This window comes from Cheilinus undulatus, linkage group 10 (genome assembly GCF_018320785.1).
Source record: "Cheilinus undulatus linkage group 10, ASM1832078v1, whole genome shotgun sequence".
NCBI classification, from domain to species: domain Eukaryota; kingdom Metazoa; phylum Chordata; class Actinopteri; order Labriformes; family Labridae; genus Cheilinus; species Cheilinus undulatus.
The window spans coordinates 41716288-41788376 of NC_054874.1; the positions used below are offsets into that span (position 1 = coordinate 41716288).

At 39.7% G+C, this 72089-nt stretch overlaps 1 protein-coding gene across 1 annotated transcript; it reads right to left on the bottom strand.

Annotated features, from left to right (window-relative positions):
- Positions 1 to 18419: 18419 nt before the first annotated feature.
- fgf24 (fibroblast growth factor 24) lies at positions 18420 to 44495 on the bottom strand. The gene is made up of 5 exons (XM_041798286.1): positions 43790 to 44495; positions 43570 to 43606; positions 34207 to 34384; positions 25470 to 25576; positions 18420 to 22138 (listed from the first exon to the last, which is right to left on the bottom strand). Exons 1-5 carry the CDS (start codon positions 43819 to 43821, stop codon positions 21860 to 21862), a joined length of 633 nt encoding a protein of 210 aa, XP_041654220.1. The 5' UTR covers positions 43822 to 44495; the 3' UTR covers positions 18420 to 21859.
- Positions 44496 to 72089: the final 27594 nt, after the last annotated feature.

The window sequence follows — 72089 nt, forward strand, 5'->3', positions numbered from 1 at the left end:
TGTGCAATGTTGAAATTGTGGGGTTTGCCTGCAATTTTTGACCATTAAAAGCAAACTATTGCCCAGAATCCAGTGCTTGGGACTTCTAATTTTGTCACCATGGTATCAGACAGGTTTGAATATCGTTTTATATTCACTAAATTCATTTAAAGTTTGTAATTATGATGTAGTGGGGCCGGATGGCCAAGGTGGTGAGGATGTTTCCTATGTAAGCAGGCAGCCTGGGTTTATTTCTGTGGTTTATTTCATTGCTTTATTTGGCAGAGACAGATGCAGTATACAAAGAGAACTGAACATCAGATTTACATGAGTGGCAAGAAAGCATTCATAGCTTATGCTAATTTACAATGTCTGTCCCTGAGAGGGCAATATATAAAAAGGGTTCAAGTCTGGCCTGCAGCTCCTTTCCTGCATGTTTTTATCCGTTTCTGACTCTTTTCACTGTCTTTCTCTCTAAAAATAAAGGCTTAACCCCCCCCCCCCCCCCCCCCCCCAAAAAATGTTATTGTGACAACTGTTTGTTATGTCCTTATGGAAAAAGATAAATATCATGATCAATTCTATGTATTGTCATTCATCTAAAAATAATGGAGATCTTATTTTTGGCCCTACACAGGATTAATGTCGAGCTCCTGAGAGGACGACATCAGGGGCACAAAGCAGGGTGGGCAGCAGGCCCTTGGGCCCCTGTGGGGGTTGCGGATTTCCGAGCGAGAGCCCCATGGACTCCCAGCTGTTCTATGCAACATGCTGAACAGTAGGGGGTCGCCCTGTGTTTGTTTAAAACTAACAGGAGTCCCATTAAAGCCCTGACTCCCCTCATTTAGGACTGCCATGGGGACACAAAGGACAGCCCTGGGAAGCGGCACGTTGCAAGGGACACCAATTATTGAGGCGAGGACACAGGCCAGCTTGTTCGTGCTCAGGGACATGTCAACTCGTTGGACGACCCTCTCCGTCAAACCCATTGACCAGAGCACACAGAGAGGCATCTTAATTGGTGTTGGGCAAACAGATTTTGTCACAAAGTTGCAAAGGAAGCTAAGTAGCTGAATGTTCACATTGTCCAACCCCTGACCTGAGCTTCAGGGGCCATTCCGAGACATCATTATGCTCCATTACTTTGAGTAATCGTCTCAGACTCATCCTATACCGCAGCAGGGAATCCAGGACAGCAATTAAAAGCAATATTCTGGCAATAACAACGGCGTAAATAAAAAGTGAGCCCTTTTCTCTTTGTACAATGATATGATAGTGGCGAGGGGTAAGATTTGGCACAGGAAGTAGCTGGTGGGGTCTCTGCACAGCACCAAGTTGAGTTTTTTTGACAATGTGGGGGTTGTCCTGGTCTTTTTCTTTGCTCCAACCGGCCCCCCCCCCCCCCCCCCCCCCAACTGTATCCCCTCGCTGGACCCCCGAGCCCCCTGCTCTTCCCTCCCTCGCTCTGCCTCTTTCATTCTGTTTTAAAAGGGATTCTGTTAGAGGGAATCACTTGACATCATTAGTTTTGGAGAGCGGCCACCATGGCAGGGTTGCTTGTCTTGGCTCATGAAAACATATGTCAGATTAGCAGCAGAGGACCTGTGAGTCGACCTCAGGTGAAAGGTCTACATGAGAGGCTTTTTTCCCCCTTTGTTTCCTACTGTTCCTCCTCCTCTCTCTACCATTGGATCAGGGTTAGATAATATTACCAATTATAGATTCAGCCCATTAAAACTATGGCCATACTGTATAGTAAATTGGCAGGCCATGTAATGTGTGCTGCTTTCCATGTTCAGCACAGATCACGTCCTGTTATCCAAGTACCAACCGACTGTAGCGGCCTATCCTTCTCTACGTAGACTGAAATAGATTAGATTGAGAAAGTCAAGAATTTAGAAAGATTAAACAAAGGAAATCATAAAGAAAGAGAAAGATGACGTTTTTATTAAAAGCCAGAAGAAAGGCCAGAATTCCAAACCTATGAATACTGTGAGAGATATTTAAAAATTTAAATAACACAGAAATTTACATTTCAACCTACTCATGTAGACATTTTTCAATTTTACTTGTCATCAAATATAACAAACTGTAATCATATGAAATATATAAAATCCCCTGCATTTGCAATAGATAATCCATCTAAGACTCTCAGAGCAAGAATAAAACAACTGGTTCATAATGAAATATTCAATTTTGATCCCCTTTCATGGTAAAATAATGATAGCCTAGAATAAAAAACAAAAAGTATATTGCTGTTTCTTGGTTTTTAAAAAAAATCCATCAAGTTTATCATGATTAATTATACATTAAAAACAACAGTTTATTTGCAAAGGTGGTAAAAGTACTCTTAGTCTGTACTTAAGTAGAAGTACAGATACTTGTGTGAGTAAAAATAGAAGTAATGATAGCTGAGGCTCTGAAATATACTCAAGTACAAGGCATAAAAGTATTAATGAATTTTTACCATCAATGATACACAGTACCTATTTTGATTATTCTGATAATTATTAAAAATATATTTTTTCTACCCCCCCCCCCCCCCTTTTGTTTGTTTGTTTTGTTTTGTTTTTTGTTTATTGTGTTTCCCCTAAAACTGTAAAACCCTCTAACTTATGTCATCTATCCTGTCTTCTTAGATGTCTTGGTCTTGGTCTTTGTCTGTATTGTTTGTCTTGCAATAAAAAACAACTTTGGTACTCTCTGTGCCAACACATTTCACAAATTCAGTTTTACAGGCTGTTTGTCTTACCTGTATACAGATTCAGTTACGGATTTTTTTTTTTTTTTTTAGAATCTTTTTTTTTGGAAATATACAAGCATAGAGTGTCAATATGCTTACATTACACATAAAAACACACTAAAACTGACACGCACAGGAGGAAAACTTAATAGAAGCGGCAGATATGGAGGCAGAGAATGAGAAGGAGGTCACATATGAGTCGATATCTCTCATTGCCTGATGTTTTAAAATCATTTACATAGAATAGAAATGAACACTGAGCGTGCATGCAGAGAAAAACCAAAGCAACCTTGCTAGTTAATACGAACGAAGAACTATCTTGAAAACATTTCAGAACAAAAGCATCATGTGAAAATGGGGAAAGTCTCACCACAGAAATAAACTGATAAAAAAAAAGTCAGAGTAAGGAGTAGAAAGTACAGACATTTGGGATTATAGTAGGGAGTAACAGTAAAATGTCATCAGAAAAAGAAATACACAAGTACATACAGATGCCTGAAAAATCGACTTAAGAACTGTAACGAAGGATTTGTACTTTGTCACTTCCCATCTCTGTTTATTTGCATTTTGGTTTGAAAATTCCCTCTCAGGGCATTTCTGTTTACTCTGTGTGAATGCATCTCACCAAATACTGACATCACAGGGTAATTCATGATTTATCAGGTCAAGTAATACCAATCCTGTGTAAATATTATTTAAGCTAAAAAACAGCAGATCCTGATTGTCTCTACAAAGCGCCTTGTATAGATAAACATGTGAAACTGTACTTTGGATTTAACACTGAGATTTTTTCTCTTTTAGCTCATAAACACAGTGTCTAAGATCGACTGTTTATAGTATATAGTAAGGCATGCACTCACATGGAACAAGTCAATGTAAACAAATTTACAGACATTTCTGAAGGAAAACGTGAAGGTGCATGACAGCAGCAATGAAAACATGATTTTTTCTAAATTCCACAGAAAAATACAGTGAAGGGCCCTTTGTTTCTGCAGGTGACATTGTCTTCATGTATCCTACACAGTACTGTGAACTAGAGTTTCTAATGTGCCAATGTGTTTTTTTTTTGTTTGTTTTTTAATGTTTTAAAATTTACAGCAGCTGTCTATGAGTGATCCATCTCCCCCAGCTCTCCCATTACACATCAAGGACGAGTCCGTCACTGGTGCCCGTCTGCAGCTAATTGGACAGAGAGGAGGAAGAAAATACAGATGACCACTAATATGTCTCTCCTGTTAATGTATGAGTATTAAAGACAATTACAAATCTTGTCTATCACTAAAATTCCCTGTACTGATGAACATGTGAAATGATGCTTTAGAGTTGGATAAAACAACAAAGAGGTTCTTTTTCTTTAAGCTCATAAATACAGTGTCTAAGATCTGCAGTTTATTTCATTAAAAGGCTTGGACTTTATTCTCAAAATTTTGACATTTCTTTAGAAATTGTTTTCCAACTTTATTCTTGACATTTCCACTTTATTCTTGTCATTTTGATTTTAATCTCAAAGTGCACAGAATTATTTTTCCTTCACCTCCAACCCTAATCCTGTATTAGAACAACACCAGATTGTTTTTCCTTTTAAATGTACAGAAATTTCAGACGAGTTAAAGTGACCCTGACCAACAACAGCCTAAAAACTCCTCAGCTTGTTTAATAACTCTACTTAACATCTTCAATTTTTCTACTAGGCTGCTTATTCTGTGAGAAACAATGAATGAAAAAGATGTAAATGTATGCAGTCTTTCTAGCTAGAGTGATCAAATTTCTTTGCTTTTTGTGCAGTATGTTCAAAAAAATTATTATAAAATACAGACAATTTGAGGAAAAAATAGGGGCCGGCAGCATAATAACTTTTAATTCAGAGTACTGCCAAATGTGAAAACAGTCCAAATGACTGCCATGGTCTTCTAAACTACTTAAAACAATGACTAAAGAGGAATTAGTTGCTGAAGTTAATGAAGAATTTTCTTAAATCTGTCCCCAAAGCCAATGAGTTCATGTCCAAAAACAAAGCTAGTCAGGAGCTGGCTATGGGGAAGAAGAAATTAGAGAAACACAGTTGAAAGACCTGATCTTTAACAGTATTTATAATAACAATAAAAATGTTCCAGGTTTTTACAACACTCTCATCATGTTGGTAATTATGTGTAGGAATATTGGACTTAAATCTGAGTTTTAAAGCTATAGCCTTGCAGCTGTCATAAATATCATTCATTCTCTGAAGATTACAGTAACTGTGATTCACCACTACCAGGCAGCTCATTAATAATGATTCAGAGGCCTTTATTGTGTAATACCTTTGTCTCAGATTGCAGCCAGATAGCACACCTGCATGACGAGCACATTGACCTTTCTTTTGGCTCCTTCTCAGCGTCTGATGTGGTTAGAAGTTGCGAATGATTGTTGCAAACGTTTTGCTTTGTATAAATAAAAATGAAGTTTTTTCTTTGTAAGTAATTTTATTTGAGAAGTTTTATGTGCAGCACAACTCAAGCTGTTGATCAGTACATTTGGGATCTCAATGTTTTTGATGCACACTGACAGAGTAAGCCCACAGTTTAACAGTTTGGTGCTATTATGCAGATAAAATCGTGAAAAAATATTTTGAAGGAGTTGTGACTGCACTGTGGTTCTGATAATTGCCAAGATTTGAGTCCAAATAACAGAAATAACAGACCCAGTGACTAAGGAGGATACAGTATGAGATGAAGGAGCAGATAATGAGCACGCTGAGAGTTCAGAGCAACTTTTGGACTGTTTTTTGTCTTTCATTCATTTTGGGGGCTTTTTGCCTTTATTTTTGAAAGCCTAGCTGTATATAGACAGGAAGTACAGTAAGACAGAGCTGGGGAAGACATGTACTAAAAATCACCAGGAACAGGATTCAGTCCTTCACTCATGGTGGCGAGGACTGCTGCCCCTGTATAGGGATCCCGGTTTTTCCATATGAGCAAAAATGGCACCCAACAGAATCATAATTAAAAGTCATATTGTTCCATTAGTTAGATACCAATAAACCCCTGAATTAGAAATACAAACTATTTGAAAACACTGAAAAGTTATCACTGCAAATACATCAATGTATTAAAGTTCCATTTGTGTCGATTTTGGTGCCCCCATGGACAAAGTGGATTGCTGAGTTGCTGATGCATGCATGTTGAGTATTTTCAATGAAAATTTTGACAATCAAATTTGTTTGAGAAAGGGCAGAGGATTTGAAAAATACTCGGATTGGGATTGAATGAACGTTCTGTCTGTCACATTTTTACAGGCCAATCAGAGCAACAAAACACGTGATGTAGCCACGACCAAGATGCGCATGCGCAGCTACGGAGGAATAACATGAACCATGGCGACTATAGACATGTCAGTGCACCACTTTTGTCGTCTTTGAAAAATAAACAACTCACTGCTGTTCTTTATTCTTCTTTAATGAAGAAATGTTGTTAAAGTCTGATAAAACTGGCGCTTTAGCAGTATCCACGCTAATCTCTTCGGCCATAATTGCACCGGCCTCTTGTAGCTGCTTGCTTACATCATGACTCCCCCGCACCTGAAAATACTGCCCCTCGTCGCTGATTGGTCCTGTCACTTTCTAACCGGGCCCAAATGGTTCAGACAGGAGCTTTGCAAGATGGATTCGCAAGTGAGAAACACAGAAATGGGCGTATCCATTTGCTTTGCAAGGTTAAATCCTTAATGCTTAGTGGAACAGTCTAAAATCGAATAGCTCACATTGCTTTCTGAGGTGATCTGAGATGCCCTTATCCAGACTAGATTGGTTGTGTAGATGCAACATAGGCAGGAAGACCAACCCAGCTGACTGACATGGTCTGCAGTACCACACATTTTTAGACAAAAAGCATGGCTTTATTTTTGTCCGTCCAGACGCGTTTGTAGTGATGGGAATCACAGATCCATGTTGTCTGGCTCAATTCAGTGAGAGGAGCTTGTCTTTCAGGCACAGCTTCTCATTTGATACTATTTTGAATTTTCTAGATTTTTAAAACAACAACTGACACAGAAAAGGAGACGGTCTTTTACCATTGCCCCCTTTGCTCTCAAAAGAAGCCAACTCATACAACTATTTCATCCGTAGAAGAGAATATCACAATTCCCTCATCACTTGCCATCTTGAACTGAGTTGTCATGCGATTTAACCAGTTTATTTGGTATCCCTGTGCCACTGTTGAAAGCATGTTTATACCAGTGCCAGCGCCGTTTATACAGCCCCATTCATTTGTTGTGCTAGTGGCCTCACTGCATAGGCTACAGCATGTGGGGACACCAAACCTATTTGGATGACAGGTTGGGAAGATCCAGGCATTTGGGGATGCCTCAGATGCTGTCATTGATTCTGTGATAGGTCAGAGCATGGAAGTTGCAGAGCAGTACACCTGCCTTGACAGTGTAATCCATCGATCCACTGACTGCGAGGCTTAGATCAACTGCAGACTTGAACTCGAGCATGGGGCAATGGATTTGGTCCTTGGTCTACATGGCTTTATGACACTCTTGTAAGGCCTTGAATGATAGCTAGAGGCGCCAGCTGGACTTTTTTGTGGCGACGTTTCTTCCATGTGTTTCTGGGTATCGTTGGTAAGATGGTGTGACTAATTCTAAAATGCTCAGGAGAGTGGAGATGGGAAAGGTCAGCGATGCTTTTGCAGGCATCTGGCGCGCTTCCTGGACCTGATCCATCTCACCACATACTGGGTGCGCAGGAGCTGGTAAACTGGTCCAGACCTTTGGGGCATCTGCGTGCATCATGGAGGAATCAGCTGGGAGCATACCTAGAGGGGCTGGCATGGGCCATCAAGAAGCCGGAGCAGTACAGGACCAAGGTTGATGGTTGAAGTGCCAAACCGGTATATGCTCCCATACCCAACCAGACCATGGGAAACATTGAAATGGGTAATACATAGTAAAGATGCACACATAAAAGTGCAGTCACATGATATCTGGAAATGCATTATTAATGCAAAATGAAAACAGGACCTAACCCCTAGCAGCTAGGGCTGGTGTTTCCCAGTATCAGGATATGTTTTGTATCAAATCCAGATATGTATTTTATGGTCTTCTGAGCTTGTTCAAGAGTTGAGGGGAATTTTGACTCAGAAGCACCGTTTATTGCTGGTTGGAACAGCAAACACAACCCTTTGGAGCAGGCCTAACTTAAGTGGCTTGCAACTAGTCGTGTATACAAAGATGGTTGTGTTGCTGCAGTATTTTACCTTTTTTTTTGCATAGCTTTCATACTGAATGACTCATTTCCAGCTCCCAAGTTCCCGATGCTTGCAAAAATAAAATAACAGAATTCACTTCTTTTTGCTTTATAACCAACTTTAAACTCCTCACTGGAGCTTTAAGTGGAGGTTTTAAAAGTTATCAGTTACAATGGTCCTATCTTAGTAGGACTTAAAGCTTTGTTTTATGCAGCAGTCCCTAAAGTGTGGTATTTATGAACACATGAACCAACTATCCAGGGCCTCTGGATAATATTTAGCCAAGTCTGAAAGTATGAAAGGGTGTAAGTCATCCAACAGTTTGTTGTCCTACTAAAAAAGCATCCATTCTTTCATTTCATTGTTGTGTTCAAATATTTTTGTTCCTGGAAAAAAAGGCGTCACAACTTAAAAATCTGGCCTTGATAGAATCAAGCAGCTTCTGCCCATTGGTGGGAAAGTGCTGATTAATTGTGTCGTAGCCCTGTGAGAAAGTACGCCCAGCGCAAAGCACTAATTATGGGCCCTGCCTGGCCGAGAGAAAAGGGGGCAAAACTCTCAACAAAGGCTCATCTCATATCTCAAGACAATGAGGAGCAGAAAGAATAGGAGAAAGGAGAAGTTAATGAGCTGTGTCACCTGGCATCTGTTGATGCTGGGACGGGGCCCGCCTGGTGTGTGTCTGTGCGTGTTTGTGTACATGTGAAAGAGAGAGGAAGTTGTTCCGCATGTTTACATGGTTGTTTGTTTGCTTTATCACTGTGAGTCCCTTTTTTTTTTTGCAACATTACCAAACAGAAACCAGCAGGTGAAGGTCAGAATTCAAAGGGGCAAAAGTATTTTATCTATTCACTCTAATGTAACCAGGAAAACCTTTGTGCGATTAGGAATCTCATTTTCGAGTCTTCTGTAGTCAAGAAGCAGTTGTGCATTTAACAAAGCAACATATACATAAAACACAGAGCAGCTGCAGACACAGATCAACCAATCATAGTGGTTTTACTCTTAAGCAGACATTGACCTTTCCCAGGGTCTTGTGCTTCAAAAGTAGCAAGATATAGTCAATATAGATGTGCATTAAAATGAAAAGTAATATTGATGAGGAAATGTATTATGGATGTAAATTAGGGGCAAAGAGTTTTAAAAAACCTTAGAATAGATTATAGATAGAATAGATAGTGATTATTTAAAAGGCCCAACCACAAGGTCTAAGCCCATTATAGTTAGGTAGATCCCCAGACATGTTAAAACAATGATTGGGTGGATAACTGTTTGGTGAAAAGGCATGCAATAACATGAAACATATGATGTTTACACCTGGGTTAGAGATGTTTTAAAATATTCAGTTGTGATTAGAATGATGATGTTCTTCTTAGAAGTGATAAGCAAGCACTAGTGGGCGTTTCTAATTTTTCCCCCACACTTGGTATTTTTCAGTTATCTGGCTCGGCTACCTAAAAATATGTTTCAAAAATATTCCGTTCACTCCCTTTGAGTTTTTTAGCTAAATGATAAAAGCTTTCATATTAGTCCTTGCCCTGAACCACCACATAAGAGAGTCAATGCATCTACAACCTGATGCATCTCACTTCAATGATTGTGATTTATTTTTCAAAGAAATTTAAAAAGAGTCATTGACCAAAGATTTAAAATGAAGCATTATATAAACATCAGATTTTTTTGTACATTTCACTCAATGTTTTTGTTTGATAAATACCAACTATTATTCCTGGATTAACTATGCAACTGCGTACTGAGTGTACTGAGAAAGAATGTACTGATTATTTTCACTGGCATATACAGTCTGCCTTTGAAAAGTATTCATTCCCTTGGATGTTGCAAGATAATAGGACAAAGTTTGAATGGCTGTGTGCTTCTTTGACGAATCTTCATGTATAAAAACAAAACTTTTTTTTCTAACACTCAATACATAATTCTGTTGTAAATGATACCAACAGAGCTCTAAAGTTGAAAAAAATTTAAAATGTCATTTTTTTTTACAGTACGAATGGCAGGCAGGCAAAACACAGAACCATGAAGATTAGTAGTTTTACGGTGTGCAATGAAAGTTTATCTGAGTCAAAAACAAGAACTACTGCCTCTGTGAGGTACACAAAAATACGGTGGCCTGGAAGTGCATTACAAAATTACAACGTCTGAAACACTTTTACAAAGTTTGAAAAAAAATCACAATAACCAAAACATTTCCACATTTATAAAACAAATTAGCATTAGAAAAACTACTAAAAATGATAACACTGAAACACTTCTACAAATTTTAAACAAATTTACAAGAAGTCGTGTATTAAATTCCAAAGTCTGAAACACTTTTACAAAGTTTGAAAGGAATTTATATTAATTGAAACCATTAACATTTTAAAACAGAACACGTTTACAAAGTTCTGTCAAAATGACAAAGTCTGAAACACTCACTAAACTTGAAACAAATGAACAAAGACTGAAACCCTTTAACAAAACTTGAAACTTATTTACAAAGTTCAATTCAAAATTACAATGCCCTTTAAAAATGGTGAGGTCTAAAAAACTTTTACAAAACACCAAACAAATTAACAAATTCCAATACAAAATAAAAAAAGTCTGAATCAATTTTACGAAACTTAAAACTAATTTAGAATATCAGAAAAAAATTACAAAGTCTGAAACCCTTTAAAAAGCTTCCAACTAATTTTCAGTGTCTGATACAAAATTACAGTCTGTACCACTTAAAAAAAAAAAAATTCAAATGAAGATTTTTGAAATTTTCAGTTTGTTTTATTAAATGTAAAAATGTTATTTAATGTGTTTCAGTCCTTGTACATTTTTCCTTAGGTTTGTAAAATTGTTTCTTCAGCCTTTGTTATTTTGTATCAGACTTTCTGTACATTTATTTTGTAAAATGCCATTGTTTCCCCATGTGAAGTAAGTGTTTTGCTAATGAAAATTTGTTGAATGAATTGTTACTTTGGTGAATATATTTCAAGCTCTGTTAAAGTGTTGCAGTCTCTGAAATTTTGTACTGCACTTCTAGGCCACCATAATAGCACAATGGTGGGTCAAGAAAGTGCTTGTAATTTTTCACATGCTTGGAAAAAAAAAACAAACAGCATTTTTTTGAGGGAAAAAAATGTATAAAGAAGCTTTTGAGAAGCTTTAGTACTGTGCAAGCTCACCGCAGTCTCACTATTCAAAGCTGGCCTCCAAAATCTTGTAAGTTCATCTTAGAGTCTAAGTGTAGGCTTACTCCTGTTGTGACAAAAATACATCAGTATATTATGGAGCATATCTTCTCAGATGATTTGAAGTCAGAATGACCTTTGACCACTAAAATCTCATCTGTTCATTGTTGAGTCAGAGTGGACATTTATGAAAAGTTAGGAGAAAGACAAATGGACGGACACACAATCAGAAAACATAATTCCTCTTCCTGGCTATTGCTGGTGCAGAGGCATAAAAATGTAAATGTGGTGCTTGAAGATCAGATTTCTTTATTTTCAGTTTACTGGTAAATATTTGGAGTCTGATTTTTTATTTTCAGGATATAACATATATATGAAAAGTATTCATTTTCCCACTAAACTGGGGTAAAATAATGCTGACTCTTCACACCTACTGACCTTTATTTGGACCCTTCTTCATCTCAAACTGGCCACATGTTGTTATGATGAGAACACAGAAGAGGTCTGACTTTCCAGAAACTGTATGTACAGTAAGCACATTTTTTAATCCTGTAAAAACACAACTCAGCCATGAGTTCAAAAATACTGTGAGAATCATGGAGCGTTTCCCCCATGGATCCCTCAGTCATAAAGGCGACCAGTCAACTGTGGTTTAGCGCGAGTTAGAAGGGCGGCAGCAGCAGCAACCCTCCTGTTTTGACAGTAAATGACTTGACGTGTAACTACATTTAATGACACGAGGTATATTACAGCTTGAGCTTTATTATGTTTGGCGTTGGAGTTTTGTTTTTTACTGAACTTAAGGAACAATTTGAGTAATATCCACAGAGACTAAACTTGCTTTACGTCTCAAACAGAAGACGTTTCTGTTGACAGGGCTGATTGTTAAGTGTGTGGTTGCTGATCTCAAGGCCAAAGAGCCACTTTTGGTTGTTCCACTAGGTTTTGTTTAACTTCTGCACAACCACAGAGCTTTTTTGTGTTTCTGGATTGACACTGGTCATACTGTATCCATTGTGTGCAGCATCAGTGAGCTGACTTCTTCTAATAATAGAATGTAAACTACTTGGCAAGCAGGACTGCATTTAAAGATTCCACCTCCTTTGTAAAAGGGGCTGGCCCTTGCAAAAGGGAATTCTATGTTTCATTTTGAAGTTATTGGTCCAGTTCCAAGACCATCCAGCCTCCACTGATCAAAGGTCGAGTCAGAGAAAAGCCTGGCGGGAGGCTTATGCAAAAATGTCGTCTCCTTATTGCGAATCGGCCGACACGTTGGAAACCATTGGCGCTCGTTTAAATGTCAATATACCCAGATGCAGTTTGGCTCTGCTTGGTCAAGTTTGAAGTATGTGGATGAAAAAAAAGAAAAGCTTGCTTGAAAATAGAATTTGGAGGGTTTCGAAAGTTGCATTGATTAAATTCCTTTAACTTTGTGCAAGGTTGATTTTATCTCCCAGTCCTGCAGAACTCTTCATATCTGCAGACAGTGGTGCACAAGAAAACATTTATTTGCAACAATATTTCTTAAAAAGTTCGGATGCTGTCGAAATATTTATAGAAACCGTGTCTCGTTGTAGAACATTGAAACCCCACATTTGAATGAAAATAGCACAAAGGTATGACATTGAATGTTGATGTTCCATCAGCTGGTATATTGTAGCAGTTCAAGCATTGCCACTGACCCAACTTTTTTGAAAGGTGTTGCTGGTATACAATTCAAAATGTTTTTTTTTTTTTTTTTTTTTTTTTTTTCAAAAACAAAGACATTTCTAAGTTTCAACATATGATATGTTGTCATTCTGCTATTTTCAATCAAATATGTGGCCCACCAATCTTAAAATACGTGGTCAGTAGATGTGCATTAACCCTTAGAGCTCACAGCTATTTTTCACCATCATGTCTTGTCTGGACTTTTTTTCTTAAAAAGCTTGAAAAACATCAACCCTGTGGTGCATAGTCAAGCTCTAAACATATTTTTTTCAGGACAACCTGGGCTTTAAGAATGTAATGTCACTTGATTTTTGAAAAAAAATACATGACTCTAAAGACAAAATTAAAAGAAAAATTGGAATTTGAAACTCAAAGATTTTTATTGATAACACACAGTAAACAATAGTGACTAAGCCTTTTCTTTGCACAGGATTGTTCTCCCATCTCTTGGGGACAAAACAGTGAAAAAATAAATATTATGTGACTTACAGTTTTCAAATATCTACAAATATATAAGGAAAGTCCATGCGCTTTTTTGCAGTTAGATTTATTTGTGCCATTCCTTCAAGCAGTAGAGACGCAACATCTTGCTATTGGAGGACAGCCCCTCCCACAATGCTTTGCATATAAACATTGCCCTAAACAAATATGGCCATTGAAGAAAGCCAAAGAACATGATCAAAAATGGATTAAAAATGGACCAAATGACATTTATTATCAGATGTTATAATGGTGTTATATATATAGATATGTTATATGATATAGATGTTAAAACTGGGACATTTGACCTTTTCCTGAAAAAAATTGCTCACTGTGAATTTGATGGTAGCAACAGATAAAAAAAAACAAGGGGCAGGCAACAACAGGCTGGAAAAGTAAGTAGTAATATTGGTAAACAGCTGGAGGAGAGTTTAGCATCTACTTTGGTTCACTGACAACAGGTCAGTAAAACGACTGGGTATAAAAGAAGCGTTTTAGAGAGGCAGGGTCTCTCAGACATAAAGAAAGGCCCAGCACTCTGCAAAAACACTGTTTCATAAAAATGTCCCTCAATGTAAAATTGTTAGGAATATCCTGTCATCATCAGTAAATATCAAAAGCTTCAGAGAATCACAGAGTGGGGTCAGCTACTGCTAAGGTGCATGGTGCATCAAAGTCTCTGCTAATTACATAGCAGTTATGAACTTCCCCTGGCATTAATGTAAGCACAAAAACAGTGCAACTGGAGCTTCATGAATGGGTTTCAATGGTCGAGCAGCTGCATGCAAGCCTCAAGTCCCTAACTCCAAAGCCAAGCATCTGATAGAGTGGTGTAAAGCACACTGACAGTGGACTTGGGAGGAATGGAAACATGCTCTGCAGTGACGAATCATGCTTCTCTCAGGATAATATTACCTGACTGACTGCATTATGCCAACTGTTATTTTGGAGGAAGGATAATAGTATGGGGCTGTTTTTCAAAGTTTGGGCTAGGCCCTTTATCTCCAGTGACAGCCAATCTTAATTCTTCAGCATACCAAGACATTTTGGGCAATGCTATGCTTCCAAATTTGTGGCAATAGTTTGGGGAAGGCTCTGACCTCAGCCCCACTGAGCACCTTCAGGTTGAACTGGTTTGGAGATGAGGCAGGCCTTCTTGTCCAACATCATTTTCTGACCTTATAAATGCTCTACAGAATGAATGGGCAAAAATTCCCACAAAAACTCCCCCAAATCTTGAGGAGTCCTTCCAAGAAGAGTAGAAGCTGTTATAGCTGCAAAAGAGGACCAACTCCATACTAAAGTATATGAATTTGATTACAATGTCATTACAGTGTAATGGTCAGGTGGCCATAAACGATTTAGTTGTATTCTTACACTATTATTTCCAACAGTTTTCAGAACCAGAGAAATTCTTAATCTTCATCATTGTAATGGGACATATCCTTTTATGGTGACTGTAATGCTGCATCTCTTCCCCAACACATTTTGCACACACTTTTAACCATGGAGACTACCATTTGCTTGAAATGAGCAGGGTTAATTCAAGTTATTTAATGAAATGAGGTGACAAGATTACATTATGATGCCTTTAAAAACTGGACAGTAAATTTACTACACAGTTAAGGTCACCATGTTTATCATAAAGTATCACATCATAAAGTAGCATCATGATGTGTTCAATTCAGTTTCAACGAATGAAAATCTGAAGTTTGGTGAAAACTTGAATAAATACAGTGAAAACAACTGTCCAATTTGTTTCAAGGTCAATTTTTTTTTCTTTGTAATATTAAATAATTTCATTAGTTGCATAATGAAGCTAAGTTGATGCTTTGAGACTTACTGTGCTTCATTTATTAGATTATTTGCACTGTTTGGCCTTTTGAATAGGCATATATTTTTAGTTGCAATTCTTGTGTAAGTTTTTTCTGCTATGTTAAAGTCAGTAAAAGTGTTTTGCTGACAGAATAAGGATGAGTTTTGTGCTCCTTTTATCAGGTTATGCTACCACCTGTAGGAGGTCCCAGTACACTACAAAGGTAAGCTGACAACAGCTAAATAACTGAAACAAAAAACATGTTTGGAAGAGGATAGCATCTTTTACTTAAAAAATAAATCTTAAATCTTAAATCCCTAGTCACTGGTGAATCCTCACAGTCTATTTTTTTTAAATATGGCAATGCCTTTAAGGTAAAATTGCTTAAAAAGTATTTTCTTCCAATGCCAGTCTCTTTAAAAGGCTCGTTTAAATCATATACTTATCTCTGGTAGTAGTTTTTGTTCCATTTCCCCCTTAAATAATGCCATTGTTCTTGTCACAGGAGATAGAAGTGGTTTAAAAGGTTGATGACAACATGACGGGACATAAAACATTCCTTGAAATCCTGCAGTCAACTCCTGCTACTTCTCTTTCCCCCCTCTCCCCGGATGAGCAGGGTCCTCAGCGCTGATCCATTATGTTAGCGGTGAATTACTGGGTCACACATCAAGCTCGATGTTTTTTCACCTTTAAAAGCAGGCCAGACGTCCAAAAGCCCATGACGGAGCGGGGGACTTCTGGGTCTGTTGGAGGTAACGACCAGATAGCATCGCTTGGAATTTAAACAGAAGTATTTTTTTTCTCCCTCAAAGCCGCCATCTTTCAGTCTGACGGTTACTGTAAACATCATTCCAGCACACAGCAATATAAGACATGCTACTCCACATTCCTGCAGCGCTTTAAAAGATGGAAAAATGTCTAAAATATTGCATGTTTACTGCTGTGGAGCATTTACATCAAAGCAGGTTGTATTTTAAGTGCTCAAAGGTTAGCGAAGGTGCACCTTAAGCCATCTTCATCACACTCAATGTACGTTTTCAATTCATTTTCCTTGTGTTGTGACCATTACACAACTCACCAATGCTGGGTTTTAATGCATTTTAAAATCAAGTTCAACTAATGGCTGCAGCATAGTTTTTGACACTGACAAAGAGGACATAAAGGACAACAGAGTGGTACTCTTTGTGCAAAAAAGTGCAGCAGTAAGGTTGAAAAACAAATATTTTTGCATTTGCTCTGAAGACAAGTCTTTGGGTGTTTTCACATTAGGCACAATTGTTTCATACCATTCTGATGCACGATTGCCCCTCAGTCCCCTCTCCCCCAACTGGTCTACCTACAGATGGTGGTGAGCAATTATTAAGTGGTTTGCAAATCTATTCACATTGATATTTATTATGCTACTATAGGATATTATTATTTTGAGACACCAGAAATAACTCATTTCCTACTGCCACATCTACAGCTCAGAGAATGAAATGTCCCCATGCTGCATTGATAAAATGGTTTTAGAAGAGATAAGAGACATACAGAATTGACTTTACAACTCTACTAGCTGATAAGTGGCCTGTGCTTAAAGGGATATTTCAACATTTTGGCAAATTCGTCCATTGCCATAATCCCTATAGTCTTAGTAATAGGTTCGTTACCTTCAGTTGTCGGTGCAAGCTGTTTTTAGATCGGCTGCTGCCAAGTTCCGACCTGCTGTGCCAACTCACTGTAAGCAGACGGTATTCCGGCTTTCCCTCATCAAACTCATCAAATGCACAATCCAACAACTCCAAAACGCTCTTGTGGACAAGTTGCGACCTGCACATTCACCATGCTATGTAACGCATTACATTTTATATAACGAAGTACAGTGCTTAAGTACTGAGTAAAAAACAGCTGATACATTTCACTTTACTGTAGAGGTTTGACTTAACCTGAACAGACTGGTTGGGGATCCAAATTCTCATGGTGTTATTGCCATGAAGAAAAGGTTATATTTTACTTTACAACTCCTCAGTAGCTACTCAGTACTTCAAGTAAACTTTATACGAAATACTTTTTACTTCACTTGAGCTGATTTATTGGTAAATACATTTCCTTTACTTGAGTACATTTTCAGCAAAGTAACTTTTAAGCAAAGTAACTGGAATTTTACTTCAGTAAAATGGACTTAATTTTTCAAGTGCAATTAATCTCATTATTTCTATGATCAATCATGATTAATCTTTCGTCTTTGTTGCATTTTGAAATTCCACAATGTTGCATTAGCACTTTATGTCATTTTGAATTTTTTTGGACACATACCTGCCCTAATATTTAAAACAAAATAAGAAACTGTGCTTAGAATGAGCATTATGACATTAACTACGCCATGGAAAGAGCTTGTTATGTATTGAAATGGAAATAAGGGAACAATTAAAAGGTCAGTGTTTGATGACTTGAGGTGCGGATGACTCTTGACTTGAGCTGTCTAAGTTTAAAAAAGAGGTGAAATAAGACATTAAGGTGCAGTGGTGGACTTCTTTTACATCACTGGCTGCAGGGATATGCTGCAGTGGCTTGACCAAAGTGGGCTCAAAAGAGTCCACAATTATGCCATTAATTTGATTTAAAATCAGTATTGAAACACTGATTATAGACTTAAATTGTATTGCAATTAATGCATCAATGCCAACAGCCTCAGTGTCAAAATCAGTTTAAATATGTCATTAATTTTGCATTGAGTTAACATATGTATTCAAAATTAGCATCTTCGTTAGCAGGTTAGATTATCATTAAAAAGATGAATACATTTGAGATTCTTAAACATTTAAATGTGATAAAGAAACACATTCACAGTTCTGCCTGAGCATATTAGCTCCCAAATGCACATAACAGAGCTCTTGATTGTTCTTAAATATTGTTCTTAGCTGCAAACAATGACGGATAAACTTCAGTGACTGTCATATTCTTCTTGAATACTGTGAAACTGATTTTTTAAGAACAAATTTCCTCCAGAGAGCTGTTGGTGAATGAGGCTCAGAGGATTTGCAAGGATATAAATAGCATCCAGAGATGTTGCAACACCTTCACACTTTGGGTTTGTATATAAAATTGCATACCTTGGCATTATACAGAGAAGGGAATGTACAGCATTTCTCTTTTAAGCCCTATGATATCCTAAGTGCATATCATAAATTTCCACCCAAAAGCAGCACATAAACAGATGTTCATCATATTCCACAGAACAATAATGACATAAAATAGTTCTCTTTAAAATATAGTCCTCATTTTTATTAACAGAGGCCAAATAAAACTCATCACATTTTATTTACAAAGGGAGGCAATAAATATCTTAATAATAGTCATAAAATTATTTTTGCTTACATTTGTTTAAAAAAATCATAAATGTGTCATGTTGTTAGTAGCAGTTCATACAAAAAAACCTGCCATAGGACAGGTGAATACACACTACAGGTGAGGAGGGGGCTGGAGTTTGTCAAGTGAAGAAGAGTGACAGAAGCAAAGACTTTCCCCTGTTAAGGATTCAAACTGAAAATGTTCCCAAAATCCAGGATACGTCGGTCACGTTGGGAGAAGTCTCAATTGTCAAACGTGGATTCAGTTATGAAGTGATCGGTTAGAGCTACAGTAGTCCTGTCCTGTCTGTGGATCTGACAAACAAGATTTTCAAGAAGCATCAGGTAAGATTGGAAAGAGTGAAAATGAAATCACAGTTTAAAGAAATAGAGAAGAAGAGCTCAGTTCAGCTCAGTTTTGACTTAAAGGTTTTTAAGATTACGCCTTGTTTCCACTTTTGTATGTGACTGGGGCTCCTAGATCTGTACAAATATGGATGATGCCTCAATGTCCAAGCAAGGAAGTGCATTCCTTCACCAATGAATTCAAAGTTGATAGAAACTACCTATTGTCATGGGGAAGTGGCTAATTAGGTCCGTTTTTTGCCATTTAGTGATTTGGAAGATGTGTTTTAGGAATTACTGGGACAAAACATGACCAAAACTGCATGGCAACATCTAAATGAATATGTTAGCCCACCAGAAACATTGCATGCTTGGTAAAACACTTAATGAAAACGCTAAGTTGTATTTCTGCACTCTGCCATCCATGTTAGCTACTGTGTATGTCGCTAACATTAGCCATATGCTATCCAACTTTTCAGTTGCACATAAACACATAAATACACACCTATGAAGACAATCTGACAGTAAATACTGTGCAACATGGTCTTTTTTATCATAAAAACCCATATGACAGTCAACATTACCTACTGAATTAAAGGACACAGCCTGTTAGCTAGTTAGCACACTGTCCATTAATGAAATTCCTTCTTAAGCGTGTAGTGCATTTATGAATGCATTGAAACTTGATAGAAAATACCTTTAGGCTAATTTGTTCTGTTCAAGGTCAAGCTCAACAGCATCTCATTTGTGTTTTTCTCTGGACCTTTTACACTTCTAGTGATATGCCAGGAGATTGTTTGGGCCATCCACAGCATGACCAGGGACTTGTGGCAACCCTTCTACCAACCTAGGCCATGCTTACTTCCCACGTCCATCTCTTACTCTGTCCTAAAGATGTGGGCTTTCTTTTTTTCCCCAAACTGATTATTTTCCTAAGGCCTCTGGTAATATGCAAGGACAAACAGGGCACAACCAGGTTGTGTCAATCCTCCTTTAGGTGGGCTCACTCGCCACATCTACACCTTACTTCAGCCTCAGTATTTGGCCAACGTGCCTTAAAGTTCCAACTCTCCTAGCGTATCTGGCTGCAGACCTCTTTAGTGGGGCGTTTTGGACTCATCCCAACTCTACAGTGGGTTGACCTCAATCCAAGCTGGAACCAGAATGATGTATTGAATGACGTATATTTTCTGCTCGCTGTCAGAGGTTATGCTAACTGGCCTTTTTTTTTTTCTTTTACAACAGCAGAATTTTTACTCTGGGGGATAAATTTAGTTTTAACACACCACATCCAAAGGTCAACCCAAAGAGGGTTGGGATTAGGGCACCTAAACCCCCAAGGTTAGGACAAGGGGGATAGAATTAAAAACAACACATCAAGGGTAAAGTTAAGCACAACAAGGGTAAGTTTGTTACTTCCTGCTCCACAGTCAAGGTCGCCTCATTGTAGAAGTCTGCAGCCAGATGCCTCTCTAAATTTCTGTACCGTACCCATACATCGTGGTTAGGATGATCTGACTTTAAATACTGAATAACATGTTCTTTTTATCCCATAAACTCACTTGACCATCATCAGCAACTAACGATGCCTCCTAGTGTTCTCCTAGTGTTCACAGAAGGTAGGGTATGGTTTAAAAATGGGAAGAAACCTAAGAGAAACTACCTTTTGCAATGGGGAGAGGCAAATTTGGTCCATTTTTCACCATTTAATAGTTTTGTACAGGAAGTAGAAAAATGACTGGGACAAAACTGTGACCAATAGGCATGGCAATGTACCATTGAGCGTTAACTTGCCAGAAATGTAGCATGTTGAATTGTCTGTCTTCACTCTAGCATGCATGTAAGCAGGTTTCTTGCTAGCTAGTAATACAGTCTCTCTAAAATCCCGTGGAGAAGTTAGAACTTTGTAACAAACTTGGGGCAATTGCAGCGAGACTCACAGGCACATCAGATGTCAGGGAGATTCCCATTGGATTGAATGGACTTCCAGTTGACTAGCCCCTGTACATATAGTGGAAACCAGGCATTAACTTAAAATACAGTCAGACAAGTGAAGGACAAACAAAAAGAAAAAGGAGTTAGAGGAAGTCTTCATCACCAACCCTAAAATGATATCTATCTCACACTTAAAGAAACGACACAACAAGAGGATGTTAAAAAAAGCGAGTCCAGGCGGAGACGAAAGGGATTAACATCCGTCTTTCAAAAGTGATAAAGTTGGAAGACTTTGTGGAGTTATGAATCACATCAGCTGTTGTGTTTTTGTTTGTTTTTTTTAGTGTTTGAATAAGACTAAAGCCTCGGCTGGTGCCTGACTAGTCAAAGCATGTCGTGTTTTAGCTGAATCACAGGCTGCATGGAAACGTCAAGGAAATCACACACAGCACTCGGAGGGTTCAGCGCATTCCAGGAGTGAAGCTGAGGTTGAGAGACGTACGGAAAGAAAAAAAAACAGAAGACAAGAAAGATGGAAAGAGAGAGAGAGAGATAGAACTGTTAAATATTGCACTCAAAGCTAACACAGTTATCCCGGCAGCACGGTGTCACCTGCAACCGCCGCCACCTCCCCTCTCCGTTTCATCTCCATGGTGTCTGATTCCAGTGGAAAGTATGGGATCCTCGTTGTCAGGAGCAACACAAACAAAAACCGACAGGTATTCCAATAAATCTCTAGTTGGCTGATTTTTATAACATTGCGTCAGCTCCTGCTTCAGCCCCCATTGTCAAAAAGAGAAGTGTGCCTTCAGCGTGCAGTTCAAACGGAGCTGAGGACGACAGCGACAGGAATTCTCTCAGAGGTCCTTTAGTTTATCCAGTATAAATAACATGACAGATTAGCACAATGACATCAACCCAGAGGAATCCCAGAGTTAGGAAATACTCTGTCATCCTGAAATACAAAAATAAAACATCTTTGACTCTTTTTTTGTTCTTTTTGTCCATCTTTCTTTACAGAAGTGAAGTCTTTAAGGTGATTCTTTAAGACAAGAAGCATGAGAACGAGTCCTTTTCCCCTTTAGAGGAAAATTAGTGCTGTCCCATTGGTCCCATCAGTTCCTCTTGGAGTTGGGTTTTAACCGCCGAGCCCTTCGTGTCCGCTTAGTTACTGTGGTGAAACGAAACTCCTCCAGCGGGTCCACCCTGCCCTTGGGCTGGCGCTTCATGAAGTGGACTTCCTGTTGCCTCTGCGTGGTCCTCGAGCCTTTCTTGGGCCGACCCTTCCTGTTGAAGCCGAGGTACCAGCCTTTGTACTTGGCCGACACGAGTGCTGTGTAGTTGTTCTCCAGGAATTCCTCGACAAAGACGCACTCTTGCTTCCTTCCATCAGGCTGTAAGACAAGGGGAAAATGGGACATCAATTAATTATTAACACAGCAGCTTGACCTCTTTTTCAACCAACACTCTGGCTCATTTCCACTGCATTAGTCAGGATCAGGTTAGCGTTTCTGTTTGGTTTGGACAAACCAATCTCTGGTGTAAAATAGTATAAAGTCTGACAATGAATGAAGTACATAATGAAATTTCAATTACTACCCAAAAGTGGTAAAAATGGTATTTCAAGTTTGCAACTTGAAAAAATTTAACAGTCATTTAGCTTGAAAAGATTTTCTGCATGTTGCAAAAGATTTGCAAAGAGTTGGGGTTATAAAAGAACATGTTTGCACTCAAATAAGGCATGCTTTTAAGATAATATGGTAAAATAAGCCATATAGGGCCTGTAAATGGAAGCCTTTACTCTTGAATACTCTAGAAATACATCAGTGTAATGTAAAACTACCTTTTTGTGCATTTTTGCAACCTTATATTGACTGGGGAAAGTAATATTTTTATTCCTTTTTGCATGTTAAAATTTGTGTTATTTCAATATTATATTAAATCACTTCCTTGTCAATCCCATCTTTATAGACCAAGCAAGAGCAGGAGGTGACAATTAGCTAGGCTTAGCATATGAACAAGAAAAACTTATTCTATAGCTTCATACTCAATGGAAAGATAAGTGAGTGGTACTGGTCTTTTCACCTAAATTTCAACAAGAAAGAAATCCTTGGAAAACCTTCAACTATTGTTTACAAGTACTAATATTTAACATTAAATGGAGTCTTTACTTCCAGAATCAAATTGTTGAGGTCTGTAGGTTCTTTGCACATCAAGCACCAGCTGTCCCAATGTGGGCCAGGAAGTGATTCTTGCATGGAGAAATGCTACCAATAGGTAATGTTGTGTGCTGGTTACGACTATGCCAAGTGTTCAAAGTGCAAAAATAAGAACAACATTAACTCTTAAGCTACCTATGTGTCCCAAACATAGTGAAACATTCAAGCAATAAAAAATGACAAAAAAGCCCATGGAAAAAACAGCAGCAGGCAGGAATTTAAAAAGCCTTTGTCAAAAGCCTGGATAATTTGTGTTACTCAACAATCATCTATGGTCTATTTAGACAAAGCAATCCTGTTTGGTTTGGTACAGGACCACACCAGGTACATCCAGGGACCACAGATGAAAATAACCTTCATAGCTAGCTCTGGCTTAACAGTTTTGTTTTGCATGGCCCCTGTCAAATAAACTATTACATGAATAAATACTTTGTTACCATGGTTTAGCACTTTAAATCCTGATCTATCCTGTGTTTCCACAGCTGATGCCTGCCTGGTCTTGCTTGCTGTGATGGGAAATCCATCTTTTTTGATAGATACAGATCATGTAGCTCAGCTCAGTGGAGCTGGTCGTTCAGCTCCCAAGTGGCTCTATATGTGGTACCAGTTTGGCTTTGTAAATGTGGATTCAGTAATGACACAGGATGGAGGAAAGGAAACTGGCATTTCAGCAGGAGCTAGCTAACGTGACTCAATACATGCGTTTAGTAGAACAGGCTTGTTTGTGAACGGCATGTCATTTCTTGATCTTGGTTTATTTGGTTAGTGTATAGTGTATCACTGTTTTGATTAAAAGCATGTTTGTGACAAAATATGTACTTTTTAAAATATTTTAGAGGAGCTCAACTTAGTACAAGACTCCTCCTGTCTCCCTTCATCTTGCTAGACGATGCCAGGAGGCCTGCAGGACTGAATAATTAGTGACATTGATCACCTCCACACTGGGAAAATCGGATACAATGCAGAAAAAAATCACTTTTTGTAAAGTTTAGGGATTGTATTCCATGTGTGTAGAAATTTTCTTATGGTAATTGCAGTGTACAGGTCCATTTAGAGGTGTAAAGCTCTAACTTTCCTCAGTTTCCATTTATTCTCAATGGCTGTACCCCACTACCTGACCCCCAGCGGGCATCATGTGATCACAAACAACCTATAGAACCTCAGAATTTTTCTCAACCAAACAGTGGGGATCAGCATACATCACCAAAAGTGAAACCACAACATCCAACCAAGCAGAGTGTCTCAGTTTTCCTGTTTCCCTTAGAGCCTCTGTGTGCAGTTTCATGTTTCGCCTGGATCCTACACCAGTGTCCCTAACATCATAACCAACCATGGTAAGTTGATGAAACTCACACACGATAAGCATGACTAGTAGTGCTCCAAGTCGAGATAAGAGCAGTTTATGTAGGGTCTTAAGAAATTAGTGACATTTCATTGTGCAAAATTGTCCTTTTTGGATTTTTTTCTTTCCCATCGACAAGAAGGGAACTTCACTGACCTTGATTTGCAACATACCCATTTTTTATTGAAAGATACTGAAGGGAAAAAAGACTCGTGATATCCACGAATAACATTCTAGGGTTTAAATTCTGAATTTCCAAGTATTTTAATGAGTGCCCTTTAAAGGGTTGAGATTGTGCCTTATGTTCTCCAAAAGAAAGTAGTTCCACACTTCACTGCTCACCGTAAGAAGTGTGGATTATCCAGTACAAGAGTACTGTATGTGTAGAAAAACACAGTGCTGCTAAAAAGTTGGAACAAGAAAAATGAAACTATCTGCATGTCAGTGTAGCGATGGGGGGGATTTCTGTGATTTACAGTCCAACTTATTTCAACCATTTAGCAAACTGAAAGCCGAAATCATTTTATCCGATTGCCGAAATAATCCTAAAGGAGGAAGTCAGTGTACATTTGTTAAACAAATGAGGCCCCAGCAACTAAAAGTCCAAAATGCATGTTTCTAACAGATGATCACGATGAGGGAGGGAAAACTTACTGCAGCCCCTCTGACGCTGACAGCATGAGTTATTAAAGCAACAAAATCACACGTGAACCTCCCACCACAGAGTGCGTGTTCCAATATTAACTTCTTTTCCATATCGGAGCGGTCGTCCGCGGAGTCACATGCAGTCATCCCGCGCTCCTGGCCACCTGGTGTGACTAAGTGATATAATTGCAATGGCATTCCTCCTAAGTGACCATTAGTCTCTCAATGCATTGTGGTGATTGCAGTCCGTAATTGACTGATCGAGTGTCAAAGGAGCAGGCTGATTACGTAATGGAAGAAGGGCTGTGAGTTATCAAAGGGGTTTTGTTGGGGTGTACAAAAACAGCAGGAGAAAGCAGACTGGAGGCCGTGCTCGATTCAGCGTGGATTAAGAGCTCCATTTAAAATATTGATTTAGATATCACAAAGCAGCAATTTAATCTCATTAGCTGAAATATTGAACTTTTACTAAAGGAGCAGTCCGTTTAATTATTGCTGGCTGAACAGAAAGATACTCACCCTTCCTACTATTTTGCCCTTGTCGTTCATGCAGATGTAATGTTCGCTCTCTTTTCCCTTTATTCGAATGTGACTCCCAAAGGTTTCCGTCTCGACAACGAGAAGAGCTGAAAGGGGAAAGAAAAAGGGGAATCAGACTCACTCACATAGACATGGTGCCGTAGAAATTTGGACCAAAACTGGTGCATTTTTTCACTTTGAGTAAACAGTGTTCATATTTCCATTCTTCAGTAATAATCTTGATATTTTCTCAAAATCTACAAAATATCTAAGACCTGAAAGAAAAAAATGATTGGATTTTTCCACTAATATAAAGAAACCATGCAACTGAAGTCTGTCAAATCAAAAATATAGTATATAATATGCATTAATGAGTGAAAATCCAGTGGGATCCTGAGCACAGCTACAGTGCATTTTGAGAGTATTTAGACCCCCTTCACTCTTCTTCAGTTTTGTTACATTACAGCCTGATGCTACAGTTGAAAAAAATCATTTCCCCATAATGACTCAGTACCCCATAATGACAAAGTCAAAGCAAAACTTTAGACATTTTTGCAAATGTATTAAAAATAAAAAAATGAAATATCACACACCCTTTGCAAAACATGTGAAATTTAGCTCAGGTTCCCCCCACTTCTCTTGATTTTTGCTGAGATGTTTCTACACCTTGATCGGACTCCACCTGTGATAAAAATAATGTGGGCCTATGTCAAAGTGCACTCTCCTCTGTCCAAAACACACAAAAGCCCACTCCGAGTTGGCAACACACTCGAGATAAAAATCCAAGCCAGCTTTCATGCATTTTGCACTGAGTAGATGTCCACCTAGCCTCTCTGCCATAAAGCCCGGATTGTTGGAGGGCTGCAGTGATGGTTATCCTTCTGGAACTTTGTCCCGTCTCCACACAGGATCTCTGGAACTCAGAGACCACCAGGTTCTTGGTCACCTCTCTTACTAAGAACATTCTCCCCAATTACTTGGTTTGACTGAGTGACCAGCTCTTGGGAGAGTTCTGGCTGTGCCAAATGTCTTCCATTTGAGAATTATGAGGGCCACTGTGCTCTTGGGATCCTTTTTGTTGCCTTCTTCAGATCTGTGCCTTGCAACAATCCTGTCTCAAGGGTCTGCAGGCAGTTCTTTTGGTTTTTGCTCTTATAAGCATTATCAGATGTGAGGCATTCTATAGAGAGGCATGTGCTTTTCCAAATCATGTCCAATCAATGTAATTTACCACAGGTGGACTCCAGTCAAGGTGTACAAACATTTCAGCAAAGATCAAGAGGAACCTGAGCTAAATTTCATGTGTTTTGCAAAGGGTCTGAATATTTCCTGTATGTAAATTTGATATTTCTGTTTTTTCTTTTTTATAAATTTGCAAAAAATTAATACAATTTTGTTTTCTCCTTGTCATGATGAGTAGCTGAGTGTAGATGAATGTGAATTAAGATGATTTTTTTCAGTTGTAGCATCAGGCTGCAACATAAAAAAATTGAAAAAGAGTGAAGGGAGTGTGAATACTCTCTGAATGCACTGTAGCTGTGTTCTGTGTCCCACTGAATTTTCACTCATTAATGCACATTATATCCTATAATGTTGATCTTAGAGATTTCAGTTGCATGGTTCCTTCATATAACAGGAAAAATCCAATAATTTTGTCTTTCAGGTCTTAGATATTTGGCAGATTTTTAAAAATATCAAGGTTATTTCAAAAGGATAGAACTGTGTGGTATTTCATTTTTATTTTTTAAAATACATTTTCAAACATTCTGTTTTCACTTTGTCATGATGGGGTACTGAGTGTAGGTTAATGAGAATATTTTTTTTTGACTGTAGCATCAGGCTACAACATAAAATCTAAAAAGTGAAAGGGTTCCGAGTACTTTTTGAATGCACTGTATATATATAATAATGTGTATGACTTTTTACGCTAAATATTGCAGACAATGCATGTGCAATAATCCTCTGCATATAATACTGAAAAAACAACATGTTTTAAATTGTTTTTAGCACAAAAATTAATGAAGACAGACTAAACTGTTGGTGTCTTCAGTATATATAAAAGATTTACATCAGTATTTGAAGTACATCACTCTATTTATATGCAATTAGACAACAATTCCCCCCTCACTTCAACCTGACACAGCAGTAATCCACTCTCGAGACACATCCCGGCGGCTCTTTTATTCCCCCCTTCCTCCTCCTCATCCCAAATGTTAACCCCTGCTAGGTCACCTTTGTCTCTGCTTGCCCCTCAACCAGCAAAGAGATCTGCCAAACATTTGTGGAGCGGTTATGTGCCCCTCAGGATTAGGTTTCAAGTTCCCTTTAGTCTGTGCTCACTCAATCAAAAAGTTAAGATGATCCATTTGTTTAACACACAGGGCCATTCAGCAGCGCTCAAGGGAGAAGGGGAAGAATAGACGAAGGGGATGGGACAGGCTGGAGGGCAGAAGTAACTCCCCTCCTCCTCCTCCTCCTCCTGCTGCTCCTCTCAACCCTAAAATCCAACCTTGGGAGGAGAATAGGAAGAAGGAAACCTGCTTAAAGGTGTAACTACGGGTAGGTGAAAGCTAGTGCCTCTCTTGTTTTAAGAGGTTTCTTATTAGAGACCACATTCCTAAGTTTTATTTAGCTCCTGAATGGATTAGTCTGCCTCTTTTGGGGTCAAAACATCAACAAAGAATAGTGATTAAAGGGACATTTAGGTTCTGCAAGTCAGATCAGGCGTCATCTGACAGCACTTTGGCTTTCTTACTCTTGACTTGGACACAAATGTTGACCTCAAGTATGAGGCCTCAGCACAAAACATCAGATAAAACAATATTCCCTCACTGTAAGTTACTCCATAGCTTTGTCCAAGCCAAATCTTTCTTTTATCTGTGAATGTTTGAACCTCAAACGGTGCTTAAACAATCTTTGGTGGACTTTTGAGTTTAGGAATGCTACAGCTATTCTTTTGTTGATGGTAAAATTCCAAAAATGGAGCCTTAAAGACAAAAAGATGACATTTTATTTGATTGAAATACCAACCACATGCAAATATATTTGAGGTAGCAAGTGGCTGACAAAAAGTTTTGTGTATACTTGTGTGTTCCGGCTCTCATCAGTCCTTTTACTCTGGGCTCATTTGGTGTCCATGTTTACTTTTTAGAATAATGGAAACTAAATCCTGACAAACTAAAATGAAACTGGTAAGGATGTAAAATTTGATCAGATAAAAAGTTACCATCTGGTTTTCAAAAATACCCAATCAATCCCATGTCTACCAACTCATTATGTCTAGCAACAATACTCAGTACATTTAGATGGTAAGGGTTAAGTCAGGCTCTGTTATAGCCCTTTAACTGAACTACCACAGGGGGAGAGTTGATTTAGGTGGTGAATTTCTCCCTTTCAGCTATGATGAACCTCCTTCTGAGCTTGGCACCAAGTTAGCTAATGGAAACTTGTGGGCAACTGTGGCTCTGAAGGTAGAGTCAGTTGTCTCGCAATCGGAACATTGTGGGTTCGATCCACAGCTACCGCAGTCATGCTGATGTGTCCTTGGGCAAGACACTTAGCCCCAGTTTACTCCTACTGCTTCATCTGTGCTGTGTGTTTGAATGAGATTAGTTAATACTGATGTGGAGTGAATGGCTTCCACGCATGTGCTATATAGTCTAAAGGCCAAACCTGGTTTTATGTTAATGATGAAAACATGAGCAAGCTTTACAGCACTGTACCTTTCATACTACTCTATGCTGTACTTTTGGCACAAGTGCAGTGCACGCTATCCCTTTAGCTTATGGTGATATCCAAAAGAAAAATGACTCAACCTCTGATATGCTACACATATCTGCTTGTTGACTTCCAGGCATTGAAACCGCAGAGCATGTGCAAAAAGATTGCTCAAGTTTCTGTCTGATTGACATGTATACAAGTGAGAGTAAATCGAACTCCAACCACAGTATCAAGGTGTTTTAGTCTCTCTTTATATTTTGCATTAACAATACTCTTTGTGTATTTAGATACCAAGTGACTGCACTTTACTACATACATCAATGCAATGCATTAGCAATACATCTTCAGTGATGGCCTGCTACTCGAACTCACTTGCCCACCTCTTATGCATAATAGCCCACATCATATCTGTGACTCTCTTATCATGGCTTGGTATCCCAGCAAGCTGTGTGCAGTGAGGCAGCTAGTGATAAGAAAATATATGGGGTTGAAATAGCTACAAGCTAGCCCTCAGTGGCTAGCGGGGCCTCTTGTACAGCTTTTCCCACTCATGTTGTCATAGGTGTGCTTATAAAGACTTATTCCAGGCTTGTTTTGTGAAGATAGGAGATGACGTTAGATGGGGAGAAGGCTTTCTTTTTCCTGATTGTTATTTAAACGATCTTAAAAAGGCAAAATGGTAGCAAATGAAGGGAAGTTTGGTAATGAAAGATCAACTCTTATTCCTGAGCCAAGTTAAATAGTGCAGGTCTCTCAAAAGAGACACATTCCCATCACTGTGAGTGAGGCAGGGCAGACTGAAATTAAGCCATGTTTTTGGTTACTTGCAGAATACTGCAGCTCAGTTGTAAGGACTGTCTTATATGCATTGCAGTACCGTTGCAACCCATCCAACTTGGATGAAGGCATCTCAGACCACCTCCATGTGCTATCTGAGCTATCAAATATCAGACCCGTCAGTATGCATGGAGGTGCATCCACAAAAAGCATTAAGGATTAGCACTTGGCATCCCAATGCCCAAAATGGGGATAAATTTCTTTCATCAGTGATATAAACTATATCTTATTCATGTGATATCATATTATATACCTGAACAATAACTTGTTCCATCTCATTTGGCCATCTCATTTGGCCTAATGTATATACATGCAGATAAAAGTCCGGATCACTACAATAAATCAACCTTTTCTAATAGCAGGTAAATACACTGAAAGCTTTTTCTCTTGATGCATTGCATGTAAAAGGGCTGCAATATATGTTCACCAGTAAAAATGGTGAAAATCTTGCAGCATTTATCAGTTTAAAAGCTTTGCAGTGAGCCAGAATTTGGTTTGAGAAGAAATAATGCTTCATTGCAGTGGATTCTTGGGAAAAAGAGATTATTCTAGTCCCTTTAAAATGAAAAATATGCTTTGCAATTACATTATGCAATTAATTTGATTCTGTAATACCCAAGAAAAAGAAGAATGCCCATACTTTGCATCATAAAGCTCTACATTGAAGCTCTGTATTTCTTCTGTGGTGGTTCATATCCTTCCACCATGAAGCTGCAGTGACTGTGAGTGGATTACAGCAAAGAAAATATCTTCCTGATTATTATTAGTGAGTGCAAAGGAGTTCACAGGTGCCAGGTACTGCAGCTGGATGGGGAGGAGGAGGAGGTAGACGGGGAGGGGGAGGGGCAGAGGGTGGAATTGGCAAGGCCTCATGGGAAAAATTGGATCTGCTTCCACTCAAGCTCTAACAAGCAGTGAGGAAACTTCGCCTCGGCGCATCTGTGACTGAACACACTCACTCAGAGGCATTCAAGACCAGCAATTTTCAAGTCGTGAGTCAGCTGTTATGAGCAAAATATCTGCAGGAGAGCACAACACAAGTCCCGCTGCCTTATGTTGTGCCACTGCATCAAAGTCGGCTTCGCTGACCATCAATTTAACCATCTGCAAGGGTTGTTTTGATTCCAAATGGTGAACAAGTCCATACAGAAAGCAAAAACAATACACGTGATGTTGATAGAAGCATGGACTCACAGGAAATGTTAAAATCAAGAAACAGATACTAAAACTGCAACCTTAATGCAGAGTATTTTTTATCTGAAAACTGGCAGGACTGATTCTGATCAAGTTCTTGCTTAGTGCAATGTTAAATGTCACAATTATACCAAGTTGCATGGTGACAAAATTCATTGTGATAACTTTGGGTGACTCCAAATGGCACTTCCTAAAGTCAGCCCTTTTCCTTGGGTAAAACAGTAAGGGGTCACAGTATGAAAAGCCAACTTTGGCCAAGTTTTGCACAAATATTCTGGTGTCAGGAGTGTCTATCAAACAAAAGAATGTGAAAAAAATCCTCCTAGTCCTTTCTTCTGGTCTGTGTAAGTCTGAAAACACAAAATCCTACAGTCCATTCGGAGTCTCCTCTTCTTGTGAGGTCATGATAATAATTCTCGCCCCTTTACATGGTACTTCTGCCCATGACTTTTGAGCTAAACTTTTGCAAAGGCCCAATATTGTTTGTCTCACAAATGCAGGAGCCTACAGTGATGTTGACTGAGAGAGCTCAACACAGAATCTTGTCTGTTGTTGGCTAAAATGTGTCTTTACATCATACGCTAGCCTCTGACATCCAAGGGGTGAAGTTCTAATGGAAACATCCCATTCACAGTTGGGGAGACTTTATTTTATGTGTGCCAACCATTTTACTCCCATAGTTGGGCAGCACAATCCAGGACTGCCTGCCAAACTCATCCGCAGACCAGTCCCAACTTTCTGTATCAAATCTCCTGAACAGGGAGGTTTCAGTGTTTTCAATTGCCAGTTTGATTCGCGTTTCTTTAAAAGTTAAACACTGGCTAATGACATAAGCAGCATTAGCAGCTAGCCGGCATATAAAGTTGTTGCATTAATGTGGTCGGGTTATTGATCTTAGCTCTTGGTCTGCATAGCTGCAAAATTCCGGACGGCATTTCTCAGTTCAGTTGACTTCTGTGTTAAAAGTGGTGTATATATTTTAAAAGAAGATCACTGAAAGCTTCCGCCTAGTTAAAAGTTTAGATAAAACACCATGCAGATAAAAGTAAGCCAATAAAATGTGACTTACAAACAAGATAGAAATGTCAATTACTGACAGACTCTTGCCTCAATACACGCTAACTCATTCCAACTCATGCACAGGGCTTGCAGGATCCAGACAACAGAAGGCTCGCCTGTTTTTTATAGGAGCTGCACATCTCTCTGCCAAAATAGACAAGGTATGATATATAGAGGGTCAAGTTCTCTTTATTTTAGCTGTCCCCATGTGTGGAACATCTTTGCTTGTGTTTCATGTTGATCTCGATGAAAGCCACGGGCTGAAAAACGCCGGTCTAATGGAACTGTTCTCTAAACTTCTACTATTGGCGACGCTTTCTGTTCCCACAATGGTAGAATACATCACAGGAAAAATACACATAGTGCAATTACACTCCTGGTTCGTACATTTCAAAGTAAAAGCCCAGGTTTGCATTTTTGTGGGAGTCACCTCAGTGGTACCGAATGCTTTATTCTGAACTCTTCCTAGCTTGAAAGGCTATACGGTGAGTCAAGTCACTTGTAGGGAGATTTAGTAAGGTAAAACTTACGAAGAAAGACAGGGCTGTGACAGCAGGAAGATGAACTGGAGGCACACAGCAAACACGCACCAGTCTGAAAAGGGTTTATCAAGTTTTGATAGCTCTATAGAGGCAAACAGCCACGTTTCCCAGGGGCATGTTGAAAAGTTTCCATGGAAACGACAATAGAGTTGGCCCTTCCCACAGAAGAGAGGGGTGGGCTGAAGAGGAGCTAATCTGCATTTAAAGAGACACACACACTGAAACCATAACCTTGCAAAGCAGATGGATTTGCCTGTTTCCATGTTTCTCACTGGCGAATCATCTTGCAAAGCTCCTGTCTAAACAGTTTGGGGCAGTTAGAAAGTGACATGCCCAATCAGTGTTGAGGGGCAGTACCTCGGGCGCGACAGAGTGGTGACGTAAGCAAGCAGCAACAAGAGGCCGGTGCCATTATGTCAGGAGAGATTAGCGTGGATGCTGCTAAAGCGTCAGTTTTATCAAAACTTGACATTTCTCCGTTAAAAGAACAACAAAGAGCAGCAGTGAGTTGTTTTCTTTTCAAAAACAACAAAAGTCGTGCACTGACATGTCTACAGTCGCCATGGTTTGCGTTATGCAGTTCTCTGTGGAGTTCACTCCTCAGTAGGGGCGCGCCTCGGTACCGGCTACATCATGTATTTTGTTGCTCTGATTTGCCCGTAAAGACGTGACAGACAGAACGTTCATCCAATCACCCTCTAATTTTTTTCAAAGGCTCTGCCCTTTCCCAAACGCTGTCTATGGAAGGTTAACCAGATGAATGTGTGAAACAAATCCATCTGGCGTGTCAGGTTACCAAAACCAACAGTTCCGAAAAAGGGCTGGTTTATACAGGGTCAAAAACCTCCACTAGTGCTTGACTCACATTATATGTTGATCAAAGCATGGCATTATCATTTCATTCAGACCACAGGGATCTGTGTTAAAAGGCGGAAAGACCATTTTTGATGAGCTTCATCAACCCAGAGGTGATGCTTTTTCCACAATGTTCATACTTTCAATTAAACACAGATAGTTAAGGTTATTTCGTAGAACAGCCGGCCAGATATCCTTTCTTAGAAAGATTTACACTGTTGTCCTCCAGTCCATCTAAAAATAGACTTGCTCTGCATACCCAAATTCTGCAGTAAACATTCATTGCCAGGTCAGCAATTTCATAATCTCTCCTTCCATCACAACCAGTAGTTGGTGGGATAAAAAAGTCACCATCAACTGTGCTAAAGCCAAACACAGAGCATCGAAAACCACCTCCAAACAACAGTAGTAAACAGTAACGTTGGCAGGAGTAGTGAGACAAAAACTCAAAGTTGTTGGATCTTTCTGGTAGGTTTGTGATCATTTCTAGGTAAAGTGTAAAGGTGAGATGCACAGGAGATTTCCCATACCATACTTGCCCCCATCATCTCCGTTGGCGTTGATTTTCTTTCCCAAGATCTGGACATGTTTCCCTGTGGTTCTGCTGTAGAGCTGATAGATCCGGACCTGCTTCCGGCTCAGGTCATCCGGGTTCCTTGTGTGGTTCTCGATGTAAATCCTAAAATCAGCGGAGCTCTGCTGGGACTCCTGTGCAGAGATGTAAGACAGAAAAGAAGAGGGAGAGAGACAGAAGGTGAAGAAACAGAGAGAGAAAAGACAGACGGTGAGAGATCGTCACAGCACAGGTGTTGATAGTAATTTCTGCTGTTGCTTTTATGGGCACTGTGTCAAAAAAAAAAAAACATGCTTCAGGGGCAAAGAACTGAACCTAGAAATTGCAGTTGTGGCATTTTAATGTTTCTCTTCCCTTTCAACTGGCACATTTTATATGCATTGCATTTACAAGGTGATAACTATGCTACAAGACGTGTTAATGAAGTCATCGTTTGAGTAAAATTCTAACAGAACAAGTGCAAAGTGAATAGTGCAATCTTAAGTTGCTGCCTATTGAGACAGCAGTTTACAATGTGCCCTGGGCGATATTGAGAAACCTGTACTCCATTTCCACAAGCAAGCGAGCCACTAGCAATTATACACCTGAAGCATCCAGACCTGTTGCACTATCATCAAACAAATATCTGCCTGCAGGCAAAGCCAGGTCCATAAATTAGGAAACCCAGCAGGCAGAAGACAAGACTGAAAGATGGCAAGAGGCACCTCCAACCACAAAAATACTCATGTGGGATCAAATTGTCCATATCCACCTTTCAGAATTCATTTGCCTGCTGTTTACGAGTCACCTTAGACATGACATAAAAAAAAAAGGAAATCACTGACACTCGGCAGCATGTCAGAGAAGTGTCCATGTCAGGCCTATATGTTGAAGAGCATAGGGAAACGTATACTTTCAGAAGCCCTGGAATCTCAGTCCACGCCAAGATCCCATTTCCCCAGCTGTATGGTGTGGTAATTGCACAGTAATGTCTTTTTATGTGGCTGTTCTCAGGTGGCTAATTATATACACATTACATACCCTGAGTACTTGTTATTCTACCTTCAGTAAATTAATGGCATGTAGCAAAACATGATGGGAAATTGTGGCCTCAGAAGAACAAATTCTTAAACTCAAGAGTGGAAAAATAAATCTGCAAATGTGAGTGCAAATTTTAGTGGAGGCTCCAAACGCCTCGTATGAACCAGATGTCTTACAACTTGAGCCCCAATCCACAAAGACTATTCCTCTAGGCTGGACTCTAAATGTCCCACATAAACTGCCGTGAGGGTATCTTGTTACAAAGTAACGTCGTACTGTAGTAAGATAAGATTTTTGTGCAATGCAGTAAGATAATATCTGTAGCTACATACTGTTTTTAATCAAATATTTGTCTTGTTACTTGAATTACTCTCAGTTGCTTTAAGTTGCTCAACTATCCGTGTAACTGGATGGCAGAAAAACAAACATCTGTTTTCATATGTAGATCACTACATCATCTGCAAAGTAGTGTAACGAGAGATCATATTTATCATAAATAGACCCCAGGAGTAATATATGCAACAAAAATGGGGTGGAGCCCAAAACAGAACCCTGTGGAACACCATTTACAAGACCATCTGACTAACAGACACAGTCCACCATGTGGACAGAGAGGCTTCGATCTGACCTGTAGGACAGCCCACAGGGGAGGAAAAAAATCAAATTACACAGTTGTTCAAATCAAGATGTCTTTGGAAGTTTGGGATTAAAAACTACATTTAATATGTTTGGCAAAAGCTGCAAAACAACAATAATATGTTGATAAATGTAAACTGTGCCCAGGCCAGAAACAGCATCCCTCACTCTTAACTCCATATCAAGTGTTTTCAAGCACCTGCAATGACAACATGCATACAGAAACCTAAGGCTTTGCTGCAATAGCTTAAGATCCCAAGCCCTGAATGAGGCTCTGGATAAGAGCATGAAACCCACACCAACCAAGCAGCTGAGACTTGATTTTCAACATCAGGTACTGACAAGATGGAGATAAATAGACTTGATGTAGTCTTTACTTCAACCATCCATTTTCTACAGCGCTTACCCCACTGGGGTCATTGGAGGCTGGAGCCTATCCCAGCTGTCATTGGGTGAGAGGCGGGGTACACCATAGACTGGTTGCCAGTCAATTGCAGGGCTGACATATAGAGACAGACAACTAGGCACACTCACACTCACACCTATGGCCAATTTTAGAGTCACCAGTTAACCTAACAAGCATGTCTTTGTTGGTGGGAGGAAGCCAGAGTACCCGGAGAGAACCCACATATATACGGGGAGAACATGTAAACTCCAAGTGACGGGAAACGACCCAGGAACCTTCTGTCTGTGAGGCAACAGCGCTAACCCCAGCGCTGCCGTGCAGCCGTCACTTCAACCAAAGAACATAAAAGAGAGATCTTTTGCATGTCCTTATGGGAATGAGAATTCATGCTGCTTTGGGCATGTGTAAAGTTGAACTCACACAGTTCAGTGACACTTCATCTCAGGTAATGTTGATGGAAGCATAAGGTAACTAGCAATGGAACTATTTTCTTTCAACAGAAAGTTCTTAATTTAAATAAACTGGATTGCATTTTTAGTCACAACTCCAACACTGGAGATAAGAAACTGTTAGGGCTGTCAGAATTAAAACATTGCATGCATAATATTTAAAACTCCAAATGTAACAGAAAGGACATTCATCAAGATTCACTATTGAAATCCCAAGATTAACGATCATCAAAATTTTCAGTCATTTGACAGTCCTAGTGACAATCTGATCTCCTAAAAGCCGGACCAATGGTGAGTTTCTTTTACCATCATCATTTCTCTGCCTGCTTGGGTGAGCTTTTGACAAAGGCATCTGGTTGGCTCATATGACATATTTAGTCTAAAAATGCATCCCTTGGAGAATCAACTCCCTTAACTGGGACACAGCTTCTGTATCCTGACATTTAGGAAACACGCCCATAATGTGACTTTTGGCGCGGAGCAGTGTGAAAAAATGAGAGACTGGACATCAGATTGTGTTCCCTACTGATGCAACAAACTCGTAGTTTTAAGTTTGTTGTTGAGGCAACAAAACTTTCAATTCTGAAGATTTTGCTACGAGCATAAAAGGATTTGACTGGGTTAAAGGATTTGATCACGAGTATTTCTAGAAAATTAGTTTATGACAGAAAGTCATTTCCTTTGTCACAAGAGACAGGTATTAAAATCAATAGTGGTTTACCTGGCTTCTTAACTTAAACAGTAGTTTCTGATTGTATCAAACATGCAACACATTTTCAGTGCATTCAAAATGTTCCCTACTTTGGTACTTTCTGATACCATTTGTTAAAAAATATACAAAATATGCATAATTTCAATGATCCATAGCGGCCAAAAGTATCAAAGCTTTTAAAAAAAGACAGATCTTCAATCATATTTTCTGCAAAAATTGCCAGCTGGCTCCTCAACATGTTGGCTAAATTTCAGAAGAAATCTAGAACTGTTCTGGTACTAAACAAACATCATTGATGCATAGTGCTATTTCTTTATTTTTTTCATTTTTTAATATTTATTTTGGGTCTTTTTGTCTTCATTTGATAGGAGATTGGATTGAGTGGGAAATCAGGAGAGAGCTGGGTATAACGGTGGAAAAAGAGCCACAGGTGAGACATGGATACTGTATATGAGGTCCCAACTAACCAACAGGTCAACTATATTTCTACGATTTAAACAGCATGATGGAGTTTGCCTGCAATTTTGATAACTGAAAACAATAAATTTCCCAAGATTGAGTGCCTCAGACCTTAATTCCTGTTGCTGTGCGATTCTAATTGATATCATTGTGTTTTTCCTAGCATTATATTCTGATATTGACAACCTTACACCACTTTCATGTAGCACCTGCACAGAAATGATTTTAACATTGCAGATCCATACATTCCATTTCTTTCTGCAAACACAACCATGACCTTTACAACCATCACACAACCTGTAACTGCTGTGTGAGGAGACACATTAACCATCATGTCAGTGATTTACCCAATTACATTTATATGGACATATGTATTATTTCAACCAATTTTTTTTATCTGTTATCAGTTTTATATCTCTGTGACCCTCACCTAAGCTTTTTATGAAAACATGCAGACACAAAAATGTAAGTTGTATGGTCTACACCAAGGGTGTCCAAACTTTTTTCCACTGAGGGCCACACACTGAAATATATAATAATTGTGGGGCCACTTTCATATCCCGCACCTTGAGGATACTAAAGTTATAAACCAGTCTAATGTAGATTAAGATATTCTTAGTGATTGAGTGTGCTCATCTGGCTAGTTAGTGGTTAACAAGGCAAAACACCAATCAATTTAAGGATTTTGGGGAGAGCAGTCAGATTTCAGGGGGACCTGGTTGACCCTGACTACCACTGGCTACGCACCTGGAACACTATTGGTGCCGCTATTTGGTGGGGTCATTAATTAGGGCATTATAAATCAAGATGATGTTATTACTTTGGTTGCCAGTATGTTCACCATTTACAGTGTCGACTTAGTGTAGTCAAGAAATTAATAAAAACATGAATAAATTCTCAGTCAAAATGTTTGTTTACAGAATTAGCATGGTAGCAATACCCTGTGCTGAAACTAGGAAGCTTCATTTTCTCATGTGGGCCATATTTCAATTTAATTAAAATTTGCTGCAGGCCAATCAAAAATGGACCGCGGGCCGCACTTGGCCATAGTTTGGACACCCCTTGTCTACATTTTTGAAAGCCAAGGAGCTTCAGCAATGATGGGGCTTTTTAGAGCATTTACATTTGAAGCTCTAAACATTTGGTTGATCTATACAGAAATTTGAGAAGTTATTGGTTTAAGAGCTGAGCTCTTAGCATGAGCAGAAGTAGCCACAAAGTCTGAACAAAGAGAAAACATTCCACGTAGGACTAATATTCAAACAAGAAGTCATAATCACAGTTTTTGACTGGACGTGATCTCTGCTCTTCCCAAGTAAAGCACTGCTGATGATTCTGTTTAATCAGCCTTCATTTTACTTTGATTGTGTAAATATTGCTAATATGTTCTCATGAGATTCTACAGGGATTGGTACTTTGCGTGGCATGAGCGCCCTCTACTGTCTCTGCTGAGAACCTGCAGAATTGCACGCTGAACCCTGTGTCTTGTCGTCAGTCTGCTACAGTGGGTACGGAAAGTATTCAGACCCCCTTAAATTTTTCACTCTTTGTTAATTTGCAGCCATTTGCTAAAATCATTTCAGTTGATTTTTTTTTCCTCATTATTGTACATACAGCAGCCCATTTTGGCAGAAATACACAGAATTGTAGACATTTTTGCAAATTTATTAAAGAACAAAAACTGAAATATCATATGGTCACAAGTTTTCAGACCCTTTGCTCAGTATTGAGTAGAAGCCTTTTGAGCTAATACGGCCATGAGTCTTCTTTGGAATGATGCAACAAGTTTTTCACACCTGGATTTTGGGATCCTCTGCCATTCCTCCTTGCAGATCCCCTCCAGTTCTGTCAGGTTGGATGGTGAACGCTGATGGACAGCCATTTTCAGGTCTCTCCAGAGATGCTCAATTGGGTTTAAGTCAGGGCTCTGGCTGGGCCATTCAAGAACAGTCACAGAGTTTTTCCTAAACCACTCCTTGTTATTCTAGCTGTGTGCTTAGGGTCATTGTCCTGTTGGAAGGTGAACCTTCGGCCCAGTCTGAGGTCCTGAGCATTCTGGATATCTCTGTACTTAGCCACATTCATCTTTTCTTCAATTGCAACCAGTCGTCCTGTCCCTGCAGCTGAAAAACACCCCCACAGCATGATGCTGCCACCACCATGATTCACTGTTGGGCCTGTGTTGGGCAGGTGATGAGAAGTGCCTGGTTTTCTCCACACATACCGTTTAGAATTAAGGCCAAAAAGTTCAATTTTGGTCTCATCAGACTAGAGAATCTTAATTCTCATAGTCTGGGAGTCCTTCATGTGTTTTATGGCAAACTCTGTGCAGGTTTTCATGTGTCTTGCACTGAGGAGACGCTTCCGTCGAGCCACTCTGCCAAAAAGCTCCAACTGGTGGAGGGCTGCAGTGATGTTTGACTTTCTAGAACTTTCTCCCATCTCCACACTGCATCTCTGGAGCTCAGCCACAGCGATCTTTGGGTTCTTCTTTACCTCTTTCACCAAGGCTCTTCTCCCCCGATTGCTCAGTTTGGCAAGACGGCCAGCTCTAGGAAGAGTTCTGGTCGTCCCAAACTTCTTCCATTTAAGGATTATGAAGGCCACTGTGCTCTTAGGAACCTTAAGTGCAGCAGAAATTCTTTTGTAACCTTGGCCAGATCTGTGCTTTGCCACAATTCTGTCTCTGAGCTCTTCTGGCAGTGTCTTTGACCTCATAATTCTCATTTGCTCTGTGAGCTGTAAGGTCTTATATAGACAGGTGTGTACCTTTCCTAATCAAGTCCAATCAATTTAATTACACACAGCTGGACTCCAATAAAGGTGTAGAACCATCTCAAGGATAATCAGAAGAAATGGACAGCACCTGAGTTAAATGTACGAGTGTCACAGCAGAGGGTCTGAATACTTATGGCCATGTGATATTTCAGTTTTTCTTTTTTAATGATTTGATTAATGATGTTTTAGTGATAAATTACAAAATCAATATAAAAGACTTCTGTGATGATATTGATGCTTTATTGAGTGATGTAGGCTCATACGTAGTTATGCATTGCTTGAGGCTGTTCCTATGTGTAAGCATTTTTGGTGCTCATTATGACCACAGCGGCTGTGAGAGTCCAGCAATGCTTCTGCTGTCATCAGAATACATGCCATGCTGGTGCCAAGAGTAAAGTTTCTGCAGATTCATCACTCACCACAAGAGAGAGTTCACCAGCACTAATATAAAGTTTGGAACTAAAAATGTTACTCAGGTCAGAAGCTGGGATTCCAGTGAAATCATACTAATTAGGAGATTTAAAAATCATATAAAAAACAGCTGTTGCAGCACAATGATCATATTAAGAAAGTTTTGCAACAGTTCCAAAGTTAGACGTCATTTGTTGTCCGCTCTCTCCCCTCTCTCTCTCTCTCTCACAGTGAACCTCCACGTTCACAAGCATGAAGAAAAAAATGAACACACAACAAACCATAGCCTCACCGGTCTGCTAGGGGATCCATCCCAAATCTCCTCATCTCTAAACAAACATAAAGGTGTGTTTGGTAGACAGTTGCATTTTGCGTCAAGGGAAAGGCAAGCCTAAGCACATGGCTGAGGTGAAGACCAGCGACAACACTGTTTTATCACGCTGTCTCCATTCTTCAAAGACACAGCATGAAAACGGATATGGTTGAAACTTCAAAAGTCTGGCACTCGTCTTTACCCAGGAAGCTTAGTTGTCGCATCCATCTAAGATACACCTTGCTATCTGCTCTGCACACACACCCATGAGGTCACACGCACAAATGGGGAACAACACACCCCTGAATGATGGCGGTGCATTCAGTTTTCTTGCAACTGTGGTACGACTCCTCATGAAATCACAGCTAGAGCATGACATGTAAGAGCTGCTATAGCAGCGCTAAGGTGCAGAGAGGGTCAACGGCATGGGAAGGCAATGTGAAAGGGTGATGTTATTGGTTTGATTTTTTTTGTTTGAGCATCAGCTGCATGTCCCTAATGAATTTCCTTTGTCTCAGCTTCTATTAAAACATGCCAATCAAAGAACAGAAATATTTGATCAGTGCACCTTAAACATGAGTCAGGCCACATTTTGCATGAACTACATTCTGTCTTACATGTGAGGAGAGCTCAGTCGACACTAAAGCTCTGTTTGTGCCAGCTCTGTCGTAATAATCAGAGCTCATATGCTTACATAACAAAGCAATTTAGCTTTTATGTCCATATTTTATATCAAATTATTTTTTAAGTATTGAATCTTAGAATTTTGTTCACTATAATTTGTGTCTTACAGCTAAAGGACAAGGTGATCCTTGCAGCACTCCAGGAAAACTCACATTTTGCAGCCCACAGTGTGTACTTTTTCACATCAAACTAACAATTTCCCTCCTGCAGGGTTCTATTCCTCCAAAAAAAAAAAGGTGAAACGTCACCCCTCCTCTCTCACACAAATAAAACATTTTAACCTCCTGTATTAAAATTATAATTACATCAAAGCATCAGTGTGGATGCCATGGTGGAAGAATATGCATCACTTCTTTTTATTAACCTGGTTTTAAAATTCGAGCTCATAACACAAATTAATACCGATCAAACACGTCATGGCACTAAATTGATCAGATAGCTTTATGAGAGCGAGAGCGCGTGCATGCATCTTCTCTGAATCAAAGCGGCGCAATTAGGTGAGTGAATGCCTGCAAATGATTACTGTTCAAAGTGAGACGCAACTAATAAAAAGTGAGGCAACAAGCGCCAAACGAGCCCAGCTGTTCAAAAACAACTTTTAACCCCAGGGATCAAAATATTTATTACACGATCCTGTTGTTAAAAACGGAAACTGCTACTTGAACTACAAAATAAAAGAAGCAGGTTTTTGGATGAATTAATGGCACTGATTGGCGATTTAGGGGAATATTCGGTCAAAGGAATGCAGAACATTTCAGACTTTGTTTTTATTTTTATGCATCTTCAGCTTGTTATTTTTTAATTCGATTATTATTCATGCAATTTATCGCAGTGATGCAGTTAAAAGTGCGCGTTGGTGCCATAGGGATGCAAATTTGGCTCATTTTAATGCGTTTTTTGCACTTTTTTTCTTTGCAAAATAGGTAAAAACTCGCCCAATAATGTTGTCTTCATGCAACACCTTGGTTTAAAAATGTTATTAAAAATACAATAAATAATGAGTCAAACATTAAATATTCTGTCGTGGACTGAAATGTATTACTAAAGACATTAAACGTGAACATTGTGATCAAAATGCATCTCACCATACTGATTCACACACTTTGGACCCACTTATGGAAGAGTGTAGGCTTCATCACTTGTGCCTCTAAGGAATAAAATCTGGGTTTTTCATTAAATGTGTTGCATTTCATATCCATTCTCCTCCTCTGCTTAATTAAGCGTTTATTTGTGCGCAACAAGTGCGCCTTTTTTCCAGGCCTGTTTTTTCAACATCAAGTCCCCTAAAAGAATTGATTTCTTTACATAACAAGTCTACTTGCCCTTAACTTAGCTGACAAACCATGACAACAATCTCCACATATCATCAGCATTACATGTAAAAGGAGCGCAGCGACATGGAAGCTCATACGCACAAGAAAAAAAGGAAATGAAGTCGGGAGTAAACTTACCTGTAGCTGGAAATAGAGGACCAGAAAATGTAAACACCTACGTGGAGAGAGAGAGGGAGAGAGAAGAGAGGAGGGGAGTGAATCACACAGGCAATTACATGAAGAATAAACGCAGCCTACCTGGATAAAAGCAATGCGTAAATATGAAGCGTTTGGCGACTTCTATTGGTAAGAATGTACGAGTTTATGTGCAAAAAGCAAACGGAGAGGGAAGACTTACACGTATATGAACCTCGAAGGCAGCAGAGACATCTTGACTCTCAGACCTGAAATACACCTGCTTCCACAGACTTCGAGCCCCAGGAAAGATTGGCGAAATCGCCCCCCTCTGTCTCGCTTTCGCTCCCCTTGCGCGTCCTTTACGCGCACAACAACGGGGGTAAATGAGAGATTGAATCCCAGTGTAAGGATAGATCACTGGACAGCAGCAGCAGCAGAGTCACGGGGTGCAACATTAGGTGCTTCCTTGTTGGGGGGAATTATCCAGAAGTGTGTTATTTTCTCAGCTCAGTCTCCTCCGCTCCCCGAAATCCAACAGCGTCTCCGGATATCGGTGCCAAAGCGAGGAGAGGGTTCAGAAGTCTCCGAAAACCCTCGCGTAAAATTATTATCCTCCGAGTTTTACGCACTTACGAACAAGTTTCCCCTCAATCCCAATCCTGCTGCTCCTGAGATCACAGGCTGCTCAGCTCCGTGCGTACCTGCGGGGGATTTCTACACCTTGCATCGGTCATTTTCATTCTCTCAAGTGCTTGAAGAGGGAAAAAAACTGTGGATAACAAAACGCCTCTCCACGAGAAAAAGTCGCTAAAACCTGGCAAACAAACTTATCCACGCATTTAAAAAGTTATGTTTTAGAGTGAAAATCGCAGCAGCAGCGGATCCCTGGAGAGGTTTGGGGGCTGATGATGGCGCAGCAGTGCCTGTCAGTGGTGTTTGTGCGTCTGCGGCTTTAGATTTGGGCACAGAGAGGCTTTTTTGTTGTTGGTGGGTGGAAACATGTCAGCGGTTTGCACCTGATAGGGTAATCTTAGAGAGACCATCAGCTAGGAGAGGGTTTTTTCCTCTCGGTGGGCAAAGCAATGCGCAAAAGTGGAACAAGAGCACGGAGATGAAGTGTTTTGGTTTGTTTTGGGGGGTTTAAATACGATAACGGGGGTTTAATTGCTTTTTTTCTCCAAAACATCCTGGTGTAAAGGGATGCTTTACTGGAGAACCGTGGTTTTATTTTACTAATTTAAGCTTAAATTTCTCTTGATTATCACGTTAAACTTCTTTTGTTCTTATTTCAACGCTGATTTGAAGTGTGATCATTATTATAGTGAGACGGACCTCGACAGTAGCCAGTCAGTGTGTGATAACAGCTACAGAAACTGGCCCTCTCTCGCTGTTATTTGTGCTTTTTAAGCTGCAGCAGGTTTGTGGATTGGCCTCGGCTCTCCCAGACACCATTCAAATGCAGGTTGTTGTCGACCTCGATTTTTTTCAATAATGTGCTATAACTTATCCCGCATTTAAATGAAAGAGAGGTGTGAATGTGTTTACGAGCTGGCAGCAGTAAAGTGAGCCCACATCCCTTCTGCCATTCATAAAAGGAAAAGAAAACCTTTGTGGTTCGCCTTTATTGTCCCATTAAAACTGGATCCTCGGCATTCCTGTGGCATTGATATTCACAATCATTCTAAATAATTAAATGTATAACTTCCCATGTTGGGGATTCAAAGAGCCTCCTGTGGTGAGTTTCAATTAAAGAGAGCTGCTGATCAACAACAGGCAGCAGAATAAACAGAAACTAATAATCCCTCCAAATATTATCTTTTAGTCTAGAAATGATTTATCTATATAAAAATGTATATTTATCATTTATGCTGAATCCCCATTGGTTGTTGTGACTGCAGTAATGACTACTCCTCCTGGGGTTCATACAAAAGAAAATGCAATTTCTGCCATATAAGCTATCATTAAAAATTAAGATATTGTGATATTTTGGTTGTTAATATGTTTACCATTTACAGTATTGTCCAAATTTAGTCACAAAAAAGCACATTGTTAAATTCTTCTTGTCAAAATGTTTGTTTACAGAATCAGCATAGAACAGGGGTCATCAAGTACATTTGCACAAGGGCCAGATTTAGTCTTGACAGAGTCTCTGGGGGCCATACTTCCAAATAAAGAACTATTAAATCAATGTTTTGTTCTGATTAACATATTATTTTATTAGTATTTTTATTTTCTTTCGAAACGCAGGACATTTTTAGGCATTGCCAGTGAGATCACCGTAGACCACAAGGAGAATTCGCTGGGCTCCTGAAAATCCCAGAGACTGGACCCTCAACAATTATGATTTAGCACCAATATGAACTCATGTTTCACACTTTCACTACTTCACTGCTTCATTCTGCCATTTCTGCAACATTCTATACCGCTCTTTTGCTATGTTATTACTTTCTAACCCACTTTCCTTCCTTTTCACTACTTTACCATTGGCTATTTTGCACTATTTTGCCACTTTTAACACATTTTTAAAATACTTTTTGCCCTTTTTTGCCTCTTAACCTCATTTTTTTTTTTTGCCATTCTTTAAGCCCTTTAAACCACTTTTCTTGCCACTTTTTGTATATTTTTTGCCACTTTTCATTATTTTTTTCACCTTTTTGCAACTTGTAACACATTTTTTGTATTCTTTTTGCCCCTTTGTTCCTCTTCTACTAATGGTTTGCCACATTATAACCTCTTTTCACCATTTTTCCTGCATGTTTTTGTCCCTTTGTGCCACTTCACAACTCATTTAGATGCTTATCGCCCATTTTTGCCACTTTTTAACCCCTTTTCACCACTTTATTTGGCCATTTTTGCCAGTTTTAACACTTTTTAAAAAAATATTTATTAATGACTGACAAGTGAATTTCTGTTGTCATTCTAAAGCTATTTGAATATTAATTGCTTTTGGGGCAGATTTAACAGCTGCAGACATTTAAAGCCAAAAAATAATATTAGGGCGTACTCACACCACATTCTAACCGCGCTGAAGCCCATTTGACCCCGTCCTCTGTCCTCCCTTCGGCCTGCACTCACACGGCTCAATGCATCCAGGCCTGAGTACAGCTACGTCACGCGCCGACGTCATCACATGAATCATCCACCACTGACGAATTTACACGTGTTGATGACTCAGTATACATAAGTAAACCACAACATTTTCTTTTCCTGCTTTTCCGAATTTAATGATCTTCTGGGGGCCAGACAAGAAGCTTTGGTGTGCCTGATTTGGCCCCCGGGCCTCCAGTTGATGATCAGTGGCATTGCCTTGTGCAAAATCAGGTTACAGTTAAGCCTTATGTTTAAATGTGGGCCATATTTCACTTCAATTTCAGGGTTCACTGTGGTCCAATCAGAAATGCAGCAAGCAGCATTTGGCCCTTGGACCTTAGTTTGGACACCCCTGTCTTAGAGCTTCCATACATCATAGACATTTGGCCACATTATTTTTCCCATTATTTGGACCCATATTGTGTCATACATACAACCATATGCCCAGCCCACATGGGCTTACATGACACCAAGAATTAAAAAAAATAAAAAAAAAAGATCAGAGTGCAGTTAGACAATATTCTTCCCATAACATTCATCTCTTGATTTTTTGCTTCCTTAGGCAGTTACATACCAGCCAAATTCCAACGCAATGTGCTTTAGATGTAACCTTGCAAAGCAGATGGATTTGCCCATTTCCATGTTTCTCACTGGCAAATCTATCTTTCAAAGCTCCCGTCTGAACTGTTTGGGCCCGGTTAGGAAATTACAGGACCAATCAGTGTCAAGGGGCAGTACTTTCGGGCGCGGCAGAGTCATGACGTAAGCAAGCAGCAACAAGCAATTATGAAGGAAGACATTAGCGTGCATGTTGCTAAAGCGGCAGTTTTATCAGAACCTGACGACATTTCTTCGTTAAAAGAAGAAAAAAGAAAAGCAGTGAGTTGTTTTCTTTTCAAAAATGACAAAACTTATGTACTAACATGTCTAAAGTTGCCATGGTTCGGGTTATGAAGCTCTCTATAGAGTTTACTCGTCAAGAGCGGCGCAGCTCGGTTTGGGGCTACAACATCACGTGTTTTGTTGCTCTGATTGGCCTGTAAAGATGTGACAGAACGTTCATTCAATTACCCTCCGAGTTTTCAAAGGCTCTACCCTTTCCTAAACGCTTTCCATGGAAGGTTTACCAGATAGATGTGTGAAACACAGGTTACATTAGATGAAGATCAAACTGATTGTGTTACCATACTGGATCAGAAATGCACAATTCTGGATTTTGCTGATATTGGACATGTTAGTTTTTCAAACTTAAACTTACTAATACCAAACTGATACACATGGTTCTGCATAAGATGAAGCATTGTTGTACATTTGGCCTTGTTAGAAACGTTCTCATATACTCGTTAACACAGCATTAGAAGTTGATGCATTATGGTACATTTACATTGTGCTGTGTGCAGCTGACACATATTGATCAAGTTTTGAAGCAGTGATGTGCTAATACTAATAGTATGCTGAAAAAAAAAGGCATCCCTAAATTATTATTTTTTTCTTTGTAAATGGTCGGTGTGGTCTAGAACCAATCTAGAATGCCACATAGACTGTTTCACGTAACCATTACGTGAATGTAAATAAAGCAGTCCTGACCCTAACCCTTACTCCAACCCTAAAGGTACAAAGCATTTTTAATAAATGACATTTAAATCAGTTGATAATGCTCTAGAAATGATGAGTCAAGTATTTTTTTCAGTGATTTCCTTTTAAGTAATCTTAGTATTGATCTGGATCCAGTGCAGTGGCAGTTTATTCCAGTAAGACATTCCTGTGTACGTGACAGCCCTCTTTAGAGAACTGTATTTCAACAGAGGGAACATGGAGGGCCCAGTAAAGGCCCGTCTCATGGCTCAGTGATGTCTCTTACTTGTAAGTAAGCTGAAGGTGTAGGTATGTAGATTTGAGAGAAACATATGTTCCTTAAATTGGACCAGTGTTCAGGTACAAATATGGCTTGATGTGGCTTTACTCAGTGATTCGTGGCTGTCTGCCTAACAAGAGAGCTTGATCTTGGCAACCACAGTGCACTTTAATAATCCCTGCAACAAAACTCATGTATAGTATCGTTTAAAGCATGACTAATTTAGCCTTGTCTGCCTCAGGGAGGGAAATCACAGCAGAAATGAGCAAATAGTAATTATCCAGAGATGGTTTCTTTACAAAGACACAGCTCTGCTGGATCAAATAAGGCTTACATTAGCTGCTGCTCACCACAGCTAAAGATTTCTCCCTCAAAGTCAAAAACAAAGGCACCTGACAATTGATTTAAAGAAGGCAGGATGATAAACAGCAATTAGCACTGTGACTGTGATGGAGCCAGCACTGTGAAGTCACTCATCTCCTCTTTTTAAGCACATGTTTGGGACAAAACTTCACGGAGCATGACCGTAAATCCACAACTGAGAGGAGAGAGCGATGCAGCGGGTTTAGATGTGGCCACCTGTGATTCAGGAGGAGAGGAAATGTTTCTCTGCTCCTGGCAATGCAGGGAAGATCCCAGGTTTAAAGAGGACTTTTATCATTTTATCAGTCTTCAGGCTGTGGGAAATAGGGCTGGGTAGTATCAACCAAAAATCATACCTTGGTACTTTTAGTTGAACGGACTATACAAGATACAATATATGCCTTTTTATTACACCATGAATGTTGATCATAAACAAAGTAAACTCAAAATGTACGTCTCTACCAAAGCTTCACTTTGACAGTTGCAAAAAAAACAGATTTTGAAGTGGAGTTTCATCAAGGTTTTATTTTTGATGTTAACCCCTTAAAAATCAGAGAGTCAGATCCGGCAGTTTATGCATCATAAAGATGCCACATAATCTAAATCCAGACAAATATTTAGTCCAACAACATAATTACACTCATAAAGATCCATGGACTGGTTTTGTATCATTTCAAATTTGCCCTTATTGTTCTCAGTAGTCCACTGGATTTGCCGTCATAATCTCTCTTTTCCAGGCAATAATTATCAATGCAATATAGAAAAATGTCTGCCAACCTTGATCCTTGATGGAGTACAGTGTTTAAAACACCAGGATTTTTCCTCCTGTTCTATTGGTATCATCTTTGAACCTGAGCTAGCTAAGTCTTCACGGTTTTAGTCCAATTGAGTTTCCCAGTTAAAACCCAGCTACAGTTATCTGCAGTCCTCTGTTTCACAATACAAATTCAGGCAGGGAAAAGTGTTTTTTTTTTCTTGTATTACTCAATACCAGTAACAGCTACGGTGAGTCTGGGAGGAAACTTCAGAGTGTGACCTTTCTAAAGGCACCTTGTTTGTGCTTGTACTCCAAATGATTCAAACTCAGCCTTCAGTTTAATTCGGGGAATTCCTGGATAGGCGTTTTTGACTGATTTTACTTGGAATTCTGAGGGGTGTTAAAAGACACCGATGTACTTTAAATGGATATTTCTGTAATAAACCTACACTAAAACAACCTGTGCAACAGCAGGGTTGACACAATACCAGAATTTAAATCTGGATTTGATAACAGGAAGTCTTCTTTGCTGAAGAAGTCCATGAGTCAAAACGCTTTGCCTAAATAAAACTACCTAAAAGGACATTTTTAAGTGCTGACGCTTCCTTTTCTTGTCAACACAAATGACCCAATACTGTATTTGACTCCTCTTTTTGTTGCAGTATCTTAAAAGGTATTAATGTTTGATTTTTACTATCATATCAGTGATGAAACTCTGGTATCTTTGCAACCCCATGAGACCATGTGCAGGAATTCGCCATAATTTTAAAATAGATTCATTTCTCTCCTGAGAGGAAGCTTTAGTTAAAGCTAACATAGCTACACCAGCTACCAAGTTAACATTACTATGTGAGCCAATGTAGCTATATTAGCTTTGGCTAAAGCTATGTGAGATTTAGCAAATGCTTACTTTGTTACATTAGCTATGTAGCAAAACCTAAAGCAAATGTAGTGAATGTAGCTTTGTTGGCTGTAGCCTTAGCTACGTTAGCTTTATCAAATGCAATAATAAGTAAAATGACAGGTCAAAATCAAGTGATCTATATGAAAATATACTTTTAAAGAAATGAAGATTATTAATTTGCTAACATGAAAAGGTAAAGGAGTATATATGTTTTAACAGTAATAAATGGTTACTATAAGCTGTGAGATTGTCATTTTCATTTTGGGTGAAATCACCCTTTAAAATTAGGACGTTGTGGGCACTGATGGCCAGGGGTGGAAAGTAACTAATTACATTTACTCAAATTATTGTAATTGAGTAGTTTCTTGGGGTACTTGTACTTTTCTGAGTACGTCATGAAATCAGAACTTTTACTTAAGCAAGTTTTAACCAGAGTAACTGAACTTACTTGAGAACAACACTCTTGTACTTTTTAAATCTCTGTTGACTACAAAATAGCATAGAGAGAGAATGATTAACACCCACAAAACAGCTGTTCAGAGCAGATTTTAGATCCCAAAGTGTAATTTTAACTCCATTCTTAGTGAATGGCCCTCAGGTGTTGGAGTTATTTTGCAGTGCTAATCCACCAGTGTTAGATCAACTCTGTAAACGGTCAGTTGATCGAATGACCGCTAACAGCCATCTCAGATCTGTGTGGGCAGTTTCCCATCATGCACCTGGGCAGTGGTTGGATGTGTTTAGTTGTGTCTGGGTGTTGTCTGTTGTACAGTGATCCCTGCTGGGGTTTTTTGCTCTTGTTTCTGGTGGATTGTTGTTGTTTTGGATGTGAGACACATTTGCACCATGAGTGAAGTTATCCACTGGGTTAGAGTTCCCGCCTGCGACATCAGGTGTTCTTAAAGGATGCATAGTGCATATTCTACATCAGTATGAATGGCCTTGCAATGAGATTGACTCTCTGCTTTGTTCTTTCCAGAGGAGACCACCCTTGCCACAGATTTTCAGGTCACTGCAGCTCTGTCATTATCAAAACATTGAAGACTATTAAAAATGTAGTTAAACTATATGCAGATAGTGTTATATACAATTTTAATGTGTTAAATTCATGGTTTATTTTGCTGTGTTTAACTTCATTATAGAGGTGTGAGATCTATTTTCTTGTTCAAAAAAGAAAAGATCATATTTTACTGTACAACTCCTCAGTAGCTACTCAGTACTTTTGCTTGAGTACAATAGTTGTGTACGCTGATGGCCTAGTTAAGTAATGAGACATGAATGGATGCCCCAGTCCTCTGCTGGGGTGTACAGTCTGACTTGTGGCTCCTTTCTTGCTTGTTATTTCTCTGTCTCTCGCTCGCTCCCAGATTTCCTGCTCTATCCACGGTTTCACTAAATCAATAAAAATATCCACTGGTTTAAGATCTTATATAATTTTTCACTTACTGTGTCAATTAGCTGATGCTGCTGATGAAAACTGGCCCTCTGACAAATCTTAAAAAGGCAAGTACTGAAGGCTGCTGCGGGCCGAGCGTAACAGGAGTGAGCTTTATGAATGGGGAGAGCTGTTTCACAGTCCACTTTCTGAGGGTGGGGGCTGGTAAGGAGGGGGGGCAGCCACTCAAGAGTTGGGATAAGGTTACCCACAGAGATTAGCTGACAAGAGTGAGGGAGTGAGAAAAACAAGCAAGCAAGTTAAAGGTCTTATTTTACCTGGCTTTCTGTGCTTGGCAGCCAATGAAAGTGCCTTGAAACCACAGATTCAAACGATGCCTGAAGTGATCTTCAGCAGCCACATTTCTCTATTCCATTCCAATTCTGATGACAACAAATTTTACTTTAAAGTCAAAGTGGCGAGTGATGTTATTTAGACGACTCCCAGACTCCTTTCAAGCCTTTGAATTTGAACCTCGCTGCGTCCCGTGCAGCTATGCGTGTCTGTCCGCAGCGACGGGACTGTGGGAATGCCAGCAAGGATATCTCATTGAAGCCAAAGGAGGAGGCTTCTGAGGGCGGGCGAGCGCTCCGCGGTTCAAAGGGTCCTAGCAGGCATTTAGGGCCTGACAAAAGAACTTGGCAGATCAGTAAGTGAAGCCCAATGTACTACATTAGTGTCAGGACCCCCTCCGCGTCCCTCCCACTTTGCACTTTCATCTCTGACACGGACATATTGACTTAAAGGAAAGAAAAGGGGGGCAAAGGAGGGGTGGGCAGTAGTCGGGAGGGGTGCATGTGTCCCATTCAACTCTTAAGGTGAGGCGATTGATGCTTTGGGGTGACCACTGGCTCATATAAACCACCCAGGAGCCTTTTTTTTTTTTTAACAAGAAGTCACAGGCCGACAAGCGCGTGAGACCTCAACAGGGACGGCCCTCTTCCTCTCATCTCCCTGGAATCAGCCTCACCCCATTAGGATACGCTGACCCCAACCCCCGCCACATCCCTTTTCACGCTGTTAACCATGCCCTTCTGCGGGCGACTGAAGTCCAACAAAGTTTGGGTCGCAACAGGGTCGCGACACCTTGACATCGCGGAGGGTGACAGAGAGAGGAGCCAGAGGAGAGAGAGGGAGCCAGCTACCCCACACACTCACCTGAAAGAGAGGGAGGAGGGAGAGAAGCGGGAAGTGTTTTAGTAATTTGTCCCCCGTCACACGTTGTTTGCATGGAGTCATTAAAGGCCATTTAGGTTTTGCCTTGAAGGGAAGAGGCCAGAGAGTTTGGGTGCGGGCGCTCTTTATGAGGAGAGGCGGTGGGAGTGAAGGGTGAAAATTAAAGCGTCGCTCTTCAACAAATCATCCCCGAGCACCATGGTGCATGCAGAACATATTAATGTTTCCACTGACTTCAGTTGCCTGGTTGACATTAATGATGATTTGCCTCATGTCATCCAGCGGGGGAGTCTTGACTGTTAGTTGCTAACATGTGAATAAACCTAATGTGCATTTCGAAGACATCAATAAACTTGAGTTGCTTGGATGAATATTTTTGGATGTCGTTCAGCACAGGAAAACCGCCAAAATATTTTGCACAATCAAATAACAATCAGCCAACAGACCCTATGTGTCTGAGAGGTTTGGACCACATTTGACACATAAATGTCAATTCCTCGGACAAGCAGAGGTAGTCCAAAAAGCCCTGTGTTCTCAGACTAGCTGAGCATGTGAGTGCTTTAATGACATAATAAGCCGTCAGTGCTGGGTGGACTGGTGGTGAAAGTTTGGGAAGTAAATGATGTAAGTGCTCTTTGTCAGCTCTTTTATTTATTTTTCCTCCCTGAGTTAAAGGACTTCATAATTGTTTTCTCGGATATTACCAAACCGAGTTGCTTGTTTGCAATAAGGCATAAAACAGCTTGGAAACGTACAAACTAGCCATAAAGCTTTGCCGTATCCACTTAAAATGTGCTACTTGACAGTTACTGACAACATCTTGCTGCCCCACTGTGCTCAAAATGCATCCTTAACCCTGGAGGAACGGCAGTGCATTGATCTCATTAAGGACACAAAAGCCCAGAGTAAATTAAAAAGCAGCTTAGAAACAGCTTTGAAAAGGTGATGCTCTGGAATCAAAAGGATGTAGAAGCCCACCAAGAGTGTGACCCAGACTCACCTACATAATTTGATGAGGACTTTGACTTAAAAGTCATTACCTTCATGTTAGGGGTGAGAAGTACTAAGTGGGTGTTCAAAGCTCAAAGCTGTCAGGCTAACGTTTATGTGATTACTGTGCTGTCTGAAGGTGTAGCTGCTTCCATTTGGCCTTGTGGTGGCAATGCGTCACATGGAATCACATATTAAAATAAGGATAATTTAAATTATTATGATACAGCATTTAATTCATACAGTTTCTCTAGATTATGAGTGAATTTCAGTATTTTCTTGAGAGTCTGCATTATTTAAAGGTGCATTTGCATAATTTTGGCACTAAATGTCTACATTGATTTTAGAAATGACTAAACCTGTGCAATATTTTTAGACATTTTGAGTTCATCATTTACGTAAAGTGTATTGAATCCTATCCAATCCCATCCTATGGTACATTAAGTTAAATATGGAGCAGAACTGTGAAGCAGACTTTAAAAATCTCAGTAGTCCCACATTGGACTGACTCTTAAATGTTTGTATCAAACATTGTCCTGTGCAATATTTCTATGCTAGACTGTGATATATAACAATTTTAGATTGTTTTTTGTTATTTCTAAAATTTTTAATCAGTGTATTTTTATACTGTTGTGCAAAGACTATGATTTCATTCTATTGTGCACTGTCTGGTGTGTTTATCAAAGTATGCCCAAAGCCCTATTCGAATGGGATTAGTATTGCCCAGGAATCCTGGATAATCTAATAATCACGCAGGAAGTCTGCGTTTATAATCTCCTGTGAATCAACCATGTCTGTAATGTTCGGAGAAAAAAATTCCAGGGTAAATTAACAACCATATTTCAGCACACACAGAGGTCACCAGGTAATACTAATCCTGTATGAATCAGCATCTCTGTAATTTAGAGTGGTCATCAGGTGTATTTTATGGTCTGCAGCATTTCTTGCACCTGTTTCTGATTGAAAAAAAAAAATAATAGAGGCAGCGTAGGAGGTTGTTATTAAAGTTTTGTCACATATAGGTTATACATAAATAGATCATGTGTAAAATGGCTTTATTTTACATAAATTATTTATTTAAACTCTGCTTTTCAACTGTATGTGTGAGCACCACTGCTCTCTTCATACGCACAGCACTTCTGCTATTCTTCCTACAGTTTCTCTTTGCAAGTGCCTGATCTTACATCAGTACCGTTTAGCCGTTTATCTAATGCATAACACAGTTTATGACTTGAAATTTGTCCCTCAACATTCAGCGGTTGTGCTGCAACAGCTGATCTGTGAGGAGGGTTGCTCTGTAATGATCCCAAATTTATAGAGTGCAGAATAACATTAACAGCATCAACTGCATAAAATAAATTGACCTATCCCTTTCTCATATCTACAGGAAGGATGCTTGACTTTATCTCTCATCCTCAGTCTGATCAGCTGCAGATACACGCATGCGACTTGCACGTCCTCTAGACATCATGGGAGAGTTGTTCACTAGTTTATTAGTCATGGACAGCTTGCTGCAGATCTAAAAAATGTAAATTTATATAAAGAGAGGGGAAAAAACACTTCAGCACATGTTGTCTATTGGAAACTGTGGTTAACTGTATGTATAGGGCACATGAAGATGTCACCCGCAGAACACAATGTGCATAACATTGCATTTTTGTGTTAATTTTAGAAATTTAAAAAAAAAAAGTTTTCATTTCTGCAGCCATGCAGCACCCTTTCGATTTCCTTCAGATGTATCTGTAAATTTGACTTCATTAGACTTCACTTACTCCGTACAAAGCACTGCATGAAACAGACGTCAGCAGGTAATTCACGAATTATCAGATGTCCACTGGTAAATGCAATCGATATCACAAATTTCTTTGTCCTGCAGGCCTCCTGGTGTCTTGTTTCATGTAGCCAAATGGAGGGATACAATTTGCTTTTTCACACTGCTGTTTCACACCATCTGCAGAGAACCTACTGCAAAAAAAGAAGAAACGTCAGAGATAGAATCAGTGAGTCATTTAGTAAAAGACGGGGGAATTATTATTTAAGGGTTGTATTGATTTACGGCATATGCTACAGCTTAGATTTAACACTGAAGTATAACTCGGGTTTCACATGTGCTTGTTTACTATGTTTTAGAGGTGAATATTAACTATTTGCATGACATTAAGGACCCTAATCTTAACGTTGGCATTTTTTTCTCATGGAAAAAGAAACTACAGAAGTAAAAGGGGCCAGTTAGTCAAACACACAACTCCTGATGTTCTCTCTTACAATTAAAGTTCAACAATAAGTTGCACTGGAATGCATCAGCAGCACACAAGTCCTCTTTTCCCAGTCACGAAAGGTCCCACAGCGAGTTGGAGTGGAGTCCCTCCTTGAGCTGCCTCTGCTCTGCTAAGCTAGCCCGAACCTGCACTTCCACTCATCCTAATCGCTGAGCCCAATCCATTCCCCTGTCTAGCACCTCTTCAGAGGCCGCTCGCCCCTTTGTTCTGACAATACACAAACGACCATTCAAATGGAGGGACTCTGTAATCAGTGAAATACTAGCCTCTGGGCTTTGTAGAAAAGAAAAAAAGGGAGAAAGAAGGAGAGAGAGAGAACAACACTGAAAGAGAAGAAGGAGAGAAAGAAAATCCATCCATGACCAATCAAGTCTAACTACCTGTCTGGTTTTTAGCTGCAGATGTTATTTAGGGAAAAATGTGCCCACTCCAGATGTAAGATGTACAAAAGGACGACAGGCTGGTACCTCCACCCACCAAGAAAGGGCTGGACCTTTTCACACCCACCCAGCTTTGATATGGCTCAGGTTGTTTTTGGTCTTTCGTACGCCACTTCTGTCAAACAAATATGTGGTGTATTGCGTCACTGTTAGCTAAATTTAGACATTACAAGGAATTTAAAAGAGAAGATTTATGCAGTTAGTCTGTCAAAGCATGCTAAGTCTTACTGGATTTTGGGAGTGAACTTCACCTTGAAATGGTTTTGGATGATTCGGTTCATCTCTGGACAACACTAGGATTTTTAAGGCTTTGCAGCAGAAATCATGGTCAACCAGGAATCTTTGGACCATTGTTTGGTAATTTTATCTTAAAAGTCACTTATTAAGTCAAAATATTAGAGCCTTTAAAAAGTAAATTTATGTCACAGTGACATATTGAGAAAGGTAATGGTCAGTGTATTTTCTGGCAGTTCCATTTCCTGTTTAAAACCAGCCTCAGAAATCTTGAGAAACTCTTGTTCTTTGTTCTAGTTTTAGTCAAACCTGGGGGGAAAACTGAGCCATTTTCTCAATTTTTTCGTTTTGTTTCTTTTTTTCTGTTTGTCCATAAAAAGGACAAACAGAAAAAACAATCCTTTTCCATTTTTTTTGGTTTCAGTCACAAAAACAGGATACATTTCAACAAATGGGTCCATTTTTTTTTTTTACAGATTATTATTTTTTCTTGTTTCAATTACATCCTTAAAAAAATAATAAATTCTGTGATCCAGTGAGGAAAAGAGAACATTTCAGAACTAGAAAAGTACTCAAAGAGCGCAGACCAACGGCATCAGCCCTATCTCCAAATAGTGAAGAATCCTTTAAAAACATTCCTGGATCCAGACGGTGATCTGGATCAGTCCCAAAATCTAATTTGCCGATTACTCCCCCCCCCTGACGGGGTGGAGACACGGTGAGGCAAAGCACTGGCTTCGCTACGTGTGGACTGTCATGGTGGAAGCACCCATGGTCTCACCGGACAACTGGAAGTCATGGAAGAGGGTGAATATTCCTCTATTCCTCCCAGCATTGTGAGTATTCTCGCTACAGTTCGCTGTCTTTCTCTCTGTTATGCTCCGACTTGTCTCCTCGACTGAGAGTGCATCTTTCAAACTCTTTGAATAGAAACACACCAAAAACACGCTGCTGGGATTGAAGTTACTCATGTCCGCCATCTCCTGGTGTAAAGTGGTAACAGCGCAGACCTCCGCCATTAGACCTATTTCCCAATAGTAACCAATCCTTTAAAAAATTCCTGGATCCAGACGGTGATCAGGATCACTCCCAAAATCTAATCAGTTCTTCCTTATGCCATTTCTGACATTTCCTGAAAATTTCATGACTTTTTGAGTTATGTTGCTAACTAACAAATGAACAGACGAACAAACCCACCCGATCACATAACCTCCTCGGTGGAGGTAATAAAAGCCCTCATGTCAAAATGAAAGCCAACATCGCCATCTACTGTGTTTTCCAGTATAGTATTAGGTCTATTTGCTCAATAAAATGTTTTAAAAATAATGTCAGTGGCAAAAGTTCAATTCATGAAATAATTGATAAAGAGCCTTTAAAAGTAACTTCATGGTCAGATATTTAGAAAAGTAGTGAATTAAAGTAGTGAGTTACCAAAAATCTAAAAAATAAACTGATGCAATTTTGTGTAGCTGATGCATAGCCTGCTTTACAGCTGACTTTGGACTGTCAACTTCACCTTAATTCTTCATCCCACTAATTTGCTGTCTAATAATAGGAGGAGGTTGTTCGCAATCACATGATCTGAATAGCCGTTTTACAGCTCTAAATTGACCAGTACATCAGAAGATTTTGACATTGAGTACAATCTCCACACTTCACAAAAAAGAGTTTTTTCCAGTTTGGCTGATTCATGTGGCATGGAGATGATCAGTCTCACAAATTACTCAGTCCTGCTGACCTTCTAGTGTTGTCTAACCAGACGATGGGAGACAAGTCTAGACTTGTTCTGAGCCAAGAGACCAGCTGATCCCATTTTACATATATATAAAAACTCATTATGTCACAAAAATGCATTTATTTGAAACTGTGATATTCTATCAACAGAATAAACCATGTGGGGTGAGCAACCCAGTAATGATGAGCTGTCCTGGAATGAGCCTGTTCTACAAAATGTCTCTTTAATGTGAGCTAAAGTAGCTAGCTCTTGTCTGACTGCCAGTTTCCTGTTCCTCATCCTTTGTCGTCACTTAATCCACATTTAAAACGTCAAACTGGTTCCGAATTAGGAGCTGCTTGGGAGCTAAACAACCAGCTCTACTCAGCTGAACCGAGCCAAATGATATGGATCTCTTAAAGAGATGGATTTTCTGTTACAATGAGTGAGACCTGGCAGACATCAGCTGAGAAAACACAGGTAAGATCAGAGTTTAATGAGCTAAATCATGGAGAGGATAAAATATAAGCTTTTCTATAAAAAAAATAACAGTAAATTCAATGATTTTCAAAAGTTTTTTAATTTTTTGGGGGGGTTTTAATTAATGCCTTGAACTGTGACTTCAGTTAAGGGCAGCAAAACCTAAATGAGGTTATGCATCACTTTGCAACAGCTACAAAAGGATTCAGTGGCTGAAAACACAAGGAACCAAGAGCATATTGAGAGCATGCATGCTCTGATTGTAAGTCAATTGTTGCGTAGTAGTAGTTGCATAATAGTTGGCTGCTTTGTGTTTGTGTATGTGGCTCATTTAGTTTCAACCTGCTTTAAACAAGCAGGGCGTAAACAATACACACATGGTCTGTGATGTGGTTTGCTTATTGTAGAGAAGTTTGGTAACCTGTTAGGTAAGGTGCTGTCGTCTACAGGGAAGCTTGGTTTTGTTTTAAATCATAGTGCTAAAATTGACTTTGAAAAATATACAACCAATGCTGTAAAAAAAGGTGTAAAAAATGCTACAGTTTGCTACGTTTCATTTGTACCCAACTTGGATTGCGGCTTTTGCTTAATGCTGGTCATTTGTCATAATTGATATGGAGGGAAAATGAAAACGGATTAACTGAGCTTAAACAAAAGCAGTTGAACCAGTAAATCAGGTTGAATCCTGGCAAAGTGTTGGTGAAAGTGCATGATAGGTCAAGAAATGCATTAGCTCAACTCATTTAAAGTGCAGAATGTTTTGCATTACAAGTTGTAAGTCATGCCTCCTCCATAAGACTGCAGTGAAAACCATTCTAAATGTGAAGCATTTAGCATAATCATTGGTAGCCCTGCAGCTTTTTCTGCTTGTGCAGAGGAGGAACACATGGTTGAGTTAATGTCTGTGTGTGAGTGGGTTTGGTTTCCAAGGTTTAAAGAGCTTCTACCAGTTCACACACTTTTAGTGTGGGAAAATCTGATTTCTGCATGTGTGATGGAAAATTGTTTAACTACTACATCATATTTTCATCTTATTCAGGATTGCATGGCCTAAATTAGAAAGTGGTTGCAGTAAAATTGCAGTTTTATCCTCTTTTCCTGTTTTTTCATTAGTAATCACTCCATGTCTATGTATACAACCTTTTCTCTTTTATTTGGTGTTTTGATGACCAGCAAGTGAAAGCAATCATCTCCATTATTGAAAGAAAAAAACCTCCTATTACCATGATTTTATTCCATTACAAAATAACAGCCTTTACCTCGTGTGTACTTGTAAAGATATTGTGCTGAAAAGGTGCAAGATCTCAAGTGAACATGCATGCAAGTGCATCATGGTCTCATAGAGCTTGGAGGGTAATGCATTACAGATAGCAGCTTTCTGATTTTTTTTGGACTTACAAGTTACCTTGTCGAACCACCTTGGTCTGAGTGAGGCATGTCTGTCTAAACATATGATAAAGGTGGTGCCTGAGGATGTTGCTAATCATAAACAGATAAATGCGCATTCAGTGGAATTATGTGTTGAAGTTGTGCACGAGAATGTGTGTTGAAATTAAAGCCTTACCTGTGGTCAGGAGGGGCTTACCAGCATCATTTTAAGAACTTACTACTTCTAACTTCATAGGTTAAATACATACATTTTCTTCAGCTATATTTATCCAAAATAAAAAAAAAAATACTCACTATGGTCTATGAGGCTACCCATAGACAAGACTGGCAGATGGCAGTTGCAATACTGAAAATACTGACTGCATAAATATTCAGTTCTTTGGTCTGATGAGAGAAAAACGGTGCTTTTTGGCCATCAGACAAGACGCTATGTTTGGCAGACGCCAACTCTGCACATCACCACAAACACACCATCCCCAATGTGAAGCATGGTGGTGGCAGCATCATGCTGTGGGGACACTCCTAAGCATCTGGCTCTGGAAGGCCTGTAAAAATGAAGGGTAAAATGAAAGAAGCAAATATGGAAAATACTAAAGGGCAATCTTGTTCAGTCTGAAGAGAACTACGGCTTGGGAGAAGATTTATTTTCCAGCAAGACAATGACCTGAAGCATACAGTGAAAGCAACATAGAAATGGTTTAAGACAAGGTATAAATTTGTATCTGCAAAATGCATTCTGTTATTCTTGAGTCCGAATGAACATTTGTGCAAAGTGTGAAATAATCCTTCAAAAGGTTTTTGACATTCTTTGTTCACAAGAATGACCCAGACAGACAGACAGACATACAACCATTACATACACCGCTTAACCTGTTCAGCATTTAGGGGATGCTGGAGCTAATCCTAGCTGTCAGTGGGTGAAAGGCAGGGTTCATTCAAGGGGCCAAGGTATAGACAAACAACCAGGTTTGCTCACATTCACACCTTTAGGGAATTTAGACTCACGGATGAACTTAACAAATGTGTTTTTGGACTGTAGGAGAACTCACACATGTAAAGGAGAACATGCAAACTCCAAACAGAAAGGACCTGTCCATGGAATCAAACCAAGAGCCTTCTTACAGTCAGGCAACAGTGCTAGCCCCTGCACTGCTGTGCATCTGGGCAGACAACCCAAAAACAAAGCGGCCTCAGGCCCTGGCTATAGTCATCATAGAGGCACTACAACCCAATCACGGGCCTTAGTGATGTCTGTCAGAGAGCTGAACAAGACACTGGGGGGTCTTCTTGGCCAAGCTAGTGATACCCCAATAACTAGAGAGCTTGTTTGATAAACTTAAGAACCAACCAACACCTCAGTCTAGCAGTCCATTTCCTTAAAAAGGATATTCTTGAAAAGGTGGTGACATGCCCAGTTAGAAAAGGAATAGGCAGGGCAAGCTGGAGAAAACAGCTGGTATAGTGTCTATTTGAAGAGACTGTGAGAGAAATCCAGCTGAACTGTAGGGAGGTTTCATTTGTGACCAGATATATTACAGGTTATATCTCCCTATGACTGAACCATGCTGATTAAGATGGAGCTCTTGATTTCAGGTTGAGTTCAGAGATGATAACTCCCTGGCAGCAATGGACGGGTCCAATGTCTATAGAACCCTTTGAGGGATTTTCTTCAGACTTTTCACAACTGTCCACTGTGACTCAAGATTGAATTGATTAGACTTTAGAGGTCATAAATCAAAGGTCATGGGGGTCTCATGTGAACCCAATATCTACAAGAACATGTTCAGAGATTTCCTTCAAACTTTCAACAACTGTCCACTCTTACTAAAAGATGAAATGATTAGATGTTGGAGGCCACAGGTCAAGGTCACTGGACCTCATGTATATCCCTTGCTTTTGGACATCAAATTTCAAGAACACCTTGAGGGATTTTCTTCAAACTGTCAGAAAAATGAACTAACTCCAGGTGAAACAGACTGAATTTTGGATGTCAAAGGACTCTTATCTCTGTCATCAGGCAACGTTTGTGCAGATCCAAACAGTTCGGGCATCGTCTGAGGGGAATGAAGCGGTAGCTATGAGAGCGATTTAGTTGTCCTCAAAGCCTTGCAATGATTTCTTCCAGTGTGGTGATTAGCTCGAATATAGCCATAGTAGAGCATCATTTTTACCAGAACTGGGCCATGTTTCTGCATGAAATCAAGAATAAAACAACACTAGAAGCTTTTCTTGATAGGAAATATATTTTTGCTCTTCTTCCAGTCTGCTACGGCATAGGTTTGCGATCGTTACGGGTGGGTCTGGCCGGTGTATCCAGTGGTTGATGTTGCAGTAGCTGTTAGCTCTGCTGTAGCTGTAGGAAAGCAAAAGTTAAATCGGAACGGGACCACATTTTTTCTTAAAACAAGAGCAAAGAGCCACTGAGAAAGCTTGTCTTGGCTTCGAAGATGTTTTTGCATATCTCTCAACTGGCCTTGGCATCAATTTTATTCACAGATAACCTCTGCCATTAACAATGTATGGCAGCGGTTACCTGTCAGCTCAAGAGATACACATGCATACAGCTGAATTTTGTCTTGTTGCTCAGATTGGCTTGAAATGAATGTGACAGACAAACATTCCTCCAATCACCTCCTGAGAATTTTTTGGAAAAATCATGCTCTTCCTTAATGCTTTCACTGGGAGCTTTCCCAGATGAATGTGAAATAAACTTAAAACAAAAAGTATGGCAATTTGTGTTTGGTACATTATTTCTTTGTTGTAACACTGCTTTTTGGTAATAATTCTTATACCGTTGGAAAGCCTGTTTATTACCCTTTTAAATGATGCCACATTTGTAAGGATCATGCATTTGTGGGATGAGCAGCAGAGCTGAGTATGTGGGTTGCGCCCATGAAAAATGTGCCAAATCTTCTCTGCCAATGCCAAACAGCTGATCCTGCCATTGACTCTTGTTTGGTTTTTGGATTATTGAAGTATTCTTGGGGTGTTGTCTTCTTGGAACATGCTCACAGGCACCTGATTGGCAGCACCTGGGGGTACCAGAAGCTCAAAACAAGAGTCAATGGCAACAGCAAAAAAAAGCTGTTTAGCATTGGCAGAGAAGATGTGGCACATTTTTCATGGGCGCAACCCATATACTCACTCTGCTGCTCATCCCACAAATGCATGATCCTTACAAATGTGGCATCATCTAAAGGGGTAATAAACAGGCTTTCCAAGGGTATAAGATTTATTACCAAGAAGTATTGTTACAACAAAGAAATAATGTACCAAACACAAATTGCCATACTTTTTGTTTAAAGTTTATATCTATGCAATGGATATTAGAAACAGTCGATCTGGTGTGTCAGGTTATTCATGTTCATCCTTTTCTTGTGAATCTCATATTTCATAAATACTCTGAGGGATCCTTCTGGATCAAGGATGCACTGATTTGATTTGTTGGTCAAATGTCATTGTGTCTCATGTTTCCCTAGCTTATAAGAGATGAAGCACACTGTAACAAAAAACTTCCTCTTGATCCATCAGTGCATTTGCACATTTGATGTTAAGTGAGGCATTAAGCAACAGGTGATAGTTCTTATTTTTTATAATTCGCAGATTTCTGTGTGATAGGAGCTGGATCTATTTGGCATTTCATCTGCAGTCCTTACCACAGATTCCTACATGGCCTGAGCATCTTGAACTTACAGGTTATATTAAAAAACACAGCTCATTTAGCTTGAAGCAATCACACTGGTTCTTAGAAAACAACCATTGAGGTGTCATCTTTCAAAGTTATGTTAGTTTGACTGAATTAAATGGTTTTAAAAGATAAAGACAAAAATATTTCCGAGCACTGAATATGAGCAGTACATATCATGTAATTATGATGTTTCCAACGTGAGTATTGAGTATTATACAACTTGGCATCTCGCTTGACATTTTTGGAATACCACCTTCTGAAAAAAATGCTCAGCTGCACAATAACACTATTACTCTCAGTCATATTCTGTTTACTTCAACCATTACCGAACAGGTAACTGAAATTCAAACATTTATTTAGTATTAACTGGGATTTAACATCAATGAACCTGCTGTCTCAGACATTTTATACTTTTGTTTAAGCATTTTTTTCCCATTTTCATGCAAGTATTGTGTGAGAAGATTTGAAAAAAAGACACCATCCTATGGCATTGAATTCCCTTTGGCAATTTCTAAACCCCCAAATAGCCCCAGATATGAGCCTCACACTCAGAAGCCTCTCCTCTATGTTAAGGGAAACAAGCTCTGAGTTTGTGGGCAGAGGAATGCAGCTCACATCTTTGCCATAGCAGCCGTAGAGGTAATGCGCTCGCGTGTTGGCGCTTGTCGAGGCGAGCGCACCTCCCTCTTCTGTATTAATAACCGCATGTCCTATTGCTGTACCAACTGGGCTGTGTTTTACTGGGCCAGGGTTTGCTTACGGGAAGACAGATGATGAACTCCCCCACCTCTTCCTCTAATTTACACAATTACTTCCCCCGATGTCTGTTTTACTGATGTGTTCCCAATCCATGACTGAACAACCCTCATACATCCCAATCCTGTCATCCCTCACATATTCCCAATGCCAAAAGTGGACAGACAGAAAAATAATTTGAGAAATGATGTCAAAAATGATTGTAAGGGCTATGTTTGAGACTAGGGTTGTTAAAAATAGCTCTGTTTAGTATTCACACTGTTCCTGATAGTGCCACAGAGTTCACAAATCCTGACAGGAAAAAAAAAATTCCCTGCTTTTTTTCTTTGAGCAGAAAAATGTTTACATAAGCGCATCAGCCGTGACAATTGACTTAACATAGAGGGAATTGTTATTAAGATACAGTCAACTGTCAAAATCTTGCCGTGAAAGAGAAAATCACTGGTGATGACAATGATGGCTTCCTTTCTGTCTAATATAAACATACCAGCATGATCACTTATTCCCCCCAGGGCAAAGTCATTGTTCCATTTTGAAAGCTCTCTGCAAATGCTTGAAATGTTCCCTTGATATTTTTTCCCTCTGCGCGTTTATTTGCTTGTATCCAGGTGATGTGCCAACCTGTCACATCAAGCACAGACGGCCTTATTTCCTCAGAGCAAAGGTCAAAACAATTGTCATGGGAGGGGCGTGAGTGTTTTTAATATGGGGGGAATGTGTATGTGCATGTGAGTGTGATCGGGGGGGTGTCTACAGAACAACTTCAAAGTTTTTACTTTGTAGATGTGTGGTGTTAAAACTACCCAAGAAGGCTGACTTTAACAGCATTCTCACTCAAACACGTCTCTGATAGAGCTTTGAATCTTCTCAAAGTTTGTCTACATAATCTGCATTTTTTGTTTGAAAATCTCAGCAACCTTGAGGGGGGTTTCCAGGGCAGCTTAGGGCTGTATGAAACACAGACTGAGCAAACTGTGAGTCTGACATCCGTATTCCATGTAGTCTGTCTGCACAGTGTAATCAGGCCAATCCATCCTACAAAGCTCCAATATGCAACATTTGTGCCAAACCCAAGACGTCGTTTAAGAAGAATGAGATGGTAGCTACAGGTAGGGTCAAGCTCTACTGGAAGTTGATAACAACAGCTGCCTCCAGTGTAGCCATTAGCTTGGATGTAGCCACAGTGGCACTTTTATACCTTGCAAAGCAGATGGATACGCCCATTTCCGTGTTTCTCACTGGCGAATCCATCTTGCAAAGCTCCTGTCTGAACCATTTGGGCTGGGTTAGAAAGTGACAGGACCCTTCAGCGTTGAGGGGCAGTATTTTCGGGCGCAGCAGAGTTGTGACGTAAGCAAGCAGCTAGAAGAGGCTGGTGCAATTATGGCTGAAGAGATCAGTGTGGATGCTTCTAAAGCACCAGTTTTATCAGAACTTGATGACATTTCTTTGTTAAAAAAAGAACAAAGAACAGCACTGAGTTGTTTTCTTTTCAAAAATGACAAAAGTCATGTACTGACATGTCTACAGTTGCCATGGTTCGCGTTATTCCTCGGTAGCTGTGCACGCACACCTCGGTCACGGCCACGTCACGTGTTTTGTTACTCTGATTGGCCTGTAGAGATGTGACAGACAGAACGTTCATTCAATCACACTCTTAGTTTTTTTCAAATCCTCTGCCCTTTCCCAAACACTTAGTATTGAAGGTTTTCCAGATGGATGGGTGAAACCCATCCATCTGACGTGTCAGGTTAGAACTTTTAGGCGTGTTTGGGCCGAATATTTAGGCTGATGTAAGGCATGGGATGTCATTTTGTCAAGTTTCTTTTAAACTATTTCTATGACAGTCTTGTGCAATATGGGTATGTGCAATATGTATGGGTCATGTGGTTGCATTGTTTTGTTCCTAATTGGCAGCTTCATCTGTGCAGCTCTTGGAGTCCAAGACAAATTTCCTTAGGAGGACAGTAAAGTGTATGGTATGGTATGGTATGGTATGGTATTAAAAGTAAGTGGGCCTGAGGGCACCACTGGGTGTGAAGAAGGATTGACACAACACTGGTCATGCTCTGGATGTCCTTGCATATCACCGGGAGTATGGGAAAATTATCTGTTGAAAAAATAACTAAGTCCATGAGTCAAGGCCAGAATCAGGGGTGGATGTGGTGAGTAAGCACAGCCTAGACTACCATCCGGGGAAGGATGTATGGTTGCCACGAGCCCTTGGTTGTGCTGTGGATGTCCCAAGTGCCTGAGAACCAATGGTAGCTTCCAGGTGTATCACCAGGTGTAAAAAGGCCCGGACAAAAGAAATGCAGTTATCTTGACCATGGCTGCCAGGTGCACAGGTGTTGACATGTATCGAGCTTGATTCTGGCATGGTGGGTGGCAAGAGCTAGAATGGAAAGGGGGTAGCCCTTAGATGCTGGAGGTTCAGTCCTCTAGAGGGGCTGTAGAACTAACTGAATGAAACACTGGTGCAGGTATGATTCCACCTTGACTACACTTGCGGATTGCTTGCCTTGTCCTGCCAATTGGTCTTCACAGTTGACTTGTGGGGTGAATATTAAGGCCATGACTGGATTTGGGGATTTCTTCTGAGCACAAATATCAGAAATATCTTGTGTTTACTTTAAATCCATAAGAAGCACAGAGCAGATAATCAATTTAAGGATCATTTGGCAGCATTTTCTTTGCTTCTTCTTATCTTTGATTGATTTAATTTTTTATGTGTGTGTTTTATGCATTATGCACTTAATGCTAAAAATATTCCATTTGATTTCTTTAAAGCACTTTGAAATGCTTTATGTATGACATAGTATTAACAGTGCCTGTGTTGTGCTGTATAGAAGTAGAAAGTGGAAGTTGGCTGGTTTGCCTCAGGTTTATTACAACCTTGAAAAAAATATCTCTACTCTGCCCATCTGTCAGGTAAAGGGTAATTAAGTTCAAATATCCAAATATCCAAAGTTCTCTTTAACTGCCACTTGAGGCCGCCAGAGAGCAAATCTGCCTGATCAGCTTTTGAAAGACTGCTGCAGCTTTTCCAACACATCTGCATGTCCCATTTCAGAGTACAAACTCTGAGTTTCTTCCAAACCTCTCTGTTTCTTAATAACAACACTTATCACCAGCAAAAGTACTGACCGCATGTCTTACCCACAGAATTATTATATGGTATTAACACGTGTTAACAACACCTGTTGTCGTGAAGCAAGCTTTTTTTCAAACTAGACGCACAGATGTGTTTAAAATCCCACATCCCTTTGGGTCGTGAGAAAGAAAAAGGGCGGAAATGTACATGCCTGCAGAGACATGACCTTACATTTCTTTCCACCTGAGATGAGTGCTAAAAATATTGTCCTCAATTGAATGTCCTGCAGGTAAACCCTGCAGAGACAAACCAGCTGATAATACATGATTTTATTGGGCTTTCACAAAACTTTTTATCCAGTAGGACAAGTTCACATTAAAAAAGACAAAAGTGCAGTACTCAAAAATGTGGCATAACCTCAAAAAACCCTAAAAATTAAAGCAGGCTTAGCTGCTGTGCTCAGCTGCTTTTAGCTATCAAAAGGGGGGTTGTGAAAACACATGGCATAGGCGTTGTCGGTGGAGTGATAGAGTCAGTCTGACAGTAGTGTTAGCATTCCCTGAAGGCAGTTTAAAGAACAGTGTAGGATGAAGTTGCATAATCAGTGCCTAGGATTCATGGAAAAGAGAGCCTGGTGTTTAAAAAGATATACTGACACTTGAAGACGTCTGGAGAGAAGCATGTGGAGCAACACTCTTGGCACAAACACAGGTGATTGTATCTAATGGAAATTTGTAGCTTAATTGATACTAGTTTGTACAAGTCACATGAACAAAGGCGGTCAATGTGAAGACAAACCGAGTCTTATGTAAACTTAAAAGTGTATTTTTTTTAAACATTTTCAGAAATTATGAAACCATAAGGGGCTTGGGCCAAGATGCAAACTTAATGTGACATCAAAAAAGCATTAAAACAATATGAAAGTAACCTGACACGCCAGCTAGACTGTTCATGTCACCATTGCATGGACATTTCACATTCATCTAGGAAACCTCCCATACAAAGCGTTTAGGAAGGGCAGGAGTACCATAGTGTATGAGCGGGAGAGCTTATCAGTGGCTAAACTTCAGCCTATACAGAGATCTGTAAAAACATCTTCTCTGCAAAGTGAAGCTTTACACGGACTGGAATGGCATTGTATTCAAGTACATCTACTTCAATATGTAGATGGCCTTTTAACTCTTCTTGGAGGGCTTTCCACAAGATTTGAACATTTTTGTGGGAATTGGCTATTGGATTATTTATGAGGTCATGCACTGATGTTGGATGGAAATACCTGGCTTGGTATCTCCATACCAGTTCATCCCAAAGATGTTCGATGTGGTTGAGGTCAGGGCTCTGTGCAAGCCAGTCAAGCTCTTCCACATCAAACTCATCAGACCATGTCTTTATAGCCCATGCTTTGTGCACTGGAGCACAGTCATATTGGAATAGAAAAGGGCCTTTCCCAAACTGGTGCCACAAAGTTGGAAGCATAGCATTGTCCAAAATGTCTTGGTGTGCTGAAGTATTAAGATTGGCCTTCACTGGAGATAAGGGGCCAAGCCCTGTACCATTTTCCCTCCTCCATCAAACTTTACTGTTGGCACAAATCCTACCAGACAGGCAACATATTCCAAGCATTCCACCAATACTCACCCATCTGACTGCCATAAAGAGAAGTGCGATTCGTCAATCCACATTTCCACAAATTTCCACTGCTCAGCCCAGTGTTGGTGTGCTTTACACCACGCCATCTGATGCTTGGCATTGGACTTGGTGATGTGAGGCTGGCATGCAGCTACTTTGCCATGGAAACCCATTCCATGAAGCTCCTGCTGCACAGTTTTTGTGCTTACATTAATGCCAGTGGAGGTTCAGAACTCTTCAGCTATGGAAAATCAATGGATGACTTTTACACACCATGTACCTTAGAGTTCAGTGTGGAATATCCAGTAAAGATGAAGTTTCACAAACTGTCTAATTGCAAAGGTGGAATCCATCACAGTACAACACTTGCAGTCACTGAGCTCTTCAGAATGACCCATTCTGTGTCACAAAAGTTTGCAAATGTAGACTGCATGTTCAGGTGTTTGGTTTTATACACCTGTGGCAACAGGTTTGATTGTAACACCTGAATTCAATAATTACAGGTGTGGCCACATACTTTTGTCCATATATTATAGCTTGGATCAGGCGAGTCTGGGATGCCAGAGCTCACTCTTCAGCCTCCTTGGACTAATTGAATGAAACATGAGACAAAGGGGTCAAGGGTTATGTGGACCATGTAATAGGTAGAGTAGAATCAGCATTGTCACTATCTGGCTAGCTAACATGAACAGGGCCTGGGTCTGTTGAAGGTGGCAGTCCTGCTTGGTCACAGTAACAACTATGGGTCAGAGGGTGAGTTGGGACGAGGGGGTTTTTCAGCGAGCGTTTATCTTTCCCTTTCAGCACAAGTAGCTTGTGTCGTGTCACTGACTTACTGACCAGTAAAATCAAAGTTTGAGCTGTAGCATTTTATTGCTTTTGATATCAGTCACTGGTTTAATCAGAATTAAATGCAATTTTAAAAGATTTGAAGTGTTTAATAACCAAACAGGCTCTTTAATGTTTACTTTGTTTACTTCTTAACATCAGATCATGAGAAATGGAACCTAAGCACTTTGATATATTCTCTATCTGCTCCCCTGTAAAAGACTAGTTTAAAATCAACTTTTGTACTTTGTTCTTAGTTACAAAGATTATGACATTTCTGCAAAATTCAATGTTCTAACTTATACAAATCACTTGCTAATCATGCTTCTTTGTGCAGATTTTTAAAAGATTCCCCATCAGACAGAGTTTTTGATACAGCCCCCTACCAGTGATGCACACAGCACACACACAAAAAACATTCACTGGCTGCAGGCCTCTAATAAGACAGATGGCTTAACATGTTGATTTTATTCAGTACAAACTGACCGTCTGGTGATAAACTCAGACTTTGTTCATAGGGGTACAAACATACTCACAAACTAAACACACCTGTTAGACACACACACACACGCACACCTACACACACACACTGAAGGGATGTTCCTCAGATAGAGTACAGGCCATCATGACTGTCCTGTCCTGTATCGTGTGACTGCCGGATTAGAGAAAAGGGCAATATTTCCCTAATGGCCTGATGTTGTGTTAGTGATACCTGCAGTGTCACCTGGTCAGCACGCCTGCCTTGTTCCTATTTCAAGTGAGAAAAATACTGGCTAACATATTGAAATGAGTATCATTTAAAGGTCAGTTTGTCAAAATGAGAAAAGAAATATTCATATTTACTGACCTTTGGTGGTATCACAGCATGCATGATAGCTTTATCGTCCAGTTTTAGATTCATGTCTATTTTTTCTGTATGGAAGAAATAAAGAAAAAACATCTACAATGTGATCTTTTGTCTAAAATAATTAGGAATTTCGACAACCATTTTCATAATCCTGGATCCTGATTTTCCCACTTAAATATTTCAAAGCTTTTAACAGGTTGGTCATTGTCCTGCTGGAAAATAAATCTTCTCTCAAGCTGTAGTTCTCTTGCATACTGAATATAGTTGTCGTCCAGGATATTCCTTTACTTTGCTGCATTCATTTTACCCTCTACCTCTACAAGGTTTCCAGGGCCGGCTGCTGAGAAGCATCCCCACAGCATCAAAGTAACCCTCACAGTGGGGATAGTGTGTTTCCCCTGACTTACACTTTTCAATAACCTTTTCTCTGAGATGCTTGGACTGTTCTTTTGTCTTCATAGTGTAATGGTAGCCAGGAATACTGATCAACCAATGACTGGACCTTCCAGACAGAGGTGTGTTTATACCACAATCACTTGAGACACATTCACTGCACTCAGGTGATCACCATT

Bases quoted from the DNA above. Each gene is read 5' to 3' on its own strand.
- fgf24 (XM_041798286.1), bottom strand. From the start codon at position 43,821: ATGTCTCTGCTGCCTTCGAGGTTCATATACGT. The intron at 43,607-43,789 runs GTAAGTCTTCCC...CTCTCCACGTAG, and splicing joins CCTTCGAGGTTCATATACGT to GTGTTTACATTTTCTGGTCC. The intron at 34,385-43,569 runs GTAAGTTTACTC...ATCTCTGCACAG, and splicing joins TCCTCTATTTCCAGCTACAG to GAGTCCCAGCAGAGCTCCGC.